Raw genomic sequence first — 52544 nt, forward strand, 5'->3', positions numbered from 1 at the left:
CGCTCTGCCACTGCCCTCCTCAGCTAGGCCAGGGGGAGGGAACGTAACAAAAGGCTGTGGGTCCAGATAAGGGCAGGGAGGCATCGCTCACCAGTTACTGGCATGGAGCGACTCGACTTGGGGAAATTAATTTATTGCTAATTAAACAGAGCAGGATAATGAAATATAAGCCCAAATCTAAAAAGCATTTTCCCCCCACCCCTCCCTTCTTCCCAGGGGAACGGGGCTGCGGTGAGCGCATCACCCGCTGTCTCTGCTGCTCCTTCCCCCTCGCCCTCTGCCCCTGCCCCGGTGCGGGGCCCTCCCACGGGAGACAGCCCTGCACGGGCTTCTCCAACGATTCTCCACGACCTGCCCCAGCGTGGGGCCCTTCCACAGGGTGCAGTCCTCAGACACGGGCTGCTCCAGGCTGGGGGGCAGAATTAACTATCCCAGGCAAAACCAGCACGGCATGCCAGCTATGTAAGAAATGGTGTCCAGAGTGTGATGAATGAAAGTGGATGTACTGGGTTTGCGTGGCGAGGCCGTGGAAGCGGGGGTGGGGGGCTGCAGGGATGGTTTGTATGAGGAGATGCCAGAAGCTCCCCCCGGCCGGCAGAGCCGCTGCCCCCCGGCTCCAGGCCGGGCCCGCCGCTGGCCGAGGCCGAGCCCCGCAGCCGCGGGGGCAGCGCCGCGGGGAGAAGGGGCTGAGAAGGGGAAAAACCCCCGCGGGGGGGAACAGCGGCGGCAGCGAGGGGGGCCGGGAGGGGCGAGCAGCAGCCCCGCAGCCCCCCGGGGCAGGGCCGGGCCGGGCCGGGCCGGAGGAGGCCGGGGGGGCTCCGGGCGCCGCAGCAGAGGCTCCCCGGCAGCCCGCGGGGAAGGGCAGGGCAGGGCAGGGCAGGGCAGCCCCCGGCGGGGCAGGCTGTGCCCCTCAGCCCACGGAGCCCGCGGGGGAGCAGCTCCCCCCCGCAGCCCGGGGCAGGGGGTGCCCGCGGGGGGCTGTGACCCGCGGGGGCCGCGCTGGAGCCGGCTCCGGGCAGGGCCCGTGGCCCCGCGGGGAGGAGCCCGGGCCGGGGCCGGGCTGCGGGCAGGGCCGGTGCCCCCGGGGGGGCTGGAGCCGGCTGGGCCTGAGGGGCTGCGCCCCGCGGGGGGCCGGGCTGCGGGCAGGGTCAGTAGCCCCACGGGCAGCCCCGGTTGCAGCGGCCCGTGCCTGACACAGGGGTGGTGGTAGAGGGTCTTGGTGGGCGTACGGTGAACACCCAAGTTTAACACACCACAGTGGAGGAGGGGCGAGGGGTAGGGAGAACTGTAGAAATTCACAAGCTTTTCATTTTCTACACAGGCCATTTGATTTGTGAAATGTCAGTGTCATAAACGAGCAGCCATTATTTCAGCTTTTTGTGTAAACACAATGAAATGGTGTTTTCCATTCACAGGGAAGTATTGCTACACTGTAATTAGAAATAAAACTTACTACATCCTGACATTTTTCTCCCTAATCTAATTCTTTGTGGACAGCAATGTTTGCTTTTGAATTGTCAGTTGCATAAAACTCTGTATCCCAAACCCCATAAATAAAGCATTCAGCAGAACAAAAGGATGCACTAACAACTGTTGTCTTTTTCTGGAGTACTTATCTTGAGTGGCATTTACTTTATAAATACTTTATAAAGACATCTCTTCTACACAGAAGTTCATCCTGTTCTTTATTTCACAAAGAAGTTTCCAGAATAATGAGCATATCCATCTTTTACAAGTGCTGGATATTTAGAATGAGGTAAATAATAATTCATATTCATTTAATGCTGAATATTATACTTAGCCCTGGACTTCTGAGAATCGAACGGAAAGTGATTCATGCATTACTGGTACCCATTTACAGTTACAGTCCTGTATGCAGCATAAAAAGAAATGACACTATTATCTTCAGATCTTTTTTCTTTTTACTAACCCTTTTCTTTATTCCTTCCCCTTCTTGTCTCAGCTTAAGGCCTGAAATAAACTTCTTGTCAGCACTGAAATAACAAAACATTTAACAGTTATGCAAAGGTGAGACTAGAAAGAGGGACTGAGGCAAGAAAGAGCTGCAGCTTGGTGGAAGCCACTGCTGCTTCCAGTAAGGTCTCTATCAGTTTGCATGAAAGGATTACATACAGTCTGGAAATAAAAAAAAAAATACATATCTATTTCGAAATCCACAAATTTACATCACCAATTCATGTGCTAATTAAGGAAAATTTTGGTGGAGAATGCTATAGATTAGCAAGGGGCAATCATGACTTTAAAATTTGAAGGGTGATAGCCTGGTGCACGTGTTCCAGTCCTGGTTTGTGGGTGGGCTACATGCCCCGTTATGTAGCCATTTGGACTGTATCTATACCAGTAAGCTTATTAGATGGTGGGTACAACCACTGTTCTGTGATTATCTTTATTAAATTTTAACAGAAACATGGTTCTGAGCTGAGCTTGCACTTCCTTAAGCACAGTTTGATCGTGGACCATTGCCAAGGAGGAGATTGGATGTGTCTGTCTCATTTTGGAAGGCGATGGACTTTAGCTATAAGGGCTGTATTCTATTAGTTCTGTAGTTTTTCTTACCTGGTGCTCAGAAAAAAAAGACCCTGCCCTGTTTTGGTTACTAGTATGGATTTTGTTTGCTGGTATAGATACATTGAAGAGCGGGTCAGCAAGCGGGTGGTTCCTGAAGGAGCAAAGAAGTTGCAGAATCTCCTTTGTCTGTAGCTGCAAGAAGAGCAGAGCATGGGCAAGGTGGAGAGAGGAAGGACATTCTTGCTGTACAGGATGCCTCTTTCCTATGTAAAAAAAATGTTGTGGATCATACCAGGAATTACAGGTTAACCATCTCTGGTGTAGCCAATGAACACAGAAATAGAGGTAAGAATCTCCCGAGTCCCAGTTCTCCCTGCCACTCCCAGTAAAAGTGTCCGTAATGTCTTTTTTTCAGTCATAGCTTGCTCCATAGCACCAGACTCGGTGAAAACCACTAGTGAAAACTGGATGTAGTTATTTTTACCTTGGCCTGTTCAGACAAAATGAGATGGTATGAAAATAAAAGTACTAGCTGCTGCCAGTTACCCGTTGCTGGCTCTGGCAGCACAGCAGTGGGAGGCTTTAAGGGAAGCATGGATGTGATTTCTGCTCAGTTCACCCAGGCTGGGTCAACTTCCCCTATGTACACCACAGCCCTATGATCAGTAGCAGTTCAATAGCATTTCACAAATAGCGTCTCGTGTAAATGTTACCCTGTTCAGCCCAACACTTTTTCTCTTAAGGGATAATCCAGGCCAAGGAAGCATCCCAAGGCTGTGTGAAGAAAGGCTATAACTTCTTGGGGAACAGAGTGGAGAAAAGCAAAGGAGCCAGGTCCATTTATGTATTCGTGTTCTAGGTATGCAGCAGTTTGTCACACCTTAGCCAGAAGTGAGATTTCACTAGTGAAAGGCAATTAATATAGGAGAGGAGAGGCAGAAGCAGAAGCAGAGGAGGAGACTAAACATTGCTGGGCTAAGAAATGATGCCGTACAAATCCTTCCTGGACAAATCCTCCCTTCACTGTATAATAAAGCTAGTTTAAGAATCTAGAGGGAAAGAGGAGAGGCTATCTCTACGCTTAGTCAGAGTACCCGGGCTTTAAATGCTATGTAGTCCTCCATTAAGATTTTAAAACTCTGTACAGAGGACACAGAAGGCTTTTCAGGGTGGGTTAATGCTCCTGTGTTAGCAGCACAGCGTATGACAACACAGCTCATGTAACAAAAGTGGCTGCCTCACCCTCCCTCGATATCACAAGTAACGCAGAGGACAGCAGCTCCTTTGGGACATCTCCATATAACATTAATCGAGCTCTAACCCCTGCGGCATTATTAGAGGTTGGAGCTCCAGGGTCAGACCAGGCAATTACTGCTTTGGGGGTTGCAGCCACACCCGTCTGAATTTGGGCTGCAGCAGGTAATGAACAGTGGGGTTGCAGTGGTTAGCCCAGGGATGCTAACCCTTACTGGTAACGAAAGACTGCACCCGGGCAATCATTAAAATATCTGGAGCGGAGATGGCACTAGACTGTACCAGGGAACTGAACTTGGGAAGCCCAGGTTTGTATCTGGTCTGCCAGAATGTACTCCTGCTTCTCCAAAGTACAGTCCACCTTTGCCATGTGTCATATTTAAAGCATAATTTCAGCAAGTTATCCAAGATGTTTTAATTACCGATCTTTTCAGTGTGCCTAGATTAAGTACCTTCTTAGACATGAAAAAGTGCTTCAAAAAGGCCTGTTTCTTTGATAAATAATCAGTTTTATGGTAGTTTTGGTAGACCAAATGGGTACAGAAGTTAAAGGCCTTGGTAAGGCTTAGTCCAAGGCTAAATGATATGAAGGTCTGAGTCAAGATTTGAGATCTGAGCTTGATTCATCTCATGGTAAACATTATTAAAACTTCGTAAAGGAAAAATAGTGAAAATATTGATGAAGTTTTAATTTTAACAGTATGATTTAATGACTTTCTCTTTTTTGTAAAAGAGAGGGGGTTTATGGAAACTTTCCACATTTGACTGTCATTTAGATATTCCTTTGTACGGAGCAGACAAAAGACAGTTTCACAGAGATGGTCTCAGGTTGTTAATGTTGCTGTCCTTTTTTCCTGAGGACAAAGCAATACAAATCTTCAAAGGGAGAAAGAAGCAGCAAGGATGGAAAATACAGTGTGAGGGAGCAGCAGGAGCAGCTGTGGGGCAAGGGTGGGAGAAGGCAGGTGAAGCAGAAGCCATGGGTGACAGCAAGGGACAGGGCAGTGCCCCCCCAGCCCCGACACAGCACCATCCCACAGCATCTGGCCAGAAGAGCAGAGCAGGGCCAGCAGGTCAGCAAAGCAAGTCAGCAGGTCAGGATGGGCAAAAACCAAGGGCAAGGGGGACCCAACGAGGCCACATCAAAGCTGTCCTTGAGCACAGGCAGCCAGACTCCAACAAGAACCTTGATGTTTTGGTATTCTTATTTGTACCTTTTTCATCGAATAATATATATGTTAATATGATTCAATTAGCTGCTCTGCACCCAGGCACATTAGTGCCTAGAGTTACTGTGCCCAGAATTACTGGATACGGCTTCTTGGCTGAAGGGAGGAAAAAAAAAAAAAGATAGAAAAAGGTAAGATACATATAAAAGATAGAAAAAAGGGAAGCGGGGGGGGACGACAAAAGGCAAAAGAAACTCCAGGTCAAATACCCAGAATTACTAAAGCTGGCAAAGGTAGGGATATCAGGGCTCCTTCTGGTCCCCCTGTCTGTCTGTGACATTACCATACATGTGAAAGCACACTCTTATTGCAATGCACTTTGAAGCTCCACCAGGGTATTATAGAAGCCATTCACCAGAGATGCCAAATTATACTTCTTTCTATCTGTGTCACTATATTAAAAACCTGAGCAAAAGGTTTCAAGTTAAACCACCTTTTCCTTATTTTATTCACCTTGTTACTCCTAGTTTCTTACACAACCAGCTGTCATGGTTTAACACCAACCAGCAACCAAGCACTACACAGATGCTTGCTCACTCCCCCCCACCCAGACAAATGGGGAGAAGGATTGGAAAGGAATATAAAACTCCAGGGCTGAGATAAAAAAACAATTTAATTAGTAAAGCAAAAGCCACACACACAAGCAAAACAAGGAATTCATTCACCACTTCCCATGGGCACGTGTTCAGCCATCCCCAGGACAGCAGGACTCCACCACATATAACAATTACTCAGGACCACCAAACATCCCCACCCTCCTTCTCCTTCCCCCAGTTTATATACTCAGCATGACATCATATTGTAGAGGAATGAAGCTGGGTTAATTATCATTGATAATATACAGCTGTGGGCTGGCTTCAGGGGCGGTGGGCTGGCTGATGTGGATAAGGTGCAGCTGTGGCTGGTTCTGTTAAGGGGTTGAGAGCCAATGAAGGGAGAGCAGCCGAGGAAGAGAGAGCATGTGTGTGCCCTAGTTGAGAAGAGACTAGGAGAAGGCAGCAGAGGGACTGGTGTGGAGAGTATGCTAGTATGTGGTGATAAAAAGACCTTGTTGCAACCTGATAGTTTGGAGAGTGCTGCGACACTTGGTGCCCCATGTGAGGCCCTTCAGATTATGAGACAGTGTAATGAGCGGTGACAGCAGTGATGGCTGTGCTGGGGGATGTTCAAAGTTTTGAACGGTGATGGCGATGCCTAGCATAGCGGGGATAACCTGTGATCCAGATCACGTTGAGGTAGGTGGGAAGAGCCTCGGGACCTGGATCAGACACCAGTAAAGGTGAGCCGTTGGGATCAAAGAGAAGGAAGCCTGACTACCGTGGAGTTAAGGGACTGAGGATAACGGGTGACAGTGGTGGAGTACATGGCCAGACGTGGCAACAGCCCGCAGCGGCAGTGGGTCCGGTCAGACAGCGGTGATGGATGTGCCAGGGGAAGGCACAGGAGCAGCACGGTGCCACGAGCAGCTCCTGCTGTTGCTACTGCTGCTCGGCCTGGTGGTATTCTTGCCAGTGTTTATGTGCTCATTGAAGGTGTCTCCACTCGTGGAAGAAATGAGTGACCACAAGGATGTTGAGAAGCTTGTTGGAACACGGACTAACGTATTAGTGCTGTATTCTAGATCTGCTGCTGTTGAAAGCTCATTCAGGTTACTGTCCAGTGTGACCCAAGAGGTGAAAGGACAAGGTACTATAAGTTCATCAGAACCCCACTCTGAAGAAAACAATATCCTAGATGTCAAGAAAGCAGATGAGAAGAAAGGTGATCAGACCCCAGAAACTGAAAAGCCAAAGATAAAATAGAGGAAGGGATATGTGTATGAGTTCAGGGACAAATTGTCTGGACTGTATGAGAACTTTACTTGTGAAAAAGTTGTGATGACTGCTAAATACATAAGGCATGAAATGTTAAGAAGAAAAAAAGAGTTCGGGGATGAATTGTCTAGACTGTATGAAAAGTTTATTTGTAAAAAGGTTATGATGATTGTTAAATGCCTAAGGTATGAAATGTTAAAAAGGAAAAGAAAAAAAAGGGGGGGAATCATAGAGGAATGCAGCTGGGTTAATTATCATTGATAATATACAGCTGTGGGCTGGCTTCAGGGGCGGTGGGTTGGCTGATGTGGATAAGGTGCAGCTGTGGCTGGTTCTGTTAAGGGGTTGGGCAGCCACTGAAGAGAGAGCAGCCGGGGAAGAGAGAGCATGTGTGCATGCACGCGCCCTGGGTGAGGAGAGACTAGAAGAAGGCAGCAGAGGGACTGGCATGGAGAGTATGTTGGTATGTGATGGTAAAAGACCTTGTTGCAGCCGGCTAGTTTGGAGAGTGCTGTGACATGGTATGGAATATCCCTTTGGCTAGTTTGGGTCAGCTGACCTGGCTGTGTCCCGTCCCAGTTTCCCGTGCCCCCCCCCAGCCCTCTGGCTGGCAGGGCCCGAGGAACTGAAAAGTCCTTGATTTAGTATAAACATCACCCAGCAACAACTAAAACCACCAGTGTCCTGTCAACCTTGTTCTCACATCAGAGCCAAAACACAGCACTGCACTAACTACTAAGAAGAGAATTAACTCTATCCCAGCTGAAACCAGGACACCAGCTTAGTCCACTCATTACTCAACCCACTATGTCTTCCTGTTCAAAATTATTGAATTTCTTTATTTTTTTACTTTGGACAATTTTTACAAATAGTTTTAGGCAACAGGCTGGATTGAATGCTCAAAGACATTTCTATATTGTATGGTATTATGATAGCACAGTCCATAGTATTAATCTTCACTGGAGAAGAAAGGAAGTTCCATTATATGCTGCTTAAATAGGAAAAAAGAACAGAAGCTGAAGAACTGAAATACAGAGGAAGAAAGCATCTTGCCTAAAGCTAAGCAGAAAATCTGTGACATTGTAAGGACTTGAATTCCACCCCCCTAACACACAGGCTAATACCACTCCTGCCCTACAAAGGCCTTTGGCAGCTGTATTTTTAATAGACCTCATGTAGATGAGATATTGTGAAAGATGTTCCTTTCCATCAACGCTGCAGATGAAAGTGGAGAATTTCCTACGGCAAAGCCATTTAGAGGCAGAGAATTAACAGTTATTTTTAAAATATCCCACTCCCTCAACAATTCATCACCACAACTACCAATTCATAAAAAAATTTTCCAGTTCAGTGAATAACCTGCTTGTGTACACTTACAGAAGTGGTCCCAGATGTATCAGTGTGCAGCTTCAGCGTGGTGTGTCACAGCTGGTGGTGGCAGCTGATGGGAACTCCCTAAGTGAACCCCCCCAACCAATGCCCCCAGTTCCTAACCAGCTCTTGCCTTCCATCTAGTGGCTACATCCACGCACCAAATATTTTATTCTGATTCTTTTTAAATTAATGTACTGAACAAGTTAAGTACCCTGTCTCCGGTAGAATGATGTAAGGCAACAGCCTTATTCTCAGAATTTCTAAATTACTTCCCCATGTATCAGTAAACCCAGTTGCTCAAATACTGTCGGTTCCTTCAAAAGTCTCCACAGGAACTTCAGAGTTAGGAGACTAAAAAAATAAATCTGAATGTGGAGTTCTTCTATTCCTTCCATGATTTTGAGCCCTGCAATGAAGCCGTGTTAAAAAATGTTTCACTGCCACTGTTAAAACTTTATAGTTTACTTTTCATCACAAAATGCAAGGTTAAAATCTTCTGTGGAAAACTGCAAAACCTAAGAGATTGAAAGTACAACAGTAAAATCCCAAAAGTGAGCCCAGACTCTTGACTTTACATCCTGCAACAACCGCAAAACCATAGAACAGCCCAGGCTGGAAGGGACTTCCAAAGATCATCTGGTCCAATCTTTCATGGGAAGGGGAGCCGGTGAGATTAGCTAGCACCCTGTCCGGTCACATCCTGAAAACCTCCAGTGAACAAGCAATTCCTTCTCTCCAGCTACCAGCTGAGCTTCCCCTGTTTTGCACAAGCCATCTCTGGAGGAGGCAGGGTCTGTAGCTACAGCATCTGACCAAAGAACCGCACTGGCTGAAGTCAGACTTGAGTGTGGATCACACTGCCAGAGCTGCGGGAAGGATGCCAAATGGCCCAGCCCAGCTCCTCGCTGCTCCCAAAAAGCAGCCGTGTGTTCACAGGGAAGGCTGCAGCTAGAAATGACAGCCAGCATCTAGGAGAAAGTGCTGTATGTGGGAAAGGGAGGGCAAAGCAGAGACGCTGCTAGGGGATAATGGGATCTGGGGAGGTGCCTGGGGTACCAGGGGGGTTGTTCTGGCTGCCTTGGTTCAGCTGGTTTCTCATCCATTTGGGATAACTACCCACCGAACATAACTTTTATTGGACATCTATAAATATTAATCACTCACCCTGATGAGGAGTGGAGCAGGCAGAATACAAAGCAGGGAGTTATCCCATGTGAGAATATGCTGACGCTGACATGTATAGCTAATCAATAGGCATTTCTAGATATTAAATAGGAAATATCTCCTTTGGGGTTTATTCCAATATAGGGCCTATCTATTTCTAAATTATACTCAGCATTTAAGCGTGGCTCAAAATTGATATAATCCGAGATAGTTTGTATTACCAGCATGTACTCCTATGAGCAGTAACAGTAAATGAAACAATGTCAGGCCACAGTCTTAGACACAAGCAAATGATTGTTTATACTGTTTAATTGTTAGGATATAACCTAGGGTATTTTAATGCTCAAAGTTTCCTAAACAACTCCCGGGTATAATTTAAAACTTGGCACAGGCCATGCACTATTCTCAATTAAACGGTTGCTCTATTTTGGAGGGAAAGAGTTTGAAAGTTTGCCCCAGTGCCAGGGAAGGCATTTAGCGTGATACTACAGGCATTACCTTTGGCTACATCCATGCTGCTGGGAAATAAAAGAGGCAGACTGGAAGTTTCAATAATGTCCCCCTACATACATAAGCTCTAGAGTTTGGTGAGCTTGTGTAAACAGCTTCTTTTCATCATCAGTTGCAGAAATCGGGTTCTTTTTTACGAGGCAAGCAGCTTGCAGAGTCCAAAACTGCTACCAGGTTTGGAGCAGTTGTGTGTAAAAACCCTCCTCTCTCCTGAGAATGCAAGGAAATTAAAAAAATTAAATATAGATTTAATTTCTTATTTGTCTTGCTAGTCTTTAAATAAAGGACAAGAATTCCCTGGCATTGTGTATTCTTCAGTAAGGAATAGTGTTCTGGATCTTTATAGAGCAGTAGTATAGGGAATCATTGCTTTTATAAAACCCACAGTTTAGTTCAATTTAATTAATTTAGTTCCAAAGAGATGTAAGTAATGAATGTGTCCAATATTTTTAACCAGTCCTGGTTAGGTTGCATACCTAATAAAGATCATGCATAAAGAAAATCATGCTTTTTGCCTAGAGAATTACAGGACTGACTAATGTATCGTATGTGTGTAAAGTATTAATATTGGATGATTATAAGTGAATGCACAAAAAGTTGGAAATGTAGAGTCCTCTAACTACTTGCCCTTTAGTGCACCAAGTATCTTGATTTAAAAGGTACTATCTGAAGTACAATCAGCCTGGAAAGAAAGTACTGGAAATTATATGCTAAAATTTCTAAAACTTCCTAAGTTACCTTGTTAAATTTAATTTCAAAACCAGCCTTTTTTTTTTTCATTTTGCAAATCTTACTTGATCTATTTCTGTTTTGAAAGTTAAATGGCAGCTTTGCAAATGGACAAAACTGACTCTTAGTTTCTTTTACAACCCTATTCTCTTTCACATCTAACAATCTAAAGGAGCTTCACCATAAGCAGTCCAATCCAAAGTCTGCCAAAATTAATGGAAACTTTTGTACAGCTTCATCAAGTTTAGTTTCAGGCCTTAAATAGTGACAGATCCAAAAGACTGATGTACTAATATGAACATATCACTTCATTATTGAAGTATGTTATACTTACTTGAGCCCAACAATTTTTACAAATAGCTTTATAAGTAAATATATGCAGAACTAATATTTTGAGCCAGTTAATTTAGCAATAATTTTCTTGCATTGCAACTAATAAGATCCCATTGGAATAAATATTATCATAGCCGATCCAAGGCAGAAGTGTAATCAAGCAAGTTTGGGAAAATAACATACTATCGTCATAAATGCCAACCAGATTTGTTTAATAAATGACACTCCAGGCAGAGTCCCCAGACAAAACATCCTTAAAGCCCCAAAATCGTTGAATTCAATTGCACTAATGAACAATGTATGTGCAAATCTCTAACCCCTGTAGTAGCAGAAGGCCAGAGCTAGGTCTCAGGAGATGTTGTTTAGGAAAACATTTTAAAGCATGTTAAGAATCACCATGGGTTGCTTTCTGTTTTCCACTGAAATCAGCAGTTCTTCTAGAAACTGAGCTCCTTGAGACACCGTGCGGCAGCGGTGGCCATGGTGTAACTGGTGCTGTGACTAAGAGAAGAGATTGAAGCATTACTGGCAGCAAAGCGCCAGCTGTCTCTTTATCTCTGCTAGTAGTTTTGTGTTGAGATTGATTGGAAAACAAAAAAGATCCTTGCAGATTTCAGCAATGATGGCCTTTAGTGTGATGTCTACACAAAGACAGCGTAGACCTATCAAGTTCATTTCCATATGTCAAGCCCATTGAGTTTATATCCAAACGATACAACTTGTTATGTGTTGAAGCCCGTCTAAATGGTACGTGATTTTCAAGTGATGATAATGGTTTTGTGTTAATGTGTACTGTAGTGTAAATACAGATAAGCAGCACTGTTTCCCCTGAGAAGGAGGAAATATATCGCTATCTTATACTTTATTAACCTTTCTAACTGCCTCTAAGCAATTAGCTCCAAATACTTTTAAACTCCTTTTATCTCTGTAAAGGTATTCCTTTGTCTTTGTCTTGGTTGCATATTTGCTCAATTCACATTACACTCTTGGGAAGCAGTGGTAAGTGGACACAGGAGACCATATTTTGGCATTAATAGTGAGATGCTCATAGGCCCATTGAGGGGATTTGGGGAAGTAGATACATTTTCATGTTTTTAGGTTCCACTTTGCATAAGTAAGAAGAAAAAAGAAAAAACCCCACACCGTTAGATGTTAAAGCTACAGATTAGCAGACTGAGAAGAAAGCAGAAATGTGGAAACATCTAAAAGCTGAGACTTGGTGGCATTTCAAGTAATCCGGAGTTTGGGTAATATAGTGAAATACATTCCTTATGGAAGCATGGTTTTCAGAACTGATTTTTATGTAAACTCAGCATCATTAACTGCTGTTTCTGCTCAGAACCTGAGCATCAGCTATTTTTTATATTCATATTTTCATATACATGAAACCAGAACTCTGTTCCTGAGCGCTGGCCCGACATCTTCACAGCCTGAGGTTAAACTCTGGAAATCAAGTTTAAGTGAGCTCAAGATTTCTACATAGACACCAAGTGTGTTATAAGCACGAGCCTGTGTAAGCAAGCCCTTGAGAAAGAAAAGCCATAAAACACCATTCTGATGTCTGATGTCTGCTGCAGAATACTGAATCCTCTGTAGAGCTGAACCAGGTGCCTTTCGTGTTCAGAATTTATCCATGAAAGACAGGACTTTGTCGCAAAATAGCTCTCATCTGCGCTGCTTGCAATGCTGTTGTGGCAAACACAGGGCTGGTAATCAGTGTGTGAAGAATTATGTACATGCCCTTCTGGTGCCTCTCTTATGCTTAAAAAAGCCTACTTCAGATGTACACGTTCTGCAAAGAACATCTACGTATAGGAACTGTACAGCTCTATGTCTCGAGCTGCTCCATCTCAAACTTAGGACAGTCAGACCAGCACGTATGGGTAGGCAAGTAACAGCACTAATTAGATGTATCCCTTCTAAATATTCTCTCCCATCATACAGAAAGATCCCTTTGCAACATCCATGCATATCCATCCAGGTCATTTTAAGCATTCCTGAAAAAACCCAAAACTTTCAGGCCTTGCCTTATCTTGGAATTAGTTTCCATTCAGCAGTGAGTTGTCAGGAATAGATATAAATACACCAGTATTTATAGCCAGTGTTGGGCTTGTCAGACTTGGTTGGTTTACCATTTAATAATCAATAAAAGTGTCTTTATCTATTCCAGTGCATTGCTGGCCACAAAATCTGGGGGCGCTTCTTAGCAGGAAAACAAAAGCCTAAATATTCCTAGACAGAGAGCGCATGCCTAAATATTGTTTAGATACAGCAGGACAGGATAGTAACAGGACATGTTTTAATAGAAGCCAATAGTGCTTCCAAAGCACATGTTTGGGTACCGTTCTGGAAGAACATTACTTGGAGGTTCCGATGGCATTTGCGTGAGTGACGTTTGGTTAAATAGACGTGTTTGCATTTATTTAAAGACAGAGATTTCTTTTGTGGTTACTAATTGCTTGTACTAATGCTCAATCATGGCTAGTCCAGTTTCTTCACTGATATCCTAATGGGTGAAATCCCTACAGGATGAAGCCATAACCAAACAAGAAAAGAGGACTGTTTGGTCTTAGCTGCTACGGCTGCTTGGTAATGTTCTGCTCCTTGAGGAGTTCATGGCTAAGGAACAGTGCTAATGAAATGCTGTAATGGCTCCCATTATAGGAGTTAAACTGTACAAATTAGAGCAAAATGGCAAATGTCCTGTGGAGGAAAACAGCTGCTAACAGTATTGCTCTGTGGTACCATTGGGTGACAGCGGTAGCGGGATTGCTAAGGGCCCTGTTCTGCTATCAGCTGGCCAGTGCGATTGCAGGGGTATCAGGAGCATCAAGGGAAGTTGATCCCAAAGCACTAATGTAATGCAGGTGGTGAACCCTAGCAAAACTGTTCCTGAGTCAATAAAAGATGTTTCTTTTTTTTCCCTGATTCTTTTTTTGTTTTTACAGACTAGAGGAGAGGGGACTCAGCATGACATCTGGGCTACCTGCAGTCATGGCACGGACTTAACCATTTAATGTCATTTGCAAACTCATTGAGCTTGGTTGTAAACTAGTGAGATTTCTTCCCCTGCCAACTCCTCCTGGGGTGTCGTCCTGCTTTGCTAAGTGGGAAGAGTCAAAGAAATTGAAAATCTCCATCTGAGACTGTATTTCTTTGATTAGCGTTTTACTGAATGCAGAGTACAGGAGGTAAATCAGCGTTGTCACCCCTGAAACACAAAACTCAAGGAACAGCAGGCCAGTGGGTAACACTCAGCAACAGCCTCCCAGCAATTCACAGGCGCTTGGAAGGCTGAGTCCTGCAACACTCTTGAGATATTTTGATAGTGGTTTTTTTACAGATAAAGAATGTCAGACCTTGGCAGGTCGTGTGGCTTGCTCCAGCTCCTACAGTAGTGTTTCGTTAAACTGTTGGGAAAGGAGAGGGAAAAAAATTGAGTTCTGGTGGGTTGGACAACACTTTTTAGGGTAATGTATTCTCTTCTTATTAAAAAAAATGCTTTATAAAACCAGCTACCAAGAAAATCTTATTCCATGTGAGATGGCTTGGAAGCATTGCACAACAATTTAAGGATCTTCAGCTAAAGGAATCTAAAAGGATCCTCAGCTTTTCTGAGGATCTGATCCCTAAAATCAAATAAATCAATGAAAGGAATTGACCACTTAAATCAATGAAATCAACAGAAATAGATAAAGCAACATTATCCACAGAAATATAACAACACCCCTTCAATTTCACGCTCAAGTGTGCTGAAAAAAAAAAAAGCCTGCTTTTTCATGAAGAAAACCTGGTTTTTTAAACAACAGCAAAAGATTACAGAATCGACCTTTAATTCAAAATATATCCTCCACAAACATGAAGATTGTGCATTTAGCATGCAGCGTGGCAAGAATTTTTCCTGACTCTGATTTCCAGAGATGTTTTATTCTGTGTTACTGCACATTTTTTTCTCAGATACAGTAATGTTTGGATGCCTATGCATGCCTTTCACATGCATAGGTGCGCTGGGCAAGAATTTATGCAGACTATTCCCTGTCTTCAAATTCTGCCTGCAAAGTGCTTCTGAGTGGCTTATATTTGGAATACTAAAACTATCAATCTAGTATTTATGGCTAGCAAGAAGTGCAAATTCATCTCATCACTGCACATTCATGTAGTACCTGTCACCCATCTGATCTTTAAACAGAGGTTTAGTTTATCCTAACTTTGTTCCTTTTGCATTGTCACTGGAACAGATCGTCTTTTAAACAAATAAAAAAATATTAATTTTTAAATTTAAAAAAATGGTTAAAGAGTAGTTTTCAATAGAAAGTATCGGCTCCTCAAATATACCTCTAAACATTTACACTCCCTCGTCAGTCTGCTCAGCTCTTCTGGAGTCACGTTAACTCCTTACGGTCACCTTCATTTCCCAGGCAGTGCTCTGGCCAGCCTAGCCCCGAGGGGAGTGCTGGCTGACCCCCACGCTACAGCACAGGGAGCCGAGGGACAGGGACGCCAGGAATGCCGTGAGGATGAATGGGGCTTGCTGCAGGAAGCATAGCACTCCCAGTGGCAAAGACTTCTTTCCACTGGGTGCTTTCCCAGTGTGCACACCCTTCCACTGGGAGAAGGTGTTCAGTCATGTAATTGCTAGGGTCAGTAGTTCTGTGATTTCAGTTAATTTACAGTTTTCACATCCTCAAATCCAAAGTCAGCTTCACTAAAAATAGTTGTCCTCAATTGACTGGGAAAAGCAACTGAGGGATGGAGCTTTGAGCAATCTGATCTAGTGAAAGGTGTCCCTGCTCATGGCAGGGGAGGTGGAACTACATGATCTTTAAAGGTCCCTTCCAACCCAAACCATTCTATGATCCTATGATTTAAGTCATGTTATACCTTCTATTTCAAAACAATATTTTCCTTCAGTTATCTTTAAAATTTGAGTTTGCAGACAGTATGTCCTGTGAGAGATTTTGTACGGTACGCAAGATGTATGTATATGTGTGTTTGCAAATGTGTGTGTACCTGGTTCCACTTTGATCTCTCCAATCTAAGGCCATCACAAGTGTTTCATGTGTCTCTCCACTGTGATGGAAGAAGTAGCTCCCATGCTGTCTTTCTTACAAATGTCTCCCCACTTGTCCCAGAAGGGAGCCTCTTCTGCCTTTCCAACCTGGTATGAAGAAAAGAACATCTTCAGGAACTGTAAGCATGGTAAATCTGGAGAAATATTTCCCTGGTGGGTCTATCACACACTTCCTAGAGATGGAAGATAAACCATCCAGTTCTACTCTCAACAGTGGGAACCATCATTCTGAATTAAATGGGTCAAATATATCCTGTGTTTATGACAGATTATGTTATTTAATGCTCAGTGAACTGGTCTTCCACCAACAGAAGGTCTGCAGTAGATAGGTCATGATAACCTGGGCTCTTGTCGCCGTACTGTGACTTAGCCTGGAGTTGAAGGGGGCACAGGGAACAAGTCAGAGAGTAGTGACAACAGAGGAGTCAGGCAGTGGCTGCTGCACTATTCAGTCCTCAGTATTACATTTGAAAACTCCTTCTAAGTTAGAAATAGTCCAAATACTGCTCAAAAGTCAGGTGAGAAGCTATTTAGACAAAAATTATTTTTAAAATGCAATCATCCAGACTCACATGGAATGGTAAGCAAGTTCTCATGTAGGTTTTGCAGTTTAGTTCCGTTTGGTTCTTGCCTCCTTTCTGCAAAGCAATGCATTTATTACCACACTGGCCACGCAATCCTTTGTCTCTCTGTGCCCAGGAAGAATGCAGTCTTCACTGACTATATTTTAATTTCTGTTTATTTGCACAAAATGTTTTCCCTCATGTGATAAGCCTCATTATTTTGCTGCACAGACCTAAATCTGAAACAATTTCAATGGAGTTTACCTGAGGACAGAGGAATAGTTTAGAATCACTAACTGTGTTTCTAAATATATCTCATAGTAGCCTAACAGGCTGTAAGAAATTCCGATATCTATAAGGAAAAAACGGACAAAAATAAAATCATGCTGACAAAAGCTGACAAGTGGCTAATACAGACGAATGATGGAAATCTGCCAATAATGTCAATATCGTTTTCTTCCCAGCTATTCTTGGGGACCATGCTCAAATTATTTCAATAATTGACCCCCTTCAGAAAAAAAAAATAATCTTTTTTTGCCTTCTATTTAATGACCGTATTTAGAATGGGATATGAAAAAATTATATTGACATAGGTTAGCCTGTAGCGTTTAATTAACACAGCTGAGAAGTCTGATGCCCAGAAGGCATAGCTCCTTTCGTGTGGCATAAGCTGGTAGAAGCCAAGAGGACAGCCCAAATGATGATGATGAATTCTGCATATATCGGAGAAGGGCTGCTGGAGACCTCCTGGAGTTAATCTGTAGGGTTAGCACATGCTCCTTGCCAGAATATATCACATGGCCCCACAGCTTTGTGGAGTAAAGCATCATGTTAGGATCAAAGTGAAAATAACCAGGCAGGGAGTATTTGTGAATTGGTCTTTTGTCTTCTACAGAGGACAAGGGAAGGGCCTCAGCCTGACAGATTGTACATCGTACATGGACATGCACACAAGAATCATCCACCCTCATCCTTCCTACTGCTTTGTTATCCCTGACTATAGTCCAAGTAAGCCAGTCAAGCCAATGGCTTGATCGCCAGCCCAAGAGAACAAATCTAAGAGTAGCCTTACATAAGGTTAATCATTCACACATGCAAACCCCCCCCCAAAATACCTAATATTCCTAAAATAGTTAGCATTTGTGTAATTATTCACTGTCTTATGTTGAAAATCCATCTATAACAATGACAAGCATAAATAACATATTCCTTCAGTAATAAACACTAATAGATTATTCTTATTAGGTATTCAAAAATTCTCAAAACAATGTAAATTTAAGTTTGAATCAGAGACTGCTGGGTTATTTCAGACAACATTTTTGCTTATCTGAATATTTTTGGCACATTTTCTGTTTCAATACACTTGTCATTTAGAAGTACATTTTCCAGTAAATTGACAAATATTTGTATGTAATTTGGCATCATAAAAGCAAAAGCATCTATTTATAGTAACACAGGATCATCCAGTTGGAAGATGGTCCTGGGGTTCTCCTAACTTGTTCTTACAGACTTTGAGGGAAGGAAGTTTGCCAGCCCGGTATATTCCAGTGCTTTACCATCCTGAGCACTAGAATGTTCCTTACCTTCAGTCTGAATCTGCAATGCTCAAATGCAATTTTATTACTTCTTTTCATAGCAGCCATTCCCTTATTTTTAATACAAGTACACATATAGCATGTATTTATAGGTGTAAAGTACATACTATGTATGTGCTATATACTATATGCTGTATTTTATATATATACTATATAGTACATAATGGATACTATAGTACGTATATGTAGTATACATGGGCTATATACTATATTCTATATATATACTATATATGTGCTATATTCCATATTCCATATAATGTATACTATGTATGTGCTATATACTCTATGCTGTATTATATATATACTATATAGTACATAATGGATACTATAGTACATATATGTAGTATACATGGGCTATATACTATATGCTATATATACTATATATGGGCTATATTCTATATTACATATAATATATACTGTATAAGGCATAACATATGCTATCTGCTTTGTATCTATACCTATATTATCTTGCTATTTGCAACTGTCATGGAGTTAAACAGGTATGAGGCATCTAAGAGCAGCTGAAAATCCAAATAGCTGTTTGTGTTTTCAGGCATGTAACGATCCTTTAAAAGAGATTTTTAGAATTACGCTTCTGAACAAGTTAAGTCTGTTTGAACCTGGAATAGTTGTAGGTTATGCAGCAGTGAAACTCTGCATAGCGCAAAAAGTGAAGGAAATTTTGCTGCAGTTGCACTTTTTCACTTGGGCTAGGCTAGCTGAGCCTACTGCTGCTGCTTCAGCAGCACGTCAGCCGGGAGTGGACAGCCACAAGCAGATACCAGTACTTTGGCAGTGCCCAACGAGGGGACATTTCTCACTCAGAGACTGGATTTTGGCAGGTTATTTGAAGCCTTGCGGTACTGGGGCCAGGCAAACAACAAAGAGCATTCCTAAGTTAAGTTGACACTATCCATCGGAATTTTAAGAACTGAAGTATTTCAGTACAGTGGCAAGGTTTTATTCTTTAAATCTTTTTTCTTTAAAATTGTTAGCCTTCAAATTTTCCTAATTACCCTGGCAAACAGTCCGGGTTTTATGTTTCCTTTTCTGTTAAAAATCTCCTGATACTAGTTCTGAATCAGGATTATCTTGCACATTTGTGGGGAAAGGAATTGCCCATCTGATTAACTGTGGAATTGGCATTAGGAAAGGAAGTAGATGAAGTAATATTTTTCTGTGTGAATTTGCCTGGACCAGACAAAATTACTGGACTAGGTAATCAATAGAAGACAAATACAACAAAAAAAGCTGCAATATTTCCAGATGAAAATGTGAAGTTAGAACTAAGATTGATAATAATGAGACTCATCTGACATACAGTGACTGTGTCTTTTTAATTATAACAGTTGTCTCTCCCTCATTTATTGTCCTAACAAAACTGTTGAAGAAACTTCATTTTAAGGCTGGAACCATCACAGTTCAAAATACCAATTTCAATCTTAATGGCAATTTTAAAATCAGTTTTCGTTAGACTATAGTGGGACCTGAATCTCACAGGATCAATAACCATTTCCTGGGTTTCAGTAACCAGTGTCTGGAATAACAAAAGGTAGAGGAAGCAGATAGATACTGATGTGATTTGAGGAACGGAGCTTTGGAATTCCCATGAAACATGTATTTGGGTGTCAGAGTGGCCACACTGGGTACACACCCCCAACTAGTGTTTTCAACACTTTGTACTTGTATGTCATCTTACACAAGACCAGACTTTCAAAATACCTTAGCTTCCATTGAGGCCCCAAGTACATGGTCAGATATTTTTGGGTGCATTTCAAGTGCCGAGATTTTTTTGAAACCTGATTTTCATTACTTTCCTGGAGCTTGCAGCTTTCCATGATGTGGTTCTGATTATGAAGCTAATTCTGGTCTGCCAAAAACATTTGGAAAAATCTCAGCTAGCTCTTTACAAGGCAATACCCAAGTATGACCTGGGGAAAAGCTCACTCCCAGGATGGCTCCCAAAATACAGTATGGGTGAGAGACTACACCATTTTTTGCCTTGTTCCTCCAGGGCTGTTGCAGAAAGACCAAACACCTCCCAAGTGCCCTCATGCCGTGTTAGGCCTGGCAACATGTACCTGCAGTTTCACGCTATGAAGACAACACACCAGCAGGCTCAGAATCGGCTCATATTACAGACACCCCAAAATGTGAATATGTGGAAGAGTAACCTTATTGCGGGGCTGCAGGGGCACCAAACGGCATCCAGGGGAGACCCAAGGGCAAGGCAGTGTGGATGCAGATTGGCATCTTGCCTTCAGCTATATGGATTGGCCCAGGGGCCAAGGATCACACTCATTTAATTGTGTAAACGTGACCTCACCGTGCAGTCTGGATGGCAGTGAGACAGGGGCCTCAGGTCTGCAGCCCTCTTCACAGCCTGGGGACACATTTGAAGTGTACTCTAGTTAGTACCAAAATTTGACAAAAACCTGCAGGAGGAAGATGTATAATTGAATCATAAAGCACGATAAAACTGCTAAGTTAAGGTTGCATCTTCAGTTTTGGAGTTTTGTACAGTTTAACTACTTTTATTTTCAAACTTAGTCCTTGTTTAGGTGGTGAAGCTCTCTAGATCAATGAGAATTTTTTTAGTTATGTTTGGAGAGCAACAGCCTTACCCAGCTGTAAGCCCAGAAGTAGAGCTACGTAATATAAATAGCACATTTTTATAATTAGCATCCTTTATTTTTACTGATTTAATCTGTCATTTATGAATAAGTTTCAGCAGAAAGCTAGGTAGCAATCACCTCTCATCTTGCTTTCAGTGAAATTTAGAGTGTCAGATTCTGTGCCAATGCTACATTCATTCTACTGAGGTAACTGGACCTGTACTAATTTACACCAGCTGCTGCTTTGGTCCATTTGTAAAAGTACAGCAATTTTTTAGACACATCTTTGGTCAATGGTACGGCTCCTTTATGAGCTAGCCCAGCTAGTATTATTTCTTCCTTGTGGTTTCTTATTTTTAGATCAATACATTAAGTACCATTAAGTAGTCTTTAATTTTAGGCTTTTGTGCCCCATTATATTGCTTTTAAATCGTCAGCTAGATGATATAACAGGTAACGTGATGGACACATCCAGCACCAATTAAGACTTAAAAGCTAATAATGGTCTAAAAATATAGGTGATTGGAATTACCTGAGAACAATTTTATCAGAGCATCTTTAGACATATGTAGGTCTTTTATTCTAGCAGTAAACGATCTTATTCTATGGCTGTCTTGCTCTCCACCATTGCAGCTGGAGGTCCAGAGGATATTCCAGCTTTGAAAGTGGCAGACACCAGCAGAGGGATTCTTGCTCTCTAACTAAAGCTAGGACAAAGATTCCTTCTCAGCTGTGTTTGTTGCACATTGATTGGAGACACCTTATATCACTCCTGCAAGAAAAAAATTCTAGAACCTGGAGCGGGTGGAAAGGAGACTGATAGATGCACACTGAGACTTTCAATTTTTACACTGAGCAGACTACTAAAATTTAATTCCTAGCTGAAAATCCAGACAATGAGGATAGGACAAATACCTATGAAGGAAGCCAAATTTAACTGTGCTACAAAAACTTTATGCCAGTGTAAATTATCTCAGTTAAACAACTTCTGACTTACAATGACATAAGTGAGACCTAGATATTCTTGGAAATACATTATTTTTATTTGATGTTTGGTTTCCAAACATATATTTGTTGAATTGATCGGCATTTTTATTTCCTCCCCCCGCCCTCTCTTCTCCAACTTTTTAGCTCATGGAAAGGTGGGGAAAGAGAATATTTTTGGTTTGTTTTGTTGGTCAAAAGATTCAGTGGAATAAAGCTGACCAGGATTTTTTCATATTTTTTTCTGCTTTTTATCTTTTTCCTTTCTGTAACTTTATCTTCTCTGTACTTTCTGAGTTTCAGTTCCCTCTTGCCAAGCTGCTTTATTCTTTTTCAATTTAAAAAGTGCAAAAAATAAAACTGAAAACTGTTAAGATTTTTCTTTCTATTACATCTAATACCAGAAGTGGAGAAGAGGAGAGAGAAAATAGTATCCGAACTGCAAAAACTTCTAACATATTTTGTTTCTGAAAGTTGAAAGAAAAAGAGTTTGTTTCATTTTAAAGATCAATAGAAGTGTGAATGAGGAAAGATAAACAATCCTCAACTGGAGGAATCCAGCTGAGAAATTCATTTCCATAAGAAATTAGGCTGATAGACATTCTTTGCAGTATTTTTCTCCAACCAGAATAATTCCTGTAATTTCTCTTGCTCCTGTTACTCTGTACAGGACTTTGCATGAGCAGAGGATTGTCTCTATTTTGTTTAATCGGAGCTTTGCTATTTAATCTACCCAGAAATGATTCAAAGTGTTAGACATAAAAGCCCTGTAATAGCTGAATAAAAGATATGTAGTCTCCAAAACTTCCTAGCTGTAACTTAGGTGTTTCTCATGTCTCTGTCGCTATAAAGCAACTTCAAAAACTTTTCACCCCTATAAGCTGGAATTGGTAGATAATTAATACCTCCCACGCAGCAATAAGTGAGTGATAAATCAAAGTGTTTAGGCTATTTAGGCTATTCCCAAAAAGAAAATAAAAGCTTTTTTTTTTTTTTTCCCCAGAAAGAATCTACAGCAGATTTCTCTCTCTCTGTGTATGTATATGAAGAAGACTCTGATCTGACAAGAAAATTACATACTTGGCAAAGAAAGACTTAAAAATATAGGGCCTGACTGCCATGTGTAATGTTTTGAAAGGTCTGAAAGATGTAATTTTGTAAGACAGTGGGCCCTAGATCCTGCCTGTCTCTGAGAAAACAACCTAGCAAAGCCCTGGGATAAGAACTAGCACTTGCCATTATTCAGAATAACCCTCAGTTTGCCATGCTCTGTTGTAGTGGTCGCTCCCTGAGATAGCAGGGGTAGAGTCTGGATTTTGCTGTGCATTAGGCAGTGGTGTCTCTATTGCTGTCTTTACCACCCATTTACAGGTCACACAGAGAAACCGGGGAGGTAGAAAGTCTATTGGCATTTTATTCTAGAGCTGTTCTAGCAGCCAAGCTCAGAGCCTGCATCTGACTGATAGTTTAGGATTGCACCTTTCCGTACACTATTCAGTACTTCTAACTCCCCAAGAGAAGTTCTTTCAAACCCTAATTAAGTGACTAAACTGCACAAAACACCAGAGGTAGATTAAGAATCTTTATTCTATTTTGTACAGATGTTATGTAGTGTGTGGAGCAGTAAGCATCAGGATTTATCATGGTTTGTGAGGATGTTTGCAATGTGTTGTAAGAGCAGCTCTGCTTACTCACCAACAAGTAACTTGAGGGTCTTTATTTCTGCATGTGGCACAGGGAGATGAGAAAAAGCTGGGAAGTTGTGCTGAAGTGCTATCATTCCCCACTCCCATTCAGCTTTATGCTTCTCCATGGATAAGGCTGTGTGATTCCCTGGAGAATTACTGGGACACCTGCCAAACCAGAGTCAGAGAGAAAGCAAAATGCAGATGGACCAGTCCCCATCGCGGGTCTCAAAACAAACTGCCTCTTAGTACCTGAGTGTCCACACTGTGGTGCCTGGCATTATTTGCTTCAGAAAACAAGGTGGAAAAATCTATCTCCAAAAGATGACTTATCATTAGGAAGGGGTCTCTGTGAGCAGAATTAGTCCTGTCTGCAGCGGAGGAACCCACGTCCATGTAATGTGGATTGATGAAAAAGCTCCTGTCAAGAGTCCTTGCCTTTGCCTTGTCACAGGCAAACTCAGCTTGTCAGGTTTTGCTCTCCCAGTGTTGTTCAGCTTTAGCATTGGTGAAGCGGGCAGCGAGGAAAGAAAGGTGTTAATGACACTGCAGAAATCACAGTGAGCTCTGATCTAAAACCCTGTGTGCAGCTTCCCCCGCCCCAGGCCAAGGAGGATAAATTCAGCTGAAACAGGTGCTTTGACGGGTGATTATTTCAGTCAGAGGAAGAGAAAACCTGTTTTGGGAGGAAAGCTCAGAGCTGGGAATGCTTAGCTTCATAAAACAAGACTTGAGACACAGCTGGCTTAGAAGATCAACAGCGAGCAGAAGAAATACTTCAGGTAAAGAAACAACATGTAGCTATAACTGGTTATGAATAAGTTTTAGTCTTCAGATTGGAAGAATGTTTTTGAACTCTGACTGAGGTTGGAAGAAGCTTCAGAGGACTAATAAGGGAAGGGAAGGAAAACCATTACTGCTGGTAATAAAAAGGGTGATGTATGATCGCTTCCTGTACCATGAGAACCTGGAGCGACTGATCCAGAAAAGCCTTGCCCAGTTCCTGAACTTCTTTGTTTCTCTGCTGTATTAAAAAAAAAAACCTCTCCAAACTTCTTGATATATTTTCACAAATATCAAGAACGTACAGAACCATATGGGGTTCAAAAGACCTGAGCATGTAATGTGGAAAAAAGCTGTTTGGTTGGTTTTCAATATTGAATTTCTTTACCTATTAGAAAAGTAGCATCTAACCTAAATACCTTTGCAGATCACTTCCCAATTCACACAATTTCAAACCTTTTTGAGTAAAGAATAATTGAAATCTGTCCCTGCTAGTGGCTGTTACCCTATAAATAATATCAAAGATCAAATAGATGCTTAAATGAAGATATGGAAGGGTCTAATTATATTAAAGATTACAATGTAACTTAAGGAGTAATAATTATGCTTAAAGCAGACTATACTAAAAAGGAAAATTTTAGTGTAACATTCTTTTGATTTGAATAACAATCAATGAAAACACTAATGTCTTAATGCATAATTAAACATACAACAGTAGATTGATATTCACCAAGAAGCAATAAATATCCAGGTGAGCGCAAGACTTTTGTATATTCAGCAGCATTAGATAATAATTTATACATAACAAACCAATCTGGTAATAGGAGAGCAAAGGAGAAAAAAAGTCCTTTTCCAGTTGTTACACTTTGGAACATGCCACCAACTTTCCTTTAGATTTGATCTTGTCTCACTGGCAATATTACTGTGTGTTTGCTAGAAAACTCAGTTGCTGTACAACCAACACAACTGCTTGATGACCACCACGTTCTGGGATCTAGTACTGACACTGAGTATTGCCTTACAAAAAGTTTCACAGAAATTGTTTCCAAGAAAGTTCAGACTTCAAAAACTAAATCTCAGTCAAAGCTGCCTGCAAAGGAGGGCTGTAAATGTGTAATAAGATGTCCTAGTGTGTAATATATGTCCTAATAAATGGTTATTTCAGCCAATATGGATTTTTTTTGTTGTGACTCCAGTAGGTGAACAGCTTGTCTTGTGACCACAGGTTATAAACACTTTTGATGAGCCTGTGCTTGATTTACAACTGTAATATATTTGTAATGATTAATAATGTATTAACCCTTTAATAAAGCCTCCATGAACAGAATCTAAAGGCCTAGGCGAGTTTAAAACTTTGACATTCCTGGCTGTGAGTTGTGTCAGAGGCTTGTAATGTATTTCCCACATTCCCCAAAGAGGAAGATAAATCACAATTCATGGGATTTTAAAAATGTGCCATGCACTGTAATCATAGAATAATTTTAGGCCAAAAAACAATGTGCATCAGTGTAGATGATGGATTTTTTTCACACAGACATCACTATTTATAACCCTGTCTCAAAGCAATGAATAACCCATTCAGAGTTAACACTGACTAGTGCAACAGATAGCTGTAGAGCACAGAAGTTACTAAACCACAAATATATGCTTCAGCCAGTAAATTTTAGAAAAAAAAAAAAGTAGGGAAATACCTTTGGAAGTAGTAATTTAAAAAAAAAATTTTTTTTTTTTGAGAAAGAAAGTGAGCATCGTTCTCTGTGCCTCAGTCCAGTGCCTCTGGCAGCTCCCTTTACCATTATCCCACCCTACATCCCATAAGCTCTTGAAGTCTCCGTGAAGTTAGTCCTGTGGAGAACTTGATGCAGGAAGAAACCCAAACAAAAGGAGAAGCTGGAGTGAGATGTACACTCTACAGGGTCTTACTTCATTTCCCTGAGACTTTCTCATGAGAAACAGATGAAGCACCTGAAAGTAAGTAACTCACAGTCTTGAATATCACTGCTATTCCTGCTAACTCTGTGGCCCCTACAGTCCATGAAACACCAGATTTCCAGTCCAAAGACCTGTAACAAATAGAGGTAAAACTGGACAAGGGATTATATGCCCATCTGTTTACCTCTTGAATTTTTGTAAGAAAGTCCTTTTTATTATGGCTTTCTTTTTCTAGGGTTTATGTGCTTTTGGCGGGACACAAGATGGAGAAGTGGCATATTGTATCTAGCTTCACAAAGAGCAAACATTTTCAAAAATTGACTTGTCAGAGGAAGTGGTAGACGGGCTTTCTAGGAACTTCTGATTTTCTCCATCACAATTTTTCTGCCCTGATTTCCAAGCATCAGACTGAACGTGCCAGCTGTGATTCCACCAGAATCCATGAAACAGAAGCATCCAATGCAGCTGGCGCTTTGGCTTTTTCCTTCAGTTTACAGAGCACATATCTTTACAATGAGGAATAAGCCAGTCTTCTTAAAAAATATTAGTTATCCTGGCAGGAAAAAGGAGAGCAATTAAACAGCAATGCAAACATTTCCAAGAAGGTGAGAATAATGTTTAAGTGTCATTTTTATACTTGTGTCTGATGTTATTTGAAAAATACATATAGTATTTCTGTCAACATAACCTTGGAACAAAGACAAGAATGAGAAGAGCAGCCTCCGTTCCAGACCTTGCAATATGCCAAAAGAGTTTAACCAACACCACAGCAAATGATGCAGCCAGCAGGTGACATGTGGGTCCTGAGCTGGAGACAGAGCTGAGAAAAGTTCAAGCTCCTCTAGTTTACACCAAATAATGCTTTCCCCCAAAAGCTGACTAGGCTCTTAGGAAACATCTGCAAATATAAATGTCATTAAACCACTGACTTGCCTGCAGAGCAGCTGATTATCTTGCAGAAAATATTCTTTCTGTAACTATATGTCCTTTCTGTGCTTCTCTGTTTATTCTCTGAAATTCTTCTCATTCAGTTTCTTCTGTGGACACTTGCCTGAAAACAACTGTGACGTTGATGCCAAAAACTTGGCTCAGCCTCAGAAATGATAAACTTCGGGCTGCTTTCTATTTGCACAGCACACAGAAATTCAGAACAAACCATTTGTAGTGAAGGCAGACAAACCAAACCTGAAATCTGAAATATTTTCCCAAGCGACTGCATTGTTTTAAGAGCATGGCCTGCAACGAGAGTAAATCTGGTCTCATACATCGTTTCAGTGGTGGAGATTTCATCTCCAGCAGACAGCGTATGTGTGTCTCTCGGTTTGGCAACGGGAAGGAGGAGACTCCAAGGTCTCGTCGGAGCCAGTCCCACCACCATTACAGCCCCAATCCAAAATACATCGACTCGGCTCCCCCAGAGCCCCTCTCCGCGGTGGGCGCTCCGGGCCTGCCGTCCCAGTCACAGAGCCCCGTTGCTGCGGGCTCTGCTGCCATCAAGTGGGAACCGGCACAAACACGAAGGACCCGTCTCACGGAGCCGGGGGTGCCGGTGTATTTATGCCTCAGGTGTCGCCCAGAGGCCACGAGTATGGACGTCCCGCCACAGCCTCAGTCGCTGACGGCAAAGCTGTCTCCTCCACAATGTTGCACTGAGAGCTGTGCCTGAGGGCAACCGGTGAGGAGGTGTGCGCGTCTGTTCTGAGAAACGAGCATCACTCATCCTCGGAGAAGTGTTTGAGTCAGCAGGGTCACTTCTTATACACGTATATTTAAAACCATGTATGGATTGAGATGTCCCTCCAGCGTGTCAGGCAGTGGTGGGACAAAGGTAGGAGAGATGGGAGTTGAGGGTGACAGTGAGGGCCAGCGTAGTGCCTGTCCCGACATGGTGATGTCCCACAGTGCCAAGCCAGAAAAGCAGTGCAGGGAAAGGGACAGGGGCCAGGGTCGGCCACAGCCCAGGGGTCAGACCACAGTGATGGGCAGGTCTCAGTTTGGGAGGAATTAAATTCACATTTCCCACCAACCTGAGCAAACAGCACAAGTACAGGCTGGTTCCAGTGATGCCTTCCCATCACCGCTGTTGAAGCTGAGTGCAGCAAAGTGTGCACAAGCACTGGGACCAGCAGAATGATGTGCTCGCCTTTGCTTCCTCTTCCTCTGGGAACACGTTTCTAGTACTTCAACTTTTTGGTGCAGAGGATGACTTCTCTGTACCATTCACAGCCCGTGGAGACGTGGCTGGCTGGCTCCTGTGTTAGTTACATTCACTTCACAGATGTGAATATGAAAATATGCCAAAGAACAAACCAGTAAAATAATTTCTGCCTTGTAGACTTTTGGTGCTGGTATGTATTGCGTTTAGCCACTGCTGAGGATGGGATTTCATTTTCAAAGACTGAAAATGGTGTAGGAATCTTTTCTAGACATGATCCGATGAGTGCAAGGAGAGCAGCAAACAGCAGATTATTCACTCCTCGTGCAGGAGAGATCCCATTTCCCTTTTGACACCAGGCTCAAGGCGGGGCAGCTCTCCAGCACAAATCACACTAACACCACCTGTGACCATCCAAGCACCCTAAAACGTTAGATCAGTTCAGATGTTCTCTCTCACAACGGTAAATCTGGAGGACAGCCCATCTCTCTGACAGCAGGTTTCTCCCGGGAGGCAAAGGCATTTTCTAGGGTTTTTTTCCCCAAGCCAATTTATGGAAACCACATCTGCAGACCAAACTACAGTTCCAAAAGTTTAGGATTAACATTTCCCACTGAGAGGCAGTTTGTTTTCAGTTTAGTATATATAATTGATACTGCAAAGCTCAACCTTTTTAGGAATGAAACTACTATATACTGGCTTTTCTGGTTTATGTTTACCCAGGATTCAGTCATCAAGGATTCAGTCCAGTATACAGATATATTTTAGCAAGATATTCATCCATGCCAGTTGGTATGATGTGTGGCAGTAGTGCTGTGATCTGTTGACACATTTAATGCTGCATTTGTAGCAAATGGGAGAACTGGACCCTCACACTTCCATAAAATGTGTGTAAGGCACAAAACAGTGACAGATTTCTGCTTTTTATCCCAGGCTAATGTATCATGTAAGTCTTTCATAAACTGATCCAGTTCCATCCTAAAAATACTCTTTTCTATTTATTCCCTTTACTGTCCATAAATTTGCTTCTCAGACAGTTAAAAATTTTGTGATTTCTTACCTAAATTCTTTCACATGAGGTGGTTTGGGATTTTTTGTCAATTTTGTCTTTCAGTTTATTCACTAAGTATTTTCTCCTTTCCTTGGCATGTCTGTCCTGATGCATTTATATGGAGCAGCTATATTTCTTGCTAACCTTTGGTTTGAAAGGTTCAACAAGCCAAAGGCTTACCAGATCTTTCAGCATTAGTAGTATCAAAACAGCTTGTGCTTCCTTGCATTGCACAAATCATGCATGACCAAGTAAAAGAATGGTAATTGAAAATAAGGACCAAAAATATTGAGAAAAAGAGAAGGCCACTCAGAGCCCTGTAAATAGGGCTGGGAACACGATAGATGTCTCTGTTCCACAGCCATACTGAAAAATCACAGTAGTAATTTGGTCTGAATCAAAATACAATATTTCTATTCAAATGTTTCTACAAAGCAAACTGGGATGAAGAGTTTTGGTTTAAGTGGAAATCTCTTATTCAGTCTTAAATTAAATGTTTAATGTGGTTGTCTTTTTGATCACTTGGGCTTTTTGTAGGCCTTGCACTCCACTTTCTTGTTTAGAAAAGAGGCCTTTTTTAGATGCCATTTGAGAGTTCAGAACTTTGTAGGTTTCAGGTAAAGAATGTCAAAACAAACACTTCAGCAATACAGGATATTTCATTTTGAAAATGTCAAAATGAAATGTTTTGACATTTCCACAACTTGTCCTCCTCTTTTGCAGCTTTAACTATTTATCAGATTCAACATGACCTCACAGTTTGCTTAACTGAAACGTCCCATTTTGGCAAAGTTACTAATTCTCAGAAAAGAAAACGGTCCATATCTACCTACTGGATCTGCCTCATCTTACTTTTCATCCTGCGAAAAAAGGTGGTTGATAGCGGTATCAGCAAAATGATGAGTAAAATGGAGATAGTGAACAGGATTCAGTTGTTATCTGCTTCTCCCAGTACAGAAGCTAAGAAATATCAAACATAGGTAGCATTTGATGAATGAAAACACTTTCACTGTAGAATTCCTTTGTACAGAGTATTATAGAAACTAAAAAGTTTACATGGGATAGAGGGATAAATTTATGGGAAAGAAACTTTAGATGATGTCTAAAAACATAGACATTACCGCTGGCTCAGGAAGTCCCCAAGCTGCAAACTGTTGAAGGCTAGAATAGTATTTTGACAAACAATTGGCGTGTGCTTTCTCTGCTCCCTGCAGATGTACTTCTGGAAATTTTCTGAGGAAGGATACTGAGCTAGACAGACCCTTGATCTGACCCACTCATCTGTTCTGAAGCATGTTAGTTCAAATAACGTGAAGAAACAGAATGAAAGAACCCAGCTTGACCGCTCTGCCTGTTGAGCACAGCTGTGTTTCAATGGTACAAGCCCTATTAAAAATGTCACATTTGATGTCTACAATGCTCTTCTAAGTTTCTACCGAACAGTGAGCAGCTGCCCTTCTGAGAGGCTTTAACAACCCAGATATTATCTGTTTTATTTCCATATTGGTAAGCTTATGATAGCTTGTCCTATGAAACTGTTTATTGTACCATACTAGTCTACTTTATTTCTTCTTGTCTTATATAGGGATTCAAATCTGTTGAAAACACCAGTGTCAATAAATAAGCAGTAGGCAACTTGCTAAGATCTTAAAGCAGAGAAGTGAAGTGGAAAGGGGAAAACCCGACATAACTCCATTTAGACTTTAATAGCTTTAAGCCCATCAAACACCAATACTTTATATTTTCCTTCACTCTGCCTAAACATTTAGCACAGCATGGGGATGAAACTGCTCCTCAAATCCAGCTCTGCCCACTCAGTGCTGATTTCATCACATCCTTTACAGAATGGGCTAGCAGCATTATTCTGCTTTCTCTTCTAAAATGAGCAGGGAGAAAATTAAACTGATTAAACTTTTTTTGAAGCCTCAGTTCTTTAGTTGGATTCTTAAGCATCATGATGACTTGAGTGTTCATCTCTGTTTGTATATGTATAAAAAAATTAAAAGAGACATCAAGTGAGGCTGTTGATCTCATTGAATATGTAGCCTTGAAAAAGTACTTGAAACCCTGCTTTGTACTACATAAGCACCATGTGGAAATCACTGTCAGTGGAGTCAAAGAGCCAGTGCATGGAGCACTGCAAGAAAAGCCGGGCTAAGGAAGAAAAAGTCCTGGTTTTGTAACACCTGTAACAGCTTTTTCATTAATTATTACTCAGAAGCGTAAAATTTTTTTTGCTGCTTTCAGAAGCGTAGTGTCTTCCCAAAGAAAAAAATGGTAATGCTACAGTAAGTATAGGTATAAAAGTCAAAGATGTTCTCAAACCTTGGTTCATGGATCACTTGCTAGAAGTCTGTAGAAGTACAAAAGTACAGTTGGTACCTTCTTCTGATTCCCAGCTGCACTAAAACCCGCAAATATTCAACGTTGTCAAAATATTTTCTCTGTCAGCAGCTGCTGATTTTGTTACTGGATTGGTGTAATACTGTAATTGGGAGATCTTTGTCCATGGTGGTAAAGGGGGTAGCACAGTTCACAAAAGATTACATGAATTACACACCAAAAAGCAGGGTAATGTTGCAAAAGAAACATTATGCAATGACTCATTGCTTAAGGACTGTGTTAATTAAATATTAATCAAGGCCTGAAGTATCATATTGAGAGCTACTGAGCTCACTTAAATTTGTGACCCCAATTGAAGCTACAAAACACTTGGAAATGTGCCCAATGAGACACAAAACACACTGCTGAAGTACTTGGGCATAGCTCTTCAACTCAATGCATGCTACTGCATGAAGGCAGGGGAAATGAGGAAGAAAAACCAGGCTGGAGAAAAACAGTGGGGAATGTCATGCAGCCATAAGCATTCATGCCACAGAAGGACGCTACCGTTAGAGGAATAGTGAGAGGCAGGGAGGTGTGGAGAAGAGAGGTGGCCACTGTTAGTAAGGAAGGTGCCAAAGAAGGGGGCAGCCAAGAGAAACGGTGGGCTCAGGATGAAGGAAGCCCGCCACTGCCCTGCACTGCTTCAGTCTACCCTTGCCTCTGCCCTAGTGCTCCCCTGCAGTGCCAGCCATGTAGCCTGGACATCCTCAGTAAAGTTGGGATTTGCTTTCATCCTGAAGAAGAGGTTTAAAATGTCAGGTGTTAAAGCAGCAACTGGGAAGCCGATGCTGGTAGTGACTCTGGAGGGTCGCAGTGATGCAGCAGTGACTTCTAGGTGGGCGTTCAGAAAGTCCCACCTGGGTCCCTTGTTTCACAGGTGAAGGTCCCTTGTTTCATCTCTGTTCCTCAATTCTCATTTTGTAAAATCAGAATAACTCCCTTCCATCCTAAAGAATTCTGTGACAGTAAATACATGCCTGGGTATTCTAAAATGACTGGATGAATGAAGCAGTATAAAAAGCCACATGGAAAACCTCAAAAGGGAATTAATAATTTTTGTCTTCAGAGAGGGTTTTTAAACTTTTACAGCAAAAAGGAATAGAAGTCATTCACTAAATCAAGGAAAAGCTTATGATGAAAGAGGTGCTGCAGACAAAGAAAAAGTATTTGATAATGCATGTGATAATTAAAAACTATGTAATAATGCAGGTGGGCAAGAAGTCTGATGTAAGATTGTGCTGTGTTTCATTTTTTAGTGCTAGTTTTGCAATTTTAATAACATTCAGTTACTTCTGACTGGGCAACATACATCAGAGATCACTAAATGAGAGAGCATTCACTCCTTAATTGATCTAAAATATGCAGTAGGTCTTTGCATACAGTAAGTTGCACAGTTTTGAAAGTACCTTTTTGTTAAGGTACTAAGAAATACTTTGGAGATTTGAATCTCAGTAAGCATATCAGGCATTGAAATTGCTGGTTGCTTCATAGTAACTTTGTGCACCAGGTAGCTCCCACGTACAACAGTAGGGCTGATGAATCCATCTAAGTTTTGCTCATATGTGTACGTACATATACAGACACACACACACATACATGCACTTGTACACACACTCACACACACACACACCCCGCCTCTCTCATTGTAACTTTCCCTTTGCCTGTGTCCCTCTCATTGAGGGCATTTCTGAGTTTCAGAAGAACCTCAGATAAGTTCTCCTGCACCATATTTCTCTTTAAAAATGTTTTCCTTTGCCATTTCCCCCCAGTTTGGTGGCCTCTGTACATTTGGCCAGAGGGCACCCTCTGTCACCTCCTTCAGATTGTTGGTGAAGATGCTAAATGGGACAGGTCCCAGGACAGACCCATGCAGCATTGCACTTGTTAATGGCCTCCAAGGGTAGAGTGTGACCCATTAAACGCGGCCCTTCAAGCCCTATCATGCAACCAGTTTTTACTACTTAGTTGTATCCCATCCAGATCATAGCGCTCTAACTTGAATCATGCTTGTTTTATACATTTTCCTGTACACAGGCCTAAGTAAGTAATATCAACATCTTGTGTAACAAAGGTGCATCTAGGTGTATATAGGAATTTATGTTCTCCTAGGAGACAAAGTTGCACCCTAAAAAATGTCTTTACGATAACAGCAGGTAATCTTACTAATGTGATGACTGTGAGAACACTGCAAGACAGAAAAAATCCAGGTTCACATGGCACAAGAACACAAGAGGATGACGGTCATTAGCAGAGACGTTGAAAGAAAAGAAGATGACTTAGAGAAAAGACAGTGAATGCTAATTCTCTGCTGCCCATCATTATTTCGGGGAAACTGGACTCTTTCCAAAGCCAGGCACTTTGTGCATTGCTATGCAGCAATGAAAGAGCCATTTGGGGTCAGCAGTAACTGTAAAATAAATGGACAGCAAAGGAGTCCCTCATTACTCAGCTTGACTGGAGACAGAAGAATATTTGATGACTGCTTTTCTATTCTGTCCCTGAAGCTGACCACAATTAAGCCAAGCCAAAATGATAATGGCTAATGGGATGCCACTGAGATTCAAATGTTATGTAGAATCCCGTGGGTATGTGAAGTCAGAGCCAGTAACACGTTTCTGTAGTCTAATTAAAAACAATAATGGAAATTTAATGAACACTGTGTTAGTGCAATGGGAGAAATTTGTATTTAAAAAAAATGTCCTAACAAGAGAAGATGGAACATTTGCGAGAGCTGAAAAAAAGCCTAGCTGACCAAAGGATCAAAAGGTCAAACATATTTCACTATTGCTTTTAGTTTCCTGTAGGAATTACAAACAGAAGGATCTCTGAGAAACTTGGTGAAAGAAAAATCGCTTTAGCAGCACCTGAAACTATAGTGGGCAAAGGTATTTCAATGGCATTCATTGTAGCCTGAAAGAAGAAATCGCTCACTTCTCTGGGTGAAACGTATTAACCTCTAACAGGCAGTGAGTCAATAAAAATGATTTAAGACTTCTTTCTGGCCTTAAACTCTGTGAATCTATGAATACCAGATGACACCCGTGCAAAGCCAACTGCTTGTCATTCATACCATGATCTTCTTTATGTTTCCTGAAGTATTAAAAGGACAATGTTCTTCTCTATCTGCCCACTCGCACATCTTAAAAGAGTTTGTAATCATATGCCAGAGACTTTGTGAGTTGTTGCTACCCTCTGGATGACCTGCTTGGAAGCTGTGCACTTGGGATACGTGCGCAGAATTGCAGCTGTGCTACTACCAGCGCACGATAAAAGTGGAAATATGACTAAGACGTGGTTCTTTTATTTTTACCAAATCCTTCTCTCCAAACTATGGATATCTCACAAATCCCACAGCTCTCACAGCTCTGTCAGGACATAAACAGCAACAGCGACTGCAGAATGCAAGTCCTGGTTTTACTCCCATCACAAGACACAGAAGAAGGCAAGGGCATCTTCAAATGAAACAATTCCTTTAGTCATGAAGTTTTGAGCACATACTAACCTGAAAAGATCTTACCATGAGGTAAGAAGCAAAATGGAAGTGCCTCTTAGGGAAGATGTAGGAGAAGGAACGGCTTTCCAAAAGCCAAGATGGATGGGAAGCGTGACAGGCAGAGAGAGGGGAGGTTGTTGGGAAGTCACCTCTCGATGCTCAGGTATCAGCATTAAGGAAAGCACCCCAGGTCTCTTCCTGACTTCAGAAATCACCTGCCTTCCTGGAGAGACAAGAGGGAGTTTATTGCTCTTCTGCAAGCCCTGATCAGAGGACTCCACACCTTGTGTGATTCCAAGGACTTTCCCTTTGCACTTCTGCTGCTTTTCCCTCACAACACTGCAGTCTGCCTGTCACTTTTCTGTGCATCTGTGCACCTTCATACCTCGAGGGTGCTGAGGCAGAGTTTTGTATTGTATCACTATCCAAAATGCTGTCACCCTCCCAGCTTTGCACTCCCGGTTCTGGACCACAGCCATGGCGGTTGTGTTGAATTTCTTACGAGAAGCAATTGCTACCACTGCGCGAACCATACTTTTTGGCTTTCTCTCTTTCTTCACCATTTGTTTTGTAGCTTTTAGTGTATAACATTATGTTAGGGAACATGTAGTGCCTAGTAGCTGCCAATAGGAGATAACAGTGGTTTAGGTAGCCAGCCAGCACTGCCCAGTAATACATTTGCAAAAAGCTGAGGTGCCAATTAGCATGGGCAACGCATGTGCGATCAAAACATGCTCTGAGCAGTATGATTAGCGTAACTAATAAAAGAGGTGGAGCACACCAGTGTGAAATCTTATAGTTACTGTAGGAAGAATATCTGGGAGGGTTCGCCAGCTGCACTGGAGAAGACGACTGTTTGGGAACACCCACCACCAGTACTACCACCACCACTGCTTCACCTCTCAGCTAGCTGCCATGGAAAATTCCCTTTTCTCTTTCCATTTCCCTTTTTCTTTTCTCATATTCCTTTTGTCCTTCCTTTTTTCCTTTCACATTTTCTTTTCCCTTTTCTCTTTCCCCTTAAATTTGTGGGGTTTTTAGTCTTTCCTTCAAAATGGCCATTCCCTTGAGAGCTGATGTCCCTCGGTTCTTTATATCATCAGTCATATCCAGACACCTTCTGTAAAACATCCATGTGGATGTTGCTGTGTAAAACAGCTGAGTAATCGGTCACGTCAGTGATTTATTGCTGGTGCCTAGGGTGCCTAGGGTTTCCACTTTTAGGTTTGTAATGATTTCCTCTGAATTAATGCCTAACGAGCCCAAAAGGTCTTGCTGCTTCTTGTCTGTTCTTTTTGCATTTAAAAACTTTCATCCAGAAAGTGCTGTATCTTTCTCTCTCTGAGTCAAACATTACTTCTTTCAAAAAACTGTCCTCTCTGCCTCTCTTGCTTTCTTCTAACAGCCTGGAAAAATACCTACTGGATAGTTACCACGTGCACGAGTGCTACCGGTCATCTCTGCAAAGTGTTTTATTGCCCGTCTGTGGGAGGCAGCATGCACCAGCAGACAAGGCAGTGTACTAAGACGCAAGACTGCTGGGCTCTATTCCGGTCTGCATGACTCCCTTTTCCATGGCTTTTGGCAAGTTATTCCACCTCTGTGCCTTAGTTTCTTTATCTGTAGTAAAGAAAGCATCGATACCAGGTTCTTACTGTTGTCTGCAAAGTACTTTGACTCTAAAGACAGAAGGGATTTAGATATTTTTTTGTTAGATCCACAGCTTGTTTGTTGACAGTTAAATCTTTATGACCAAATAGGTCCTAAAATTAGACCGTTGTGAGGTCAGCTTATTTCATTTCACCACATATCTATGAACCTGGTGACAGCAAAGGAGGGAAGCGGCTGGAAGATGCATGGAGAGGTGCCCCGTCAGGTTCTGCTGTTCTTTTATACCATCAGTGCAAATGAAACAATTCCTGATTCCCAGCTGGTTATTAGAAGTGTGACTTATTTCACCCTAATTCAGGAGTCTAATTCAGACATCTAACGTCCTGCTGTAGCCGAGAGGGAGAGAGACAAGGTTCCTTGAAAAAGCAGTCCATCCAGCTGTTAGGATACTACCCTGCACAATGGCACCTTTATCTGGCATCTGCTTTTCTACTAAGCATACTGTAACTATAGTGTCCTAGCATTATATGTGCAGTTTTATAGTTGAATTTCTTTGGTTGCTCATAATCTTTGTAAAAAAGTAATCTGCTGAAATCCTTCTTCTCAATTGTTTTCAAGAGCCGTCCTCTTGGGTGACTGCAGAAATTCTTTCTACTATTCCTTAAACTCATGATCTGACATTTCACGCTGTGGAATTTTTTCCCCATTCCCAGTACTTTGAATCTAAAGATCATGTATTTCTTGTGTGATAGCCTGAACCTCTTCTATATTAATCACTTCCCATAACACAATGTCATAAGCAAGTTTTGTCAGCATGTTTCCACATTTAATCCTAAAACGATGTGAAAATATTTAAGAAATCAGTCACCAGGCTACTCCTTGAGGAACGTGTATACTCCTGACTTTCCTCCACAGTACATTCCCCTTCAAAAGCACCTGCCATTGTCTCTCTTCTAACTAATTCCTTATCCACCTGAAATTTCTTCAACTAATTTGCATCTTCTCCAATTTCCCATATGGCACGGTAGGCCAGACAGATGACATCGATGGCATTTCTTTTGTCTAGAAAATGAGTTAGCAAAGAAGGATCAAGCTATTCAAATGTGATTCACATTCAGCAAACCCAAGCTGCAATTTATTTCATTCTCCATTTTTTCACTGTCTCCGGTTTCTTTTCCATCAAAATAAGTGTCAGGGCCCTGAGGGCACTAATAGGCATTAATTGCCTTGACCAGTCTTGCCCGAGGCACCCACTCACCCTATCCAGCTCCCCCCAAAACCACCAACCCTGCCTGTTCCCTGACAGCACATTCTTAAACTTCTCATACCTTTGAGATCAGGATAATGGGCCTGTAGTTATATAAATAACAATTTTAACCATCCTTAAATACCATCACTGCATTTTCATGCTTTCCCTGATTTGAGATCTGTGTTGGAAGTACTGCTATTAGATCAATAGCTTTGTGTATTCTCAGGTCTCTTTAGAGAGAAATCTGTAGTGGAGACGGGTCTCTCTCCCTGCCCTGAACTCATCAATCTCTCTGATGTTTTTGTGTGCACCTCAGTTCTGGTAATTTTTATTTCTATATTCTTAATCACAGAGCTGTCCTGCCTTTGCCCATATGTTCAGCTTCATCATCCTTACTAACAACTGAGAGGTACAACAACAATTAATGTTTCACCAGAAAACTACTTTCTGCAGATCTTCACTCAGTTAAGTTGTTAGGTACATGCCTAAGTTAGAGGCCAGTGGGAAAATCTGCATGTTTAAACACTTCATTGTACTGGACACTTGCACCCAGTTGCCAAGCATGTGTCACAAGTTTAGTGACACTCTGCACTTCAACTCACATAATGTAGTCTTCAGGCATCTCAAGGAGCTGACACAGGTGTCAAGAGACATTTTCCAAGGCTAAATATTGGAGCTTGCATTTTAATACACTACATTATTACAGGCAAATATTCTCCTCTAGCAGCCATGCACCATATGGTTATCTAGTTTCAAGCAGATTGCTAACCCCGGACTGCCTTAAAGCAAATAAATCATGGCATTCTCTTAATATATTGGAGACTGCATCTGTTATCCTGCACCTGTCACTGCTGCAGCAACAGAATGATTTATAGTTCTAAACTTCAGCTTGTTACGAAATGGCACATGGATAGACACACATGCCACCATCAGTTTCAGGAACAGATGGAAATGTAGCAGTGTCATAAACTTCAGACATCATATCCTGAGAATATCAAAGCTCTCTGACGGACAGTTCTTTTGAGAAACACACATAGAAACTGGTTATTCACCAGCATCTGCATGTTTCTTTGGTAACCGGAGCTATGCTTAACATCTGCTGGTTTAACTTGTTATATATGACATAAGGTTCATTTAAAACATTTGTCCACATTGGAGAAATAAAGAACAATGCATAGCTTTAGAGTACAAACACGGAAAGAACCTATCTAATTATTTGCTGTTTGCAACTCAATCTAAAGATGATTTTAAAGCAGTCGGTTGTGTGTGTATATATATATTTATATATTCACACAGCTTAGAGAAAAAAGATCTACTACTTGTTCAGGAACCAGTAATGAAATATATTCATAACTTGTTGAATAAAAACCAACTGCAATCTTGTTTTTAAGTTGCTCTTTCTTGAAGACAGGATGAATTTCACCTAACCTTACCAATCTAATATAAACATGTACATCTCTTGTGGTCCTATGGACAAAGAAGGGCAATTCATCTCATGTTAAAAATAGACGTCAAAGATAACTAGCTCTTAAATAAGTGTGGGAGGCATTTTTTGTAGTATGTGCAAAAATTTAATCACATATAAAAAAGATCAACCTCAAGGCTTTTCTGAACATTAAGGTTAGGAATTAGTGTGGCTTGCTCAGATTAAATTATTAATTCCTCTGTTTGCCCTAATCTTTTTCGCAAGCTCCTTGCCCTAGCTTCCATCTGCTCGTTGATTGCACTATCATATATTATGAAGAAACTCTTATTGACATGAGGTCTTTTCAAAGTGTTTAAATATAACTGCAAACAATTTCAATTACAGACTTTTTGAACACCATGGAAATAATTCAAGTAGCTTGAAATATTACCAAACAACTTGAAGAAATTTACTTGGGAGAGTCTTGGGTTTTCCTATTCTTCCATTTCAGCTTTCAGAATTACCACACTGTGTGCTTGGAGAGCAGCCTAACATGGTTTTCCTCATTATCACAGAAGTATAATACCTTAGACAGAAGATTAGGTGGACCAGAAATGCATTTCTGCGTACTCTTTCTTCTCTTTCATGACCAGATTGGAGCAACTGAATTTCTAGTGCATAATAATTTTATACATCGGTACAGGCTGACTGGTTTTGATTGTGCCTTTTATTCACACCAAGAATCTGTAAATGTCACCTGATCTGGTCAGAAATTTTCTGTAACAAATTATTGTACTGGATTCTTTCATTCACATTACTTTTTGATGGTTACTTGCCTGGTTGCCAAGCTTGCCTGCTTCCTCAGCAGCCACCAAGAGACCCGAAAAAAATTCATATTCCTCAGCTTTTGAGTTCTGTGACTATAGAGGATTAAACATGACAGCTAAATTCACTGTTTCTTCAGAAAATTGTTGACTCATTAATGAAAGAGTATGCAATTGAGTAGTTACCTCTACATTCGTGTTCTTAAGAGCTTCATCCTGTCCCAATCAAGAAAGCTTGTTGGAGCTCCAGCTCCAAAGCTCTTGGACTCTTTTACAGGCCGCCAAGGAGGATATTGTGAAACAGGAGCCTCTAGATCCCTGGAGTGTATATCTGCAGCTAAATATTAAGGAATTTTGGCTCCATTAAAATTTCTAGGGTATTAACTTCTCATCCCAGTTCTCAGAACTATTTTTCACAGATGCAGAATTTGCTTTTCCAGCAATCTGTGAACTAGACACCTTGCACTAGCAGATGTTACTGTACATCTCAGTAGACACCTCTTTGCTCACTGGAGTTTTTATATTTGTTTGATGCCATGCTGCAAGGTTTTCAGGGTTTTTAGATGTGCAAAATTGCAGCCAGGGTACTTAACAGGATTTTCAAGAAAGCCTACAGACATCTAATTCCACCGACTTCAAATGTGCTTTTGTATTCTGTATATTGAAAACAAACATTTGTGAAGTTGTGATTATTGCCTCTGTGGCAAATACTCTGCAACAGAGGACAATGCTCCATAGATTAGTGTTTTTTATAGTCTCTCTATATAAGAATTATTGATCTTCTAAGGTTTTGCTTTAAAGCCTAGAAGGTATTTAAAATGCAAAATTGTTGTCAAATTTTTAGCGAATTATCACTGTTTTCTACAAAAATGCATGCGTGGATTTTCATAACTGAATGGAAACTGATCTTTGAGAACACATATAAATAAACTTTAGGATATTGGACCAAATTCTGCTTTGACATAAACGCAGTAAAATCTCAGTATTGGAATGAGAATTCATAGATCATAAATTAAGACAGGTTTTGGCCAGTGCTGAGCAACAGAAACGCACCAGCCTTGGAGAAGCTATAAGTCACAAATTTAATTTTTCTGTTAAAATTGAGCTGGCTTAGACAAACTAATTCTCAAGCATCAGCTTCGCCCATATGAGAAACAAAAAATACTATGCCAACCTTATGCTTTCAAGTGAAAATACATCATCAATATTATAAGTTATTTAAGGATGGATCCAAAGCCTGTGGAAGTCTGCCACTTATTTTAATAGACTTTGGAACAAGTCTTTTGAATCATAAACAGATTAATAGTAAATAGAAAATACTACAAAAAGCAATCTCAAACATCATTTATTGGTTTAGATCTCCTACAGCTGGAAGACTACCCTATAGAAGCTATAAACATATTTCCAATATGTGAAACTAAGTATGCAGGGGAATCCACATACAGAAATAAACATTCTTCATGTTTTATATTTTATTTTCTGCATTTTATATATCTTTCAACTATCTGCTACTCCAACTTGAAACACAGCAGCCTGAGAGCCAGTGGGAAAGCTGGTAAAAATTCTGATGAAATAAAATAAAAAAAAAAAAAAACAAGAAAGAAGTCATTGCTGTCTGAAACTGTATGAGAGAAAGCTATTTTTAGTTCAGTTAAAAATGTTTCTGTATATTACCAACAATTATAAACAGACTTATTTAACAAAATAATGGCTGTCGGGTTGATATTCTTTAGGAAAATAACTATTGTTACCAATTCTCTAAATTTAATCATAAACTTAGTGATATTTAGTGCTTTTCTTGTAGTTCCAGATTCTTTGAATACAGTAATTATGTAGTAATTCCAGGCCTCAGCAGAAGCCAAATTAAGTTTCTAATCCCTAGAGCTAAAGAGAAAGCAGCACTCCAAGGGACAAAACCCAAAAAGCTAACAAAAGGATCAATTAAATCTGTAGGGCTTTTTTTATCCCAAATCGTAATTATTGGAACTATTACTATTTAGCAGCACTAAACTACTGTTAGGGATACGGAAAGGCTATGCTTGCTTCACCTGGGGTCTTATTATATTCTCATTATATCATTATATGACTATATTCTCATTTATGCTATGTTAATCAACGTAATTCTGTCGCTGAAAGAAGAATTTGGCTTGCGAGATAATTTTTCTTATGTTACTGGCAGCCCTTTTACCCCCTCCTGAGATACATACTGGTCTCGAAAAAGACTGGAACCCTAGGCAGTACCCCCAAAGGAGTCAGTTTAGCAGAATCACTCAAAAAGAGCGGCACAGCAATGGTAAGAAATTCAGAAAATAAGGCCTGCCATAAGAAGTTGAAAGAATCAGGATTGCTTAGCCTTGATGAAAGAAAAGGGAGCATGTTTTTATGCTTTTACAAAAATATTGCCAAAAAGTGGAAAGGACTAACTCGTTCTGCATTCCTGTGATGGACAGGATGAGACGTCACATGATTAAGCTGCACCAAGGATCATTTAAGTTAGATACCAGTAAATGTAATTTGATATGGATTTATAACAGCCCTTTAACCTGTTCCTCATGATCCCTACCACCAAATATGTGTTAGGGAAAAAGGGGATTTGTATAGAAGATATACTTTATATTATTGGTAACAGAAAAAGAATACAACATTCGACTGTAAATCTGAAAAACTACCTAGATTCTCTGATTTATGGAAAGCGAAAAGACTAAGACAGAAAAGTAGAAATTAAGTGGTGACTTCCATGTGCTTCTTTCATATCCTTCAAGTGTACATTTTATCATAATGAATCCATAATACCGAATTTCCCACACCCTAGGGGAATTATCCCATCATTCCCATTCAATTAAAAAAACCTAATCAGTCTCTATCAGCCACACTAATCCAATCCCTTTTAAGACATTAAGTTCTAATTTATATACTCAGTCATAAATTTCACATAACCAGCTGCATTATCAGACTTTGATGTAAAGGGCTCATTATGCCAACCATCAAAATTATAAATAAACTTCTGCCAATTGCAACTCCTCTTTTCAATCCAACCTAGAAAAATTACATAGTTACATTTATTTACCCTTTTTACTTGGAGGTACCAAAGTGCTTGAGAAACTTTAATTATCCTCACAATGATTCAAGGTAGCAAAGTGTTAGTGTGACCTATTTAAATCACAAGAAAACAGAATGACAAAGACTTAAGTCACTTTCTTGAGATCACATAGAAATTAAGAGGCTACCATTAGAACAGATGAAATAAATCTTTTCTATTCACTAGATAGCACTTCCTCTCTAACCACGATAACACCATGAGTGTTTATTTATGGCAGAATTGTGCTGAAGTAATTCCACTACATTACAATAACTGATGGAAATAAAATGAGAATCTGGTCCATCAAGTGTGGCATTTCTACTTCCATTGTCATTTGCCCTTTGTCTCAATTTTAGCACATAAATTTGGTGTTTCATAATAGTGTCGGATCAGATTGAGCTTCCAGAGCATCCAATTCACCGAAGCTGAAAGTAGAATTCCTCACTGAGGAGAACCAGACTCAATGGAAGTGGTAAAAGGTCAGCTGCAAGACATTTTGCTTTTTAAACCGCATGTGGAAATGGTATTGCTTGTGCAGTACCATAACAGGATGGATGTCCATTTGACAAGCTAACAATACAGAAACCTGATTGTGCTAATACCATCTTTCAATAATGTAATTACTTCATTAAATGAAGTACCAGATACTTTAATTAAAATTAAGGAACAGAAAGGATTTTAGAATTAGCTAATTGCTGTCCACCTGCTTATATTTGGAAGAGTAACAATGGATTATCTACAGGTTGAGTAGAAAATTAATTACAGCGAAGAGTCTTTTCAGAGACAGTGATTTGCAAATTTGATTTCTTTGGCTGTCTTATTAGATTCCACACCAAAGATAAGACATTATGTTGAACATTTCTATTACTGTCCACAGTCACTACCTGGGATGTTAGCACCATCAGTCTAGACATACAAAGCTTTCTGAATGGCAGAGTAGAAAACAGTTTTCTCAAAACAGTTTTCAGGGTTGCTGTCAAACAGGTTTATAGAAATTAAACTGTATCCGCCACAATTTTATTTTCGCAAGTCCTACTGAATCAGCCTTTGCTAAGTTTATGTTTAGCTGACTTCAATATTTTTTTCTGTCTTGAAGAGTTTTAAAACTGTATCATGTTTCTGAATGACTGTTGTTAGAATTTATCTGTATCTGTTACAGTATAGAAATTAAAAATTAAATAACAAAAGTCTAACACTTCCATTTCTCATCTAGTAAGCCTAATTTTTCCTTGTCATTCCAGAGTGATTCTTAGTGGATGTTTCTGAATGCTTTAACAATTTCAGTTCAAAATTACCCTAACAATGACTGTATACCAACTCTTGGACCAACATTTCACTATAGGAGTTATCACTGTTAACATTTTTGCTGATACTTTAAGATATATCTTGTAAACTATACCTGAGGTTCTTCAGATTCAGTCAATCATGTCCTGTACCCTGGATCATAGAATGGTTTGGGGTGGAAGGGACCTTTAAAGGTCATCTAGTCCAACCACCTTGGAGGAGGGACATTTTCAACTAGATCAGGTTGCTCAGAGCCCTGTCCAGCCTGACCCTGAATGTTTCCAGGGATGGGGCATCTGCCACCTCTCTGGGAGACCTGTTCCAGTGTTTTACCGCCCTCGTTGTAAAAACTTTATTCCTTATATCTGGTCTAAATCTACCCTCTTTTAGTTTAAAGCCGTTACCCCTTGTCCTATCGCTACAGGTCCTATTAAAAAGTTTGTCCCCATCTTTCTTATAAGCCCCTTTTAGATACTGACAGGCTGCTATAAGGTCTTCCTGGAGCCTTCTCTTCTCCAGGCTGAACAACCCCAACTCAGCCTGTCCTCACAGGAGAGGTGCTCCATCCCCCTGATCATCTTCATGGCCCTCCTCTGGACCTGCTCCAACATGTCCACATCTTTCCTGTGCTGAGGGCTCCAGAGCTGAATGTAGCACTCCAGGTGGGGTCTCACCAGAGCAGAATCACCTCCCTTAACCTACCGGCCACACTTTTTTTGATGCAGCCCAGGATTATAGTAACAAGCATTACAGTAACAAGCACACCTTGCCAGGTCACGTCCAGCTTTTCATCTACCAGTACCCCCGAGTTCTTCTCCTCAGGGCTACTCTCAATCCCTTTGTCCCCCAGCCTGTATTGATACTAGGGGTTGCCCTGACCCAGGTGCAGGTCCTTGCACTTGGCCTTGTTGAACTTCATGAGGTTCATACAGGCCCACTTCTCAAGCTTGTCCAGATCCCTCTGGATGCCATCCTATCCCTCAGGCATGTCAACCACACCACTCAGCCTGGTGGCGTCTGAAAACTTGCTGAGGGTGCACTCGAACCCACTGTCTGTGTTGTTGATGAAGATACTAAACAGTGTCTGTCCCAACACAGACCCCTGAGGGACACCACTCATCGCTGACGTCCATCCAGACACTGAGCCATTGACCACTACCCTCTGGATGTGACCATCCAATGTCTTATCCACTGAATAGTCCACCCATCAAATCTGTCTCTCCAATTTAAAGAGAAAGATGTTGTGGGGAACCCTGTCAGAGGCCTTACAGAAGTCCAGACAGATGACAGCTATAGCTCTTCCCTTGTCCACCGATGCAGTCACTCTGTCATAGAAGCCCACTAGGTTGGTCAGGCAGGACTTGCCCTTGGTGAAGCCATGCCGGCTGTCTCAAATCACCTCCCTGTCCTCCACGTGCCGTATGTGTCTTGCTGACACTGAACCATTATGCTTCATCCTATGTATTAAGCCTTTCAGATAACTGCAGATGAGAACAGATCTTCAGCAGATAGGAACAGGCCCTGATTCCTCAAATGAATGCTTTTCGTCCACCTAGCAGAATACATGCAGTAGGTTTTGTCAACCTCTGCTTTACCTCTGATAACATTAATTAACGTGCAAAGTACTCGTATAAAGTTGTATTATTAGATCAGTGGCTTTCACCGAGTGCTCACCTGGGCATCTCTGCATTGCTTCTCAGATGTCCACTTAAGATAGTTAAGCAAATAGATCTCAGATGTCTTAAACTTGCTTCAGTTAAAAGTTTTCACAAGAAAACCATTATTATTTAATTGGGTCCGCACAGTCCTTTGCAAAAGAGACTGTAACAAATCAAACATGAGAAGTGATTTAGCTTTGTGATATTTTTCAGGAAAAGTATATCTTTAAGTACATAATAGCGTTTGTTATTTCATTTCTGAATTCTTCATAACCTCTTTTTGATAGAGGTGCCTAGAACAGTTCATTGTTGTGACAGCCTCTAATATCTAATAGCTATTTAGCACCTCTGTGCAATCTGGTCTCCTATATGCTTTCACAGTAGGAGTGATACATTCTCCCTGCCCTAAGGACACTAACTAGTCTGTAGTTCTTTTTTTCCTCTAATTTTGCTTACTTTTTTTAGGAAGACAATATGATTAACATTTCCCTGAAAAATGGCAGCTATACCAGCTCCTTTCTAAATTTTTAAACAGACCAGTTCTTCTGTTACTACTAGCACCATTATTACTCATTAGTTGTACTGCAAGAACACTGCAGCACCTCAGCTTCATCCTGTTAGACACTCAAGAAAAAAAAAGGAAACAATGGATATGACAAATAAATGTGAGGACATGCAAACTGATCATAGGAAATACTTTATGCCCAATAAGGAGAAGAAGCCAGAGACAACAAATGTAATTCTGGTGACAGGTAGGTGAGCTGCTCAGTATGCGTAATTACAAACAAGATGCTCTCTTCTCCAAAATGTGAACAGGGCAGTCTGGACAAGGCAGTGCATCTTGGAGCAAAGACAGAGTGTGACTAGTCTTTCTCCGCAAAGCGGACACAGGGCCTTCAATATGTTTGTAGACGCCTCCCACCCTATATTTTGATTCCAATTACTAGATGTCCATGTACTCCCAGCTCTTCATAATCAGCTTGGTATTTGGATGCCGTGATCTCCTTCAGGCTGTAAACAGATCCCTGTATCCCTTAAAGTCCCTGTTGAAATAGAACTACACTGGCTTTACCTATTTTCAGATATTCTCATTTCTTTTCATATCCAGTATTACGTGCCCTCTGATGCATTCACAATTCATCTCTGAATTCTGAGTATGGTCATAATGTTTGAAGGGCAGTGATATTCTGAAAAGAAGCCTCAAATGACACTGTGCAGATTCACCTTTTATTGTCTCCTTGGCACCTCTAATGCAAGCTGTTTACTTTGGCATATTTGAAAGATCACACTGTTATTTGTCCTAAAACTTGCTACACATTGATTTGAAAATCATGCCATGTTCCTTCTGTTTCTGATATCTTCAGTGATAATAATTGAACTCATCAGTGGTAGTAAAGAAATGGAATAACTCTTGCTGTGCAGCGCTCGCAGAAGTACGAGTGAAAGAACTTTATCAGTGTTGTGTCTGGAAAGTGCTATGAAACACTCAGCATGATTCCTACATGTTATACAATTGTAACCATCCTATTTTGTCCACTTTTCTAACTTTCACTGTACTTTCAGAGTAATCCTTGACACAGATGCATCCAGCCTGCTGAGGACACAATGCCCTAATGTTCACATTGAAAAGCAGATCACCAGTAACAGAAATATTAGTTTTAATCCTTTGTTAATTATAAAATTATACTCTGCTTTTAAGAAATTAAACTGGAGGAAGACTCAATTATCTGATCTAGAAATCTGCACACATTTCCCACAACATTTAAGTGATTTTTCAGGTGAAATTGTCACAAATGTAAACAAAAAGAGTCAATGTGCCTCTGAAAAACTTAGCTCACAGTTACTATTTGCATCTACTTTCAAACTCTGCAGTTCCTTGATAAATTACTCTTTATATTGCATTGGACACATTCTGAACCAGTGTGACTCATTTTCCTGTACTGGAGATCCTGGTATATCACAACACAGGAACTACTAATCTGAAAGTCAATATACAGTTAATTTGGAAATGGAAATCAGCTTGCCATACAACAAACTTAACATGAGGTATGGATAAATTCTGAAAAGAACCAGAAAGAACAAATAGAAAGAAACACTTGCTTGAAGAGTGCAGGTGGTCTGAAAGCAGCTGTGCAAACATAAGCCACTAACACTGGAGCTTGTATTAATGGAATTTGATGACCCATAATTATTTTTTAAGTTTCTTAGAATAGAAGATAGTTGGTTCAATACATGACAAAATAACGCAACTAGCAAGGTAGTAAATACACTTCTGTAATTTTCCTACCTTTATATAGGTACTTTCTCTTACACACCTGTGTGCCAAGACAATTTCTACTCTGCGGCTGAGGTAAAATCTACAGCAAATTTTTTTTTTTCATTGTAGCTTCAACAAAAATAAAAAGGGAAAGAAAAAATTTAAGTAAAACAGACGCATAATTGTCTTTATTTTGTATTCCTTTATCTACTCAACAAATATGGGTAATTATTCTTTTCTTGATACCCTCTAAGCCTCTATGTTCATAATCCTGGAAACTGGATGCAAGTCATACAATATTTTTATGTAGTGATTAGTATGCATTTACTCATACACACGTTCATTTTTCCTTCCAGTCCTACTTCAGTGCTGAACACAGAATCTGATGTACTGATACACAGTTTGGTCCTCTATACACCACAGTGAACAAAGCACTTGGATATTTTGATGCTTTTGAGACTTAAGTGAAATTAAAATGTAAATGCATGCTAAAGTTATGGACTTGAGTTTAGATGTTTCAAAGGAAAGGGGAGAAAAGAGGAGCTATCATAGGCAGCAAAAGACAGCTGTCATGTTCAAGTACAATGTCTTATAGGATAAGGATCCCCAAAGCCCCTGGGTCCTTTGAGGGAATTCGTTCTTTACAAGTTCAGACCATGACTACTGATGTTATAATTTCCCCGTTTCCATCCTTTGAGTTGTAATCTGTTCACACTCTCCTACTGCAAATAAAGAATACCCTGTAATCTGGTACTTGAACAGAAGCAAAAGCAAAATGTTGAAGCCCTGTAATATCTTAGTTTCTTTGATCACAGCCGGGTGGCAATATAGACTAGAGAGACTAATGGCTTGTAATGAAAAAATATTCCCCACACATTCAAACACATTTACCTATCACTTTTCCACCACCCCCAAATAACATGAAGAAATCCAGACAATCTTTTTAGAAAAAAAAGATTATACAAAAGCAGATGAAATAGGAGCTAAAACCAGCAGGCACCAGGTAATAATGATACTAATTAGCTGTGATTTTTTTTTCAAGCCTTTGTCTAACCCACTATTTAGACTGCACTGTACCATTAGACAGACTCTTCTTTCTACAAGTATACTTATATTCCAGGCTCTGTAACCCAATGATAAGAAGGTTTGTGGAAGTCATTTAGTCTTTAAATCATATAAAATATATGAAGACAGGCAACAAGGATGAGAATGCAAGACTCCTTTCCTCTCATCGGAGCATGTCCTCTTCTTACCAGTCTGCAAAATCCAGCTCTCTTTTTCTTCTGCTCTCATTAATCTTGAGGGATTCTACACACAGTTGCTGGAACAAGCTTCAACAAAAGTGGTAGGAAGTACACTCTATCAGAGATCCTCTAGACTTCAGCATGTTTTGCAAATTTGTTTTTTTCTAAACTTTTCTAACCACACATTTGTGGTGCAAAAAATCTCACAACATTACCGTTGAGGTCCAACTTTTGGCGCTCTGATTCCTGAAAGACATAGGAATCAGACATAAAACAGACACACACTCTCATAAAGCCAGGTTCCAGCTCAAATACAGCTCTGCATTTTGTGATTCCTGTTGCTTTCTGCAGCTGGGCCCTTCAATGGGATATGTAAAGTCAGAAGACTGTCAGCGTAATGTAAAGGAGCTGTGTTAGAGTTTTCATGTTAATACTTCCGGCAGTGAAGACAGGAAAATAATAGTAACGTTAAATAAACTGTGATAACTTTAAAATACTTCTAAAATCCTCTGATTATATCAGTCAGTCTTTTTGTGCATATAGTTTCTTCATCAGAAATAAGAGACAAGCTATAACCAAAAGCTTCATGATTTAGTAAAAGTGTGGCAGCCACTGAATACAAAGATGTGACAATGGGCCATACCCCATGGGGTATGACCCTGGAGAGAAGTGTCCAGCAGAGCTGGTTTATATTCAAGGATCACCACCTCCAAGCTCAAGGAATATTCATCCCAACAAGTGGAAATCAAGCAAAGGTGGCAAGAGGCCTCCACAGGTGAGGTAAGAGCTCCTAACTGAACTACTGCATAAGAAGAAGTGTACAAGAGATGGAAACAGAGGTGGGTTAGGAAAGCCACAGCCAGCCTGCAGCCGAATCCGGTGCAAGACGTGAAGGGCAACAAGAAAGGTTTTGGTAAGTATATTAGCAACAACAGGAAAACTAGGGAAAACATAGGCCCACTGCTGAATGGGGCAGGGGAACTACTGACAAATGACGTGAAAAAGGACAAGGTTCTCGCTGTCTCTTTGCCTCCGTCTTTACTGATAAGCCTGGCCTTCAGGAATCCCAGGCCTCTGAAACCAGAGAGGAAGTCTAAGACCAGAAGGAAGACATTCCCTCAGAGGAGGAGGACCAGGTGAGTGAGCACTTAAGCTGCACATACAGAAGTCCATGGGGCCTGATGGGTTGGACCCACAAGTGCTGAGGGAGTTGGCTGATGTCACTGCAAGGCCACTCTATTATCTCTGAAAGGTTATGACAGCCAGGAGAGGTTCCTGAGGACTGTAAGAGAGCAAATGTCATTCTCATCTTCAAAAAGGGCAAGGAGAAAGATCCAGGGTACTCTAAGCCAGTCAGGCTCAGCTCAGTCCCTGGGAAGGTGATGGAGGAAATAATCCTGGAAAACATTTCCAAACTCATGAAGGACAAGAATGTGACTGGGACTAGTAAGCATGGATTTACAAAGGGGAAGTCAATGCTTAACCAACCTGATAGCCATCTACAATGAGGTGACTAGCTTGGCGCAGGAGGTGAGAGGAGTGGATGTTGCTTAGCTCACCTTTAGTAAGGCTTTTGACACAGACTGTCTCCCATAACATCCCCATCAACAGGCTGACAAAGTACAGGTTAGATAAGTGGACAGCAAGGTGGATGGAAAACTGGCTGAACAGCCAGGTTCAGAGGGTTGTGATCAGCTGCAAAAAGTCCAGTTAGAAGTAAGCCACTAGTGGCGTGCTCCAGAAGTTGATACGGAGGCCTACACATTTTAGCCTCTTTATTAATAACCTGGGTGACGGGACAGGGTGCACCTTCAACAAGATCACAAACAGCAGAAAACTGGAAGGAGCGGCTGACAGACCCAGTCGGTGTGCTGTCGTTGAGATGAACCAGGACAGGTGGGAGATGTCAGATGAGAGTCAACGCATGAAGTTCAAATGAGGGAAATGCAAAGTCCTACCCCTGGGTAGGAATAATGCCAGGCACCAGTACACACCGGGGGCTGACTGACCAAAAAACAGCTTGGCAGAAAATAACCTGGGGGTCCTGGTGGACAATAATGCTGGCCATGAGCCAGGAAATGTGTTTATGGTCAGCAGCTACCTTGGCTGCATTAGGAATAGTGCTGCCAGCAGGTTAAGGGTACTCAGAACTGGTGAGGCTACATCTGGAGTACTGAGTCCACTGCTCCCCAGTACAAGACAGATATGAACTTAGTGGAGTGAGTCCAGAGCAGGGCCACAAAGACAATTAAGGGTCTGGAATTTGTTTCATACCAGGAGAGGCTGGGAAAGATGGGACTGTTCAGCCTGGAGAAGAGATGGCTCAGGGAGATCTCATCAGTGTGTATAAATAAAAACCTGGTGGAAGGGGATGCAGAAGAGGCAGCCAGGCTCTTCACAGACTCCTGTCCTTGAAAGGACAAGCAGTAATGGGCACAAATTAGAAAACATGAAATTCCATCTGCTCTCGCTCACCCTGCTTAAGCAGGGGGGGTGGACTTGGTGATCTGAAGAGGTCCTTTCCAATTTAAATGATTCTGTGATTCTGTGACAAAATAGCAATGAAAAATCCACTGATTTCTCCAAAAGGGACTGTGTTCATTAAGTCATCGTAAAACATGCTGAATGCCTCATTCTCAGGAAATAAAATAGCAATTTGGTCTTACAGAAAACAGTATCACAAAG

The 52544-nt window shown here is 41.1% G+C and overlaps 1 long non-coding RNA gene across 1 annotated transcript; it reads left to right on the forward strand.

Moving 5' to 3' along the window:
- Positions 1-328: 328 nt before the first annotated feature.
- Positions 329-24055, forward strand: LOC130145258 (uncharacterized). Its single transcript, XR_008820449.1, has 5 exons — positions 329-462; positions 1964-2028; positions 2646-2874; positions 20180-20318; positions 22768-24055. It is a non-coding gene; the product is annotated as an uncharacterized LOC130145258 (long non-coding RNA).
- Positions 24056-52544: the final 28489 nt, after the last annotated feature.

Source organism: Falco biarmicus, chromosome 2, assembly GCF_023638135.1.
Source record: "Falco biarmicus isolate bFalBia1 chromosome 2, bFalBia1.pri, whole genome shotgun sequence".
NCBI classification, from domain to species: Eukaryota; Metazoa; Chordata; class Aves; order Falconiformes; family Falconidae; genus Falco; species Falco biarmicus.